The following is a 72089-nucleotide window of genomic DNA, read 5'->3' as shown; positions in this document are numbered from 1 at the left end:
ATGAAACCTGACTTGAAGATTGACTTGAAGCAAGGCTCGAGTTGAAAGGGTCCAGTTCTGGTAACATTGCAAAAGCCAATTAGTCTGGATTAATAAAGGAATTCAGGCTTCGGGACCTTAGGGATTAGGACTAAATGCAAAAGATTTATCCTTGATGAATCCTGCTCATTGTTAAAAACAGATCCGACAAACTGGAAAACATCCTGTCCCACCACAATCCATTGAGACTGGTAAAAACAGGGCTGAAATCCACCAGGGCCTGGAGCTTTTAACGGTTTCATGTCAAAGGCAGCTTTCATCACTTCCTCGTACGTCAAGTTAACCATCAATCTGTCTTTGCTTATACTATCTGTCCTGGGGAAGTCAGCAAAGAAAGGATCTCCATTGTAATTACCTCCTTCCTCGGTGAGAAGTTCTCTGTAAGTTTTGTGGCCATACACTGAAGCTTTGCCTCATCCCATACCCATCGACTGCAAGCATCCTTCAGGCCAGCAATTTGATTTTTATGTCTTCTTGTAATGGCTTTTGTGTGGAAATAACTGGTGTTCCTATCCCCACTCAAAATCCACTAACATCGAGATTTTGACACCAAAGAATTTCCTCGTCTAAACGCCTGGTTGTGTTCATTATCCAACTGCTTTTCCAATTCTAGTAAAAACTGGTTTCTACCACCATTACGCACTCTCTGAATACCTCTCAGTCTAGCCAAAATTCTCTCTTTTTCTTAAGGTTAAAAGTGTTGCCAAAAACATCCTTATTCCATGCTTTTATTCTATATAAGTCATGTCTTCCAAAGCTAAGACCAGGTCAGAATCCTTTCTCCAATTCTCCTGCATAAATAATCCAAACTTCTCATGTGTAACCCAAGCTGCTTCGAACCTGGATGGTCTATCCCCTCTCTACCTCAAATCTCTGCTATGCTGAAACTGAATTAACAAAGGGTGATGACAAGACTTTTATACGCGGAAGAACTTTGATCTGCAACTCCGGGAATTTCAGTCTGAATTGCTGATTGCCCAGGCCTCTGTCTAATCTCCCACCCCTGAATTTGGGTTTTGATGACAGGGTTTTGGTCAAATCAACCTCCACACAAACCCTAGCATAATTACCTCTCGTGCCAATCGAAGTCGTTCGATCAACCTTTAAATTCCAGTCAATGTGATTCCCAATTTTCCATAATACCGAGATATCATAATATTCCATCTCCAAATCTGGAAGTCTCACCCATACCGCTACCTTCTCGATGGTTGCTTCAAACGGATCAAAACTCAGATGCCATTGTCGCGCCGTAAGGTAGTGATCTGCTATCATCCAAGGCACTCCAAACAGTGCAAAATCTCTGTCATCCACGTTAGAAAAAAGTCGTTTTCCAAATCGACCAAACTGAGATCCCCTTGTATCTATCGAAACGCACCGTATAGCTTAATCCATGCGCTGCGTTTCGTACTCAATCATTAGCTAGTTATTTTTGTTGTCAACTATACACGTGTAAAGAGAAGCTAATTCTAGAATGTTGCAGCTTCCTTTAAGAATCTATTGTAACGTATTGTTTGGCATGCAAAAAAACACAATGAATGAGTACAACTTATTCTTCTCTCTCAATTTTTTCTCTTTCCTTTTTCCTCTTTATTTCTACAAATCATAAAAATAATGCAAACCTACTATTCAATATTGCTTGGAATGCTTAATTGCGGAACTATTCCGGTAACCATCGCTACAACGCATATCAAAGCTTTTGATTCTTGAAATTTCAATATGATACCAAACACAAGATCTTAGGAGATCAGGAAGTTGGGGAGCCTATGAAAGCTGCAAACAAGGAACAAGCACAAAGACATGAACAAGTTATAAAGTTATTGGAGATATATGGACAACAACCATAAACCATTAAGTCAGTACAAGATACCAAGATTTATGGACAATAACCACAAACCATTAGTCAGTACAAGATACCAAGATTAAAGAACTTAGAGAGCTTGTGAATGGACTCTCTAACCAACAGGGTACCTTATTACATAAGCTATAATCTAATGCTGGAGATTTTAGCATAACACAGAACAATCAAACATCCAATCAGGAATAATTTATGATCAAATCTGGCTGACCTTATGAAGACCACTTCAATAACTTTAGGATACACAAACCTAGAAGGGACTTACTTGTGTTTGAGGGTGAGGATGTTCATAAGTGGTTATATAAATACAATTGGTATTTCGACTTGGAAGAGATTGTTGAAACTAACAAACTCAAATTAACTTCTTATTACCTAAATGGAATGACTCTTTACTGACACCATAATTTAATGAGGAGTAAGGAAGGTCAACTTGTAACTTGGAATGAGTATGTAGAAATTATATGTCGTAGATTTGGGGGGCAGAAAGACAATTTAAAAGAGCTCAAGGATCCAAAGCAATTAAGTGACCTAGAAACCTATATTAAAGACTTTGATATCTTATAGAATAGAGCTGATAAGCAAGTTATGACGTTTTTCTTAGGGGGTTGAAAGTAGAGATCAAAAACTTAATCAAGATGTTTGAGCTTAAGGAGTTGAAGCAAGCATACAACCTAACAAAATTGTAAGATAACACCCTAACCTATAAAATGACACATCAAAGTCACCTTAAATCTTTTAAAACAAACACCCCACAACCTACCCAAGCCAAAATTAGTATTAACCTATAAAAATCCATCCATCTTATCTAACAACCTAAAACAATTATAACCCAGCTTACTACCTACTCCAAACATACCACCCTTTAACAAACCATATATAAAACCTATAAAACCGGTTAGGAATAAGGAGTTAGATGAGATGAGGGCTAAGGGACTATGTTTCTGGTGTGATAAGAAGTTTGTGACGGGTTATAGGTGTAAAAATAAAAAACTCTACTCCCTATGTATATCTTGCTGGACAATGTTACATAAATGGCGGAAGTCAGCCTCTATAACCTGAGAATTGTGTCAAACTTAGGAACTAAGGTGAATGCGATAACTACAACCCTTTTTAAAAACAACTACAGGACCCCTGCTTTATATGCCTTACTCGAAGCTTATCAGGATGTATTTAAAGAACTTGAGGGCCTACCCTTATCTAGACCTAAAGACCACTCTATTCCTTTAAAGAAAGGTTCTCAGACCATCAATTTAAGACCTTATAAGTACTCGGGCATACAAAAAGGGTGATGGAGAAGCTGGTAATAAAGACTTTGAATCAGTTATAACACAACCTAGCTAAAGTCCTTTTGATTCTCTAGTGGTGTTAGTTAAGGAGAAAGATAATACATGGAGGTTTTGTGTGGACTATCGAGCTCTTAATAAGATGACTATTAAAAATCACTACCCTATACCATTGATAGATGAGTTATTAAAGGAACTAGTAGGGACAACAATTTTTCTAAGGTTGATTTAAGAGCTGGCTATCATCATATTATAATGCACACTAAAGATATTTACAAGATAACATTTAAAACTTATAGTGGTCATTATGAGTTTATAGTGATGCCCTTTTAACTAATGCCCTAACTACCTATCAAAGTTTGATGAATGAGGTATTTCGTGAACATCTTAGAAAATTTATTTTAGTGTTTTTTGATGATATTCTAATTTATAATCATACTACCCATGATCATCTAAAGCACTTAAATATGGTATTTGAGTTATTGAGGAATCACAAACGGGTACCCTAGGACAATAAATGCATCTCTGACAGTGAAATTGTAGAGTATTTGAGGCATATTATATAAAAAAGGGTATTGCTATAGATCCTAAGAAAATACAAGCCATTGGGAATTGGTATAGTCCCATAACAATTAAGTAACTTTGAGGGTTTATGGGTTTAACTGGTTACTATAAAAGGTTTGTTAGAGGGTATGGTTCAATAAGTAAGCCTTTGACCAATCTACTAAATAATAAGGGATTTACATGGACTTAAAAGGTTGTTATGGCTTTCAAAAAACTCAAGGAAGTTATGACCTCACCACAACTCTTAACATTACCTAGTTTAGATAAGATATTTATTGTAGAAAATGATGCTTAAGCTACAAGAATATGAGTAGTACTACTATAAGAGGGGAATCCATTGGCTTTCATTAGCAAGTCCCTAGGTCTTAAACAACAAGCATTATCAGTATATGAGAAGGAAATGTTGGTTGTTATATATGTGGTTACTAAGTTGAAGCATTATCTATGATGAAGGAACTTTAAAATTAAAACAAACCATGTTAGTTTAAAATATATATTAAGACAAAAGTTGACTCTACCTTCTCAATATATATGGTTGTAAAAGCTCATTGGGTATGACTATGAAATTGAAAACAGGAAGGGAAAAGAGAACACCATGGCTGATGTACATTTTAGGGTTTCTAGTACAAAATTATATTTACTGGGGCTACCTACTATCTCTACTATGATTTTAGAAGAGATTAAGGCAACATGGTCTAATGACAAGGCATTGCAGGCACTTATATACGATCTTCAACAAGACCTAACTTCCCATCTATACTATCGATGGATTAATGGCTATCTAAATAGAAAATAGAGGATGGTGGTGGGTAACAATCCATCCTTGCACATGAAACTAATTTCACTCAAACATGGGGGGTCATTCGGGCGTTGTGTTACAACCAAGATAGTGAGGGCTATTTTCTATTAGAAGGGACAACAAAAACTTATCAAGCAATTAATTAGGGAATGTCCCGTATGCCAGTAGAACAATAGTGAAAATACGGCCTATCCAGGTATGTTACAACCTCTCTCTATACCTCAAGCACCTTTTATTGATATCAATATGGACTTCATTGAAAGATTACTTAAATTTGACGGAAATGAGGTAATTTTAGTAGTGGTAGACAAATTTAGTAAATATACTCATTTTATGACATTGATGCATCCCTATATTGAGGCTACTATGGCTAAAACCCTCATGGGTTATGTCTACAAGTTACATGGGCTACCAGTTACTATTGTTAATGATCGAGATCCTGTTTTTCTTAGCCATTTCTGGAAACAAGTTCAGCAAAGAATCAACTTACACTATTCTCCAACTTATTATTCACAAACTGATGGTCAGACAAAGATAGTAAATAAATATCTTAAGAACTATCTTCATTGTATGGTTAGAGAGAATCCTAATCAATACGTCAAATGGCTACTTATGGTTGAATGGTGGTATAACACCAATTTCCACTCTCCCATTAATATTACTCCTTATGAGATATTGTATGGCTTAAAACCACCTCTTTATGTACCCTATATTCCTAAGGACTCTATGGTGGTAGCTGTGGATGCTTACTTAACCACGAGGGAATAATGTTCAAGAAATTTAGCGCTAGTATACAACATGCATAGTAGAGGATGTCACACAAGAAAAATGAGATAAAAAGCAAAATAATTTTTGAAGTGTGAGATTACGTTTATCTTAAATTACAACCTTATCATTAGACTACTATGGCATATCAAATTTCTCAAAAATTAGCTCAGAAATATCATGGTTCGTACTTGGTATTGGAAAAAATTGGAGTTGTGGCCTATAAACTCAATTTGCCTATCTCAACGTCTATTCACCTAGTGTTCCATGTCTTCTAACTAAATAAACATTTGAGCAATCACATGACTACTTCAACTCTTCCCTACCTCTCAAAGGAGAATCCCTTATAGCCCTAAGCTTCTCCCTTACAACCCTAAGCTATCTTAGAGAGAAGAATGGTAAAGAAAAAGAATCAAGCTGCCACACAAATCCTTATCTATTAGAAGAATCAATCTCCCGTTGACTCTACTTGGTAATTTGTGGAAGTTTCCAGATTCAAATTCTCATAAATTAACCGTGAGGACAAGGTTGAAACTGAAAGGGGGAAAAGTTATTACGAATTAAAAATTAGAAAGGGAAACATTGTAGCTGGTTATATCGTCCAACACGAAGGAAATAAAACATCACTATCAAAACACACCGTATAACTTAATCCATGCGCTGCATTTTGTACTTAACCATTAATTAGTTATTTTTGTTGCCTACTATACACGTGTAGAGAGAAGCTAATTCTACATTGTTTTAGCTTCTTTTAAGAATATATTATAACATATTGTTTTGTATGCAAAAAACATAATGAATGAATACAACTCAATTTATCATTTCTCCTTTATTTTAGCAAATTATAAAAATAACACATACCCACAATTCAATCTTGTCTGGATTGCTTAATTGTGGAACAATTCCGGTAACCATTGCCGGAGGAATCTCAGTTTGTCTCTAAGGTTCTCTAATACTTTTCTTTTTCTTCATGGATAACTTCATCATTTGATATGTATTCCAACTGAGATTCCTCCGGCATCATTTGGTCTAAATAAGCAGCCCCCGCCCCGCAAGTAATTTTTTATAACTAAAACCTTCTCCATATCCACTGACACCCTTTTATGCTTCTGAAATTCCATTTTAATACAATAATATAACTCTTCAATTTTTTTTTTTAATTAATTGACTCTATTTTATCTTTAAATATATGTCTAATCTATCATTCTGACTATTAATATAGCGTAATTCAGATATGAAAATCTTCAATTTGTTTGGCTTACAATGACATTTTAAAAATAAAAAATAATTAAATGCAATCACATCACTAAATATGTAAATCTTGTCAAAAGATAAATAAAAGATTTAATGTATATTTAAGAATAAAATTTATCATATATCTTATTATATAAGAATATTTTAAACCATTAACCTACTTTTTTGAGTGTATAATCAGTGCATGTATCAAAATAGAATAAAATATTTTCTTTGTAATGACAATTATTTCCCATGTACTATAGTTAGAAGTTATGGATCATGCTTTCCAATGCAAAATTGGCTGTAACTAATTTTCTACAGTTTCCCAACCTTGAATAATTATTATATACTCAATTTTGGCTTTTTATTACAATTTGGTTTTTAAAAAACTACTCATTTTCAATGTGCGCTCTTTTATAGTTTACTATGAATTTATCATCAATTTTTTTAATCTTTAATCTGATCCTTTTTGTGGGCAAATTGTTGGCCAATTACTTTTAGTTTGTTAAGAAAAGACAAGATTTAAAAATAAAGAATCAAAATAAAAAACACAAGGGATAAATTAAGTGATCATTTACAAATTGACATGGGAATTCTTCTTTGATCCACCTATTTTCATATCTACTATTTTTAATTTTTGAAGATTCAGTTTTGGTAATTTTTTATTTTTATTTTTTAGTTCTTGGATTTTAAAGAAGAGAAAGAAAGTTGTTAGAAAATGACAAAAAAAAAAAAGAAGAAGAAGAAAAAGTCATCAATTGACAAGTTTAGGATTTTTCTTATAAAAGGTTTTTTTTTTTTTTTTAATTCAGGTTGAGTTTTTATTTAAAATCTGATTTTTGGACAATCTAAGATCATAAATAGGTTTATTAAAAATATATTTTTTTTCCAGATGTAGGAGACCCAACTTTAGTGTAGAAGACGCGTCATCTAGCTGTAAAAAAAAAAAAAAAAAAAAGACTGGCAGACAATATATTATTGGTCCAACATAGTAAAAAAAAAAAAAAACAAACATAGAATGGGCAAAGAGCGGGTCCATCAAGCATCTCAAATTCTCAACCTCTTTTTTAAAGGTAATTTTTTTTAAAAAAAATAACATTGATTTAAATAAAATAACTAAAATTATTTCTTAGAAGATTGTTCCATTGAATGCTATTTAGCTTTGAATTTGTTTTGAAATGAGATTATGCACTATTACTTTTTATATTAGGAGGAACTCCTTTTGTACAACCTTTTATTATTGTTTTTTTCTTCAAGTTTAATCAAAGTTAATTATAATTGAATAAATGAAATTATGTTTGAAATATTATTTATTTTATTAGATATCAATAAATTCAATATTTATTTTTGAATGAGATTCTTTCAATTTTTTTTCATTTTTAATGGATTTTCTTGAATCTTTTTATTGTATAATTAAATTAATATAAATTTGTAGATCTCCATGCATGTATCTTTGTTTCACTTTCTATCTCAATCTTTGGATGGTGTTATAAACATTTTAAAATTTTATCAATTCATTGATTTTTGTAAGTAAATACTTACATAATCTTGGGGTTAAAAATTAATTTTTTTTAATTAATATAGGTGTTCGGACCAGCTTATACATACTTTAACTAATTTTATGGGTATTGAAATTAATGACTATATAAACTTTCAGTGACTCTAAAATTTACGAGATTCAAACTGGTGATCTCTAGAAAACAAATTTAAAACTTAACCAATTAAATCTTATCTTTCATGATTAACTTATTGTTTTTTTTTAATAGTGTAACATGTTGTCAATGTCTACCATTTTTTTTTTAGCATCGATAAAAAGATACTCCCAGTAGCATAAAAGTCAACAAACCGCACGGTCTAGCAAATTCTAAAACTACATTGCAAGGTGGATTAAAAAAACATTAATATATTATATACATCTTGATTTCATCAAAGGTAATTAATTTTCATAAACTAAAAGAGAAGTAATGATTTTCAAATGTATTTTTTTAGTATATTAAAATAATATTTTTTTTATTTTTTAAAATTTATTTTAAATATCAACACATCAAAATGATTTAAAAATATAATTTTAAATAAAAAAATTCAAATTTTTACTAAACAATATTTAAGCAGCGTTTTTAAATGCTGCCGACAAAGAAAAGAAAAGAAATAATGTCATAGCCAATCAATTAGCGCTCACTGATTAAGTATTGTCATAAAATTGACAATTCATAAAGACTTTAGACGTTACATTACTATACTATATTGATTGATTTCTAGTGGAATTATAAAAAGATACAATTGAATCGAATTATAAATCAACATTCGAATCTTACCGGCTACATTTTATGGGGATCATGCTTTCTAATAAAAAAATTAGTGATTTACCTTATTCTTGTGCGGAAATCTTTTATGGGCATTGGTTTAAGAGTCCGAGTTGAAATAAATGTAAGCTAATATAAATACCCCAATTAAAAAAAAGTCAACATTGCGATTATGTTTGGGAACGCGGTTCAACTTGCGTTTTTAAAAATTTTAATTTTTTTATTAAAATTGAGTGCGATTTGTACTTTTTAGATCGTTTTGATGTGTTGATGACAAAAATAATTTTTTAAAAATGAAAAAAATCATTGGCATGCATTTCGATATGAAAAATTATTTGAAAAGCAATCGCTATCACATTGCCAAACACGCTCTGAGGGAAGGAAAAAACAATTCAAGCATCATAAAATTTTATTGGGATTGTGCTTCCTGATAAAAAAAAAAAATAGTGATTTACCTTACTGTGATATGAAAAAATTTTGTCGGCACGGATGTAAAAATTCAAATTAAAAAAAAAAAAAATATATATATATATATATATATATATATAAACTAACTCAAATATCCGGTTAAAAAGAAGTCAACATTGCATCTTGGAAAGGAAAAAACAATCCAAGCACCATAAAATTTTCCCCAAATAGTCCCTGGCTTGGATCGCAGAGTAATTTTACACAGAGGCATGGAGATTTTCCACTTTTAGCTGCTTTTTTCTTGGACAGTGGTGGTCCGGATTTTTGCAACTTTTGTCTCACACTCCTTTCCGTAAATCCTATTAATTTGAATACTAATTAATTTCAAAATAACACATCATTTTTCTTTAAATACTAACATAAATACCAATACAGAATATAGGTCCGCTTACCATCCACATATTCACTTTAAAAATGAAGATTTCCCTTTGTATTTAACACAATAGTTTTTATATTTCTTTTCATGAATTGGTAGCATTATTTACATATATTTCTTATAAAAGAAAAAAGAATGGCAAGCATTTTTAAAGGGAATATTTTTATATTTTTTTTTCATGAATTAGTAGCATTAATTACTAATTAGTACTACTCGAAAAACGGAGAGATTCCCTAGTAAATTGTGTGCTATGAAATTTTGGTAGTTGCTAGTTTATTTTGTTGGCGCCACCGGTACGGTACCATTCTAAAAATCTATTTTTATTTAATTTTATAAATATTAAAATAATTACTTTAAATAAATTGAATAATTGAAATTATAGAGTACAAATTGTATTTATTCTATTAAGACTTTGTGTTCTTATTTATGCATTTTTTTTTTTAATTTGACATAGACATGGCTTCTCTATCAACATCATGTCAAATACAAACTTAAGCCAATTAAAATAATAATAACAAAAAAAAAGACAAAACTCTGTTTTCGTTATTCATTTTATTTTTATTTTGGTGAACAAAGCTTTTTTTTTTTTAGGAGATTGTTTCTTCCTAACAAAACTTATCATAATCTATAAAGTAATTTTCAAATTGTGTATTAAGCCTAAAAAATAAGAATATCTCAATTATTCTTATATAATTACACCATAAAAATAAATTTTAAAAATTCCAAGTGTGCTTAAACCTAAGAAAAACATGCAAATATATTAATTATATTTTTTTAAATAAGATAAGGGATAACATGTTGTCCTTTGGTTTATTTTTCTCATAATGGAAAAAATAAAGTCTAGGTATTTTAACTTTTAAAATCTAATTTTGAATTTGGTTTTATTTATTTTAATAGCCTGTTTAGAAGTATAGTTATAATTATTTTTTTAAATATATTTTTATTTTGATAAATTTATTATTGGCAGATAAATATATAGATTTCTTATAAAAGGTATGTGAATTGATGCTTTAATAATTCGATGCTTCGTCTTTCTGTTAACCAATACGAGAAACAGGTTCCTGGTCCCCGGGAGCTAAGAGTCAACACTTTAATTGCTATAGCTCCATGCTATGAAATGATGGATGTTTCACCAGTCATCTTCAACCTCTGTGGCCAAAACACATCGCTTTCTCATGGTAATTATTACACTAAACCAAGCAATCCTCTTGACAGAAAATTAGGGTTTTGTAAATTATTGGCTGCTTAATATATACCAAGGTGGCCCACGAATTATAAGTGCCTTTACAAATAATATTATGTCAAGATCTAGGGTAAAAAAACATTGCCAAGACAAGACAAGACCTTTTTCTAAAGTAGCGGGAGAGTAATTTGTTTTTGAATTCTTAAGATTTTCATGTAACGAATCTTCTTCTAAAATTGACATTAATCAAGGGTTTATTTGAGAGTGTAATTATATTTATTTTTTAAAATATTTTTTATATTAAGATATATTAGAATAATATATTTTTTTTATTTTTTAAAAAATAAGCGTATCAAAACGATCTAAAACATATAAAATAATTAATTTTTAGTAAAAAAAATTAAATTTTTAAAAAATATAGTTTACATTGTGTTCTTAAACGGTGCCTAGAATTTATTGGAGTAAGGAAATACATGTAATGAAGAAAAATGACTAAAATCTTAGTGTATTATGAAATATGCATGGGAAAAGAATATTAATGCTACATGAAAATGGAATTAATTGCCTCTTTAACCAACCTTGAGAAATTCAAATTAAATATGGGATTTATCACGGTTTATTTTACATACTTATCACAATTAGCGAATATCTACAATTATTGCTATCGTTTCTAGCTAGTACAAATTATTATTTTTTCATTTTATAGGTTTTTTAAAGCCACACACACACACGCAGCTTTTATAGAATTTTATGCTCGTGGACTTTCAAGTTTAAGAGTTTGGTTAATGAGGCTAAATGCAATGCTCGGTGGCTCGGGTTTTTTTTTCTTCCCATAAATAGTAAATTGATGAAATTCTTCTTAAAAGCAAAACAAAAAAATATATAAATTGTCATGTAGGGGCATTTTTGTATTTTTCATTATGGTTTTTTAGTTATAATCAATTTGAGAGGTGGATAATTATGTCTTTTAATAAATACAAAAGGTTATTTTAATTAAAAAAAAAAAAAGAGGAGGCCTGTGGGAGATTCCATATTTTTTTGTCAGTGTGTGCGGTGACATCAAAGGCGATGATGAAATTTTTTTAACGACCCCTCTATCCCTAACTAGCACATGTGCTTTCATTAGCTCTGGTTCGACATCAACGATTATTTTTTTTTTCTTTTCTCCCTCTCTTTGAAAATTGTGTTGACCCTCTCAAGCGAACCCTTCAATTAATTTTTTCTTCAAATTTAGCCCCTATTATTTTTTATTAATATTTGAAATAATTTATAAAATTGGTAATTCTTTTTGATGTTGTTAGATTTATCTCTTCAAAATTTTTTCAATGATATTGGTGGTATCGTAATTAGAACTTCGATACGTCTCTAAGCTCTTTTTTTCCCTTTCTTTGTTGAAATTTATGCAATTTTATTTTAATAATTTCTCTAGAAGTCACTATTCTCAATTGCGACTTCTTATAAAGTTAGTATTCACAACCTCATATATATTCAATTGTGTTATTTTGTTAATTTTTTTAAAATATAATTTAAACAAATCTAATTTTCAAAAAAGAAGAAGAAGCAATAGTTAAGTCATTCAATTTTAATTAGTATCAACTCACAACATAAAACACTATGCTAGAGCATATACCACAAAAAAACATGTTTAAATGTCTCTCATGAAATTTAAACTTTAAATTTAAATTTATTATTCAACACTATATTATAAATCATACCGGTAGACTTTTAAGAGTTTATTAAAAAGTATATCATAAAACTTTTCTTTAAATCTTTTATATATATATATATATATATATATATATATATATATGCGCTTAATGTTTTGTCGAGTGTATACTCAACTATTTTAATATAAAAAATAGGTTTCTTTCATTTCCATCCAACTTTTATAACATATCATGTACCTGAAAAGTTATTTACTAAAGTATTCCATTAGGGAAGGATTATTGTTTGTAGTCATTGGTGGAAATAAACATTTTAAACGCAATGTGAGGGGACGATAAAGCCATCATATGTACAGCAACATGATGGATTGGTTTTACTAAACAAAAGTAGAATGGATACGTAGGATCCACATCAGCATCCAAAAGCCATGGCTGCTGTACGTGCCAAGGGTCGACCCTTAATAAATTTGAATAATTCTTTTTCTTTTTTTTATCTTTTTTTATCTTTTAAATAAGTTAAATCTGTTATGATTAAATTTTACATATAAAGTATTATATTGATTTGATCACTCTAATAGCTTCCTTTTCTTTTTCTTTTATTTTTTGACAAGTTCGGTTAGATATCAGATTGACTTTATTCATATAATTATATATTTAATTTATTAATAAAGTTTTATTTATCTATAATGTACATAAAATATTTGATTAATAAATCCATAATAAAGATAAAATCTCTAGAACAAAAATGTTTTACAAAGAAAATTACAAAGTTGTTATAATTATGGGATTCCTATTGTATTAATGTATTGTTCATAAAATATCCATGGTTAATACTCTATTATGACCGGATATTAACTAGAGTTATTGAGATTGACACATATGATATTCGTTTCTATATGAAAGGAAGTAGTTGTTCTCATAAATTGAGGTATGAGGGATACCTATAACTAATATGTAGGTGTTTGTCAAATGACATGTTCACTGAATTGCCTCGCATGCGAGTTTTATATGAAGAGATCACTTGTGTCTATGGAAAAGTTCACGTAACGGTTGTGTAATTGATCTTTAGATTTGAAATCATTAAGTTATCTTATATAAGGAGTGCTATGTTTTGATTTTAATACACACTGTCCTAATCAATGGTAATAAATGGGTAGATATTAAATGTAACATGAACTATATGAAGATATTTAAGTAATCAAAAGAGAAGTTATGCCTCTTATTTATAGTTGAAGGTGAAAAATGTGAGTATAGTACAATATTGAAATACCTAAAACATAAAAGAAAGACTTAGCACTATAAGGTATAACAATCCATCTCTACTAAAAGGATTTAAGAAAAGTCTGGCAGCAGGAAGATGTTCAACCAAAACTGCACCTTCCTATATAAAACAAATCTCAGGAGCTTAAGCCTTCCAGCAACAGTGAGGTGCTTGCCAATCTAGCCTTGAACAGACAATTCCAAGAAATGCAGTAGAGGGGAAAACTGACTAGTAAAAAGACTACAAGGGCTCAGGGGGACTCCAAGATAAGTGAAAGGAAAGCATCCTTCATGAAGCCTATAGTATGAAGAATACTTAGCTTCTGAATGAGACTAACACCTCCAAATAAAATTGAAGACTCACTCGGATTAATATCCAACCCTGCATTCTTGCCAAGGATTGTGAGCTGTTGGAAAATACCATTAACTAAAAATTAAGTTGGGACTGGGACTGGGACTAACATTAGGTTGGTTGAAAATTAAGCTACATTTCTCTTTAGTTAATGTAGCTTAATTTTTAACCAACCGAATGTTGAAGATTTAAATTGAAAAAAAAATAAATTAGAAAAAAAACGACCTGAGTTCATTTGTTAAATTCATGACCTGAGTTATGATATTGAGGTAAATTTATAGAAAACAAATAAAAAAAACTACAAAGCCCAACTTCCAACAAATTTAATGTTGAAGATTGAAATTAAAAAAAAAACTAAATGTATGACATCGGTATATAAATCAACATACAAAAATTTTTAAAATTATGAAGCACAATTCCTAAAATAACCTAATATTGAAGGAATTTTTTTTTTAAAAAAAATTAGATTGTTGAAGGGTAAAATAGAAAAAAAAATAAAAAACTATTCCAATAAATAGTGTTTTGTGGGTATGATTTTAGTGTTTTGTTAATGATCTCCTTAAAACTAGAGTAGTCAAGTATATATCATCATTATCACATTTTAAGTTATTGTTGAGCTATTATTTTAGATTAATAAAAAAAGATAAAAATAGTTAAGATATAAAAGACACTATGTATGTTTCCTACGCTTCATCATGGGTCAAATAATTTTTTTTTTATTGTGAAAAAAGTGCTAGGCTAAAAAAATCTAAGTCTCGAGTCATTGGTTCAAGTGGTAATTTAAATAATATAAAAAAAAACAACAACAATAATTAAACTAATAAAAAAAGATAAAAAGAACCATACTTCAGACTATCTGGATTATTAAACAATTCAATGCTACTCTAATAGAAGGAAAACCATAAAACATTAAAAAAGAGTAAAACTTCAAAAAAAGAAGAAGAAGAAGAGAGAAAACATGAGCTTAAAAAAGAGGAAAAAAAATCATAAAATTCAAGCGGACCTCCTAAACCTAGTCTAATCTTAAAAACTTGCAACTCTTTAAATTTTGTGTTCGAGTTCAATTAAGAAGCTTATTTGTAAATTAATTTAATTTTGAATGATGAAATTGTTGAAAAAAATATTGATAAAAAACTTACAAACAAAAAAACAACAAAAGGAATGAGAATAAAATTTAAGAGAAAAACACTAAGGAGGATGAAATTTGAAAAACAAATCCTAGACAAAATAAATAGCAATTAAAAGAATAAATATCAAATTTGAAAGATTAAAAAAATCATAGGAGATGAAATTGAAAAACATTTGTAATTTGATAGATTATTTATAGATTATAAAATAGTTGGGATGAAATTGAAAAACATTATAGAGGGCTAATCTAATAGAATCAAACCCAAAAAATAAAAATGTAAAAAGAGATTAAAAATAAGCTCAAAAGGGAATAAAACCAAATAAACCTGAGTGAATCTTCTAAACTTGTTCTAATATCTAGAATCCATAACTTGTGAAATCTTAGATTTGAGTTCAATCAAGAAACTTAACTCTTAATAAATTTAATTTTAAATGATGAAATCATGAAAAAAATATTCATAAAAAAACTTTGCAAAAGAAAAAAACAACAACAAAAACAATAGGGATAAAACTTGATAGAAAAAAACCTAAGCAGGGTGAAATTTGAAAATAAAATTAAAAATGATTCCAAACAAAATAAATTACAATTAAAAGAATAAAAATCAAATTTAAAAGATTAAAAAAATCACACGAGGTGAAATTTAAAATATTTGTAATTTAATAGATTAAAAAAAATTGATAGGGGGTTAAATAGAAATATATTATTGAGGGCTAACCCAATAGAGTTAAACCATTAACTTAACAAAAAAAGGATAAAAAAAAATAAGAAAGCATCATTTTAGAAAAAGGGAAAAAGACTAGGCAAACCCAACAAATCTCTTAAACCTGGTTTATTTCTAAAAGTCACAACCAATAAAGTTTTTTACCTGGATATAATCAAGAAATTAATTCTCAACCAATTTAATTTTGAAGAATGAGATCGATAAAAAATATTTAGAAAAAACCAACAAAAGCAACAAAAATAATAAAGATAAAACTTGATATAGAAAACCAAAGGAGGATGCAATTTAAAATAAAAATAAAAATGATATGAAATAAAATAAAAAGAGGTCCAAATTTCAAAGATAACAAAATAAAAAAATTGATGGATTAAAAATATCATAGGGGTGAAATTGAAAAATATTTAAAATTTAATAGACTATTTATATATTTAAAAATGTCAGGGGGTGAAATTGAAAAATATTTGTGATATGATAAATTATTTATAGATTAAAAAATATAATGGGGTGAAATTGAAAAGCATTTTTAACTTTATAGCTTAATCTAAAAAAAAAATATAAAAAAAACCAAATGTCAAAAAAGAAAAAAATTAAAAGGGCTGTTTTGAATTTTTGCAAGGGTTGATGCAAAACTCGAGGAGAAGAGAGAAAAAAAAATAGTCATTACAACAAACTCTAGAAATCTTGGAAAAGGGTTGTACCACCATGGAGAGGGCATTAATATCTTCTAAACATCGCCTTTGAAGGTGGAGTTTGGTAATTGGACGACCCCTCACGTGCAAATAACAATGTTCATGAGTATCCTTGAAAATCACAATAAAAACAATGTAAAACAACAAAAATGACCCCTAGATGAGAGTTTAATTGGTTTTGCATTTACAAACATCAAAGTAATTATACTATTCAAAAAAATTAGAAATACAAAAATATCCTTGATTAATAGGAATTATACTATTTAATTACAAGGTTAAATAAGAAATTTTATTGTATATTAAAAATAAAATTATCAAATTACAATTCACAAAAACAACATCATGGTAAAAAGAATATCTTGTTCTTAATACATAGTTCAAAGTTTTAATGGCCAAGAAGCAATATAATAATTATATTATTACAATGAATAGTAATATTTGTCTTCATAATAACTTTCTTTTTGCCTATATTTTTTGTCTTTTTAACTTTTTATTTTATTTTATTTTTATCTTAAAAAAACTTAAATTCATTCAAAACTATTTCATTAATATATTTATTTTTATATTTTCAACTTTCTTTCTACAATTTTATCTATTTTTGTATTTTTAATTTTAAAACATTAACAAATAAAAATCTAAAATAGCTTATAATTAATGAGTGTTTGGAAGTGTATTAACCTTTTTTTTTAATTTATTTTAAAATATATTTTATTAGAAAAAAATATCAAATTAAAATTTTTTTAATATTTTTTTATAATTTAGATACGATGATATATAAAATTAAAAAATTATTTTAATATATTTTAAAACAAAAAATATTTTTAAAAAACACCGTTAGTTACTATCAATTCGGTGTAAAAAAACATGTCCGAATTCCAAAAGTTAATGGAAAAGGATGCCTGAGCACAAAACGACAAGCCAAACATTTGAAAAGAAAAAAAGTTGAAGAACTAGTACTAGTTTCAAAGTAAAATCTCTTCAACTTGCAAATTGAATATTATTCCATGCCTCACAAATTTCCAACTAATGCCCACCATAATACCCCTCCATAGGGAGGGAGGAGTTTCAGACTTCAATCCCATCTAGAGAGAGGGACCAGGAAAGAGACATCAGTTTTTGGACCTTCTGAAGAGAGAGAGACACACAGCTAGGAGCAGGGTTTTTTTTTTTTTTTTTTTAAGATTGAGAGAGAGAGAGAGAGAAGGGGAGTGAGCGAGTTGAGATTGTTTCTGTTTGCCACTAAATTAATCTTTTTTATGGGACCTTGAAATCCTTGTGCCTCAAAAACTCCTAGTGGGTCATTCTTTCTTGATTCTCGAGTCCTACTCTCCCACTTGTTGCTCTTTGGCTTTGCTGTCTCTCTGCTGCATCTCTAACCTTTTCTTGTTTCCAAACTTAACCCTCCTTAAGACCCTTTCTTCTCTCTTTTCTATGTACCATCTTCCCTATATCCAAAGAAAGATCCATTCTATACTGTCTTGGTATTGGTTTATTCTTGCTGGAGGCTGCAAAGATCAATTCTGTTTAGTGGGATAGTCTTTGTTTGTGTAATGCATGCAAGTAGGCAAGGGTGTTGCTGTTCCCTGGAAGGGAAGCTATTTTCATTCAATTGAAGCATCTGGGCATTCTTGATTTTTGAAAAGATGAACTAGGTATTGCTTGAAATGGTTATTCTGCTTACTGGAATTTGATGGGTTGATTTAGGGTCAGTTAATGTTGCGGGCTTTGAGGCAATATCCGTGTTTTGGATTGGTTTGAACATAATTTGTGTTTCTATTGGTTGTATTTTAGACTTTTTGTGATTGAGATTTCATGCTTGGTCCACGACAATGGAGGGGTTTATGGCCAGATTTTTATTTCTTTTGCACTGAACAAAGTAGTCAAAGAATATGAAGAACTTTCTCAAGAAGCTTCATATCATGCCTAATCAATTAGAGGATGCAGAGGGGTCAAATTCATCAAGAGGCCATAAGTCCACTAATGGATCATCCCCTGATAATAAGTCTTTGCATTCTAGGTCACAAGAGAATAAACCCTTTTCTGGCCTTTCAAATTGGTTAAGTTCAGTTGCTAATAGAAAAAGTCCAAGTCCACCATCATCTTCAAATGTGACCAGAGGAGAGAAGGTGGAGCAACCGGAGTCAATTAGTAGTAGTGGTTTTGATGTTGTTTCAGAAGCTGCAAGGCGTGATTCAGGGTCTACCACCTCCAGGGATCCTGATGTTGAGGAGGAGTATCAGATACAGCTGGCTTTGGAGTTGAGTGCAAGTGAGGATCCCGAGGCAGTTCAGATTGAGGCTGTTAAGCAAATAAGCTTGGGCTCTTGTGCACCCGAGAATACTCCTGCTGAAGTCATTGCTTATCGGTATTGGGTAAGTTTGTCTGTCTCTTCATTTCCCCTGTCTAATCTATTCAAAGTATCCTTTTTCATAGTCTAGATACAGTAGAAAGTTATGAGAAATGGTTTTTGCTTAACAGCTACTTGTTAAGTCAACTCCTCTGTGATACAATACAATGGTTTGAGGAAAATGTATATGAATGGAATTTGTTCATTAGATTGTTCTCCTGACAGTTTTTAGATTGCCAATAAATTTATAAAATTGCTTCCATGAATTAGATTGTCTCCGACATAATGATAATGGAACTGTGGAAACAAGAGAAGGAGAGAAAAATGGCTGATGAGGGTGCCATTATTAGAAATCCTATGTCACTCGTATTATTAGCTCCTGTAAATAAAGAAACACCTGAAACTATCAATCTATAGTATCATTATGGCACCGTAAATAATATTGTTGAAGGTTCACAATAATGCTCCTCTGTATTATTAGAAAATCTGAAAGATCATGTACATATGAAAGAAGAAAAGAAAAGGAGAAAGGAGTAGGGACCTTTTAACTTCCATCAAGTTAGTGGAGATTACAAAAATGCTGGTTGGAAGAGAAAAATTGGAGGAAATAGAAAGCTGCATCGTTCTCAATTTTAGTATTATAAGTGAAGTTGTGGTAGTAAAGAAAGGAGAGTTCTTGACAACTTTTTAGTTTCCTCTTCCACATCTATGGCTGGATGTTTATTAGTGTGTGAAGTTGGTTCCTTCAACTCTTGTGTTTTAATGAGATCAATGACTTGAAATCATGCTTACTTGATCTTATTGGAATGCTCATTGTCAAGGAGATAGTTGATGGTTTTGTTCTAGAAATTAAAAAGCACAGTCTTGAATATTGTAGTGATGGAGGGAATATATATAAATGTATGAATTAGTGCACGCTAATGGCCTATTGTCACCGGAAAATCAACCAGGAAGATGTCAGTGCTTTCCATTTGTTACTTTTTCTACATGTGGAAAACATAGCAGAGGTCAAATTTCTCTTTTGATTATGACTTCTGTTATCTTCTTTTTAAACCTGGTCTGCAGTCTCTGGCTTTGGCTTATATCTCATTTTTCTATGCACTGAAGATATTTGTAGACTAATAGGAAGTTAATATGATATACATTAGATTTATTCCTTCAGTTGACACTCTTTTCTCGGACTCAATTTATCACATGCTTATTCCTTTCTAACCAATCTCATATCGTAGATTTATGCATGCTTCACAGAATTACAATGCTCTTAGCTATGATGACAAGGTCTTGGATGGTTTTTATGACCTGTATGGAATCATGACCGAGTCCACAACAGACAGAATGCCACCTCTCGTTGATTTGCAAGGAACACGAGTCTCAGATGGTGTCACCTGGGAAGCAGTGCTGGTCAATAGGGCTGCTGATGCTAATTTGTTGAAACTTGAACAGAAGGCACTGGAGATGACTGTCAAGTCAAGGTCAGAATGTCAAATTTTCATAGGCAGTGCTTTGGTGGGAAGGCTTGCTGTTTTAGTTTCTGAGTATATGGGTGGATCAGTTGGGGATCCCAGCAATTTGTCAAGAGCATGGCGCAGTCTTAGCTATAGTTTGAAAGCAACCCTTGGTAGCATGGTTTTGCCACTTGGTTCTCTTACAATCGGCTTGCCTCGTCATCGTGCATTAATGTTCAAGGTACTTCAGTTTTCATTTTTTTTTATCTTAGTGCTTGATACACTTAGTCTAGGGCGCTACTACAACTTTTAGGTAAATGGTTTACTTCTGCTGACATATTTGAAAATTGTTTTGGACAATTTGACGAAGTTTATGCTTGAGCATGTTACCTGCTCACATTGAGCACACTTTCTTACTATGCAACATTCTTCAAGCATACAACAATGGGTCTCTGCTGTGGGAGAAATTTTTTCAAAAGTCATGATGGAGTTGTTGAAATCATTCTTGAACATGCTTTATAGATCTATAGATAAGACAGGTTCAAAACCATCCTCCTCAAATGAACTGAACAGATCCTTGATTTTTTGAACTCCAAATATCAGAAATGCTCCTCATTTACTCAGTTTTGCCTCTGCATATCCTGTCTATCCAATAATAAACTTTGATAAACAATCTCTATCAGGTTCTTTAGGAAGTGGCCTACCAAGCACCATTATTTCTTAAACTTAGTCTCTAACCTCTTCAAAGACTGGTATTATTATTGGTGTATTTACTAACACATGGATATTCATGCTAAAAGGAAATACTTACCCGGAGATAAGGTGGTTTCACCTTCTCTTAGAGCAGCTGATGACCACAGATTCGGATTTGTGATCTCCAGTGATTGTCCTTGGCACCAGCGAGCCATTCAATTATATTCTCACCTTTAATGAAGCAACAGAAATTCAAATTTGTTGATAGAAATCTTGGTGTGAACCTTCTGAAACTTAGCATATGGAAATTGGTGTCTTGCGTTGCGGAAGCAAAGCTGTATCCTGTGAAAGGCATTGACACTACTGAAACCTTCTGAGGTTTTGTATGGTTTGCCTTTCTGAAGCTGCAATCACATCTTTTTCCTTAGGAAGCATATACAGCGTGTAATACAGCAGGTTCATATTCTATGCCAGAGAGCAGAGAAAATTTATGCTGATCAAGATTCTTTTCCTTAGGAAGCATATATACAGAGTGTAATACAGTGGTTCATATTCTATGCCAGAGCAGAGAAAATTTACACTGATCAAGATTCCCTTTCATGTTTTGTTATATGCTGAAAAGCATGCTTATGAATATTTATTTCATATATCCTCTGCATGTCAGTGTTTGAAAATTCATAGACATATTACTGATATAGTCTTCTGACCAGTTGCTGTTCTTCGTATTTATGAGCTTTAAGTTTGCCATATTTCGTGAAAATTCTTTTTATGAGATTGATGGTACTGTTTGGGAAGTCTTGGTTTCTTACTAATTGCCTCTCTTCTCTACCTTTCGGTTTCAATGATTATGTAGGTTTTGGCTGATAGTGTTGGCATACCATGCCGGTTGGTAAAAGGGCATCTGTACACTGGTTCTGATGATGTGGCTATGAACTTTGTAAAGCTCGATGATGGAAGGTAATTACAGTTACAGTAGTTTATTTATTCCTTCCAGTGGTGAAGTTTCTTAATGAAATTCTGCTGGATTGTTTAGGGTTTAGCTCATTCTTTTCTGTGCAGTAGAACAGAACATGATTTGGTATGCAAATATGAGGTGCTTTACTCTCTGATGCTTCTAGTCAATGGATTCTTAAATGCAGATGAAGCTATTAGATTTTAGCTCTGCAAACTAGCTTATATGAGATTCTTGTACAAGAAAACTTCACATGATTTTGCATTGGTTTTCTTATGACGTTTTTGCATTTCTGTAGCTGTTACCATTGATTGTAAATTCTATGGATTGCAAAATGGTAAATTGCCTCTAAAATTTGTAATATTTCGTTGGAAACAATTGAAATGCTTAATATAAGTGTTTATTAAGGTGATAGATGTTGTGAATTTCAGGGAATACATTGTTGATCTAACAGCAGATCCTGGCACCCTTATTCCTTCTGATGCAGCTGGATCACATATAGAATACGATGAGACATTCTTTTCTTCCAGTCCTTTATCTAGAGACATTGACTCTTCTCATATAGCTTCTTCTAGTAGTGGACACGCAAGTTCATTTGAAGAACATTCAGAACTTGGGACATTGGAAAAGCAATCCAGATTGAGAAATATTGCCGCTGTAGGGAACCAATCTGATGGAAGAAGTGAATCTCATGAGGGGGCAAGTTTAACTAGGCCAAGTAAAAGTGGAGAAGAATCTACGATGTCTTCTGATGATTTTGGAAAAACTTCCAATGCTGAGAAGGTGCCAGTGCGGGAGCTTCCTGGCAGACCTATTTACCCTTATGCACATGCTCGCTCTCCTTCTTGGACTGAAGGTGTTAGTTCTCCTGCTGCCCGTAGAATGAAAGTAAAAGATGTTTCACAATATATGATTGATGCTGCAAAAGAGAATCCACATTTAGCCCAGAAACTTCACGATGTGTTGCTTGAAAGTGGTGTTGTTGCCCCCCCTAACCTGTTTACTGAAATCTATGCTGAACAGTTGGATTTTTCTACTGCTGAGACCAAGTCCCCAACAGAAGATAAGGTTGATCACAAACAGAGGACTGAAATCCGAAGTGTGAAGGATCAAGATGATCTTGTTCCTGCTCGATTTTTGCCTCCTCTGCCTCCTCATAGGCTGCCATATAAAGCCAGTTCTCCTGGTAATCCACCTGATCAATCTAAACCTGTGGAGGGTTCAGGGGTCAACCATCCTTTTGATACAAGGGAGATTACTGGACTCCCCATACCATTGCAGTCTGAAGTTACTCCTATGAAATATGTAAAAAAAGTTCCTGTAGCTGCTGCAGCTGCTGCCGCTGCAGCTGTTGTTGCATCTTCTATGGTTGTTGCTGCAGCAAAGTCAGGTACTGACTCAAACCTTGAACTACCAGTTGCAGCTGCTGCCACTGCCACAGCTGCAGCAGTGGTGGCAACCACAGCAGCTGTCAACAAGCAATATGAGCAGGGTGCACGGAGTGATGGAGATGCAGATAATGCTGGTTATGAGCCACGAGGTAGTGGGGACAAGGGTAGTGGAGGACGCAGCAGTGAAGGCCATGGCAGTGGAAGTGGTGGCCATGGCAGTGGTGGCCAAGAATGTGATGCTTTAGGTGCCAATTCAGAAGGTGAGAGAATATCTGACAGATCAGTTGGAAATGATAGCTCAAAGTCCGATGCTGCAATGGATGATGTTGCAGAGTGTGAGATTCCATGGGATGAAATTTCCTTGGGTGAACGTATTGGACTTGGTACTGCCACTTGCTCTTGCTGTTATTTTTATGGCTTCATATCTACTGTCAATCTCGATACCTGTACTCCCATTTAGGTTTCCTCTGATTGCTTTGCATGTTTTGTGTTGCAGGATCATATGGAGAGGTATATCGTGGAGACTGGCATGGAACAGTGAGTTTTTTCCTGTGGACCCCTAAAGCTAAGCCTGTTTGCTATCTCTATGTTGCATGCATGTGCCAGAAAGACAATAAATGGCTTCTTGTCACTGATTGTTTTTTGGAATGGTATACAAAATGAATAATGCCAGAATGAGTTAGTTGAATTTGAAGATTCTTACAAGATTCTGATCAATTTTGGGGAAGGGAATCCAAGGAAGCAAGTTTTTCCAAAGGAAAAAGTTGCAGTGAAGTTTGACAGCTGGGATTTTGTGATTGTGCCTATCAGCTTCTGATAGATAAATATAGTTCTACTAAACAGAATATCAGCTGACGATAATAAATACTCCATCCCAATGCTTGCTTATGAAAATATATTGACTTTGTTTTGACTCTTGTATTTTGTAGGAAGTTGCTGTGAAGAGGTTCCTAGACCAAGATATTACGGGTGAATCTCTTGCAGAATTCAGAAGTGAGGTATAAGCCCATTCTATTCTTGCTGTTGTGTTAGTAATTCACTCATTTCATATCATTGAAAGCAAAGCATAGTTGAATATTTTTATAATGCTTGCAGTTGAAGATGTCTTAACCTTGTGGTAATTTTTATATTATTAGAAAATATCTAGGTGAGCACGCACATTAAGTCTCATTATTGCATGATATAATGCAGCATCCCTGGTATCTCATACTATATATGATTTAGGTCAGCAGTCCTTTCAATTGATCATACTGTTATTTTCATATTCTCTAGCTGATCTGAAGAAACAAAGACAGGCTGACAAAATAACTATGCTAGTATTGAGCACATCTTCCAGAAATTTAATGGTAATTGGGACACTTTGTTAAGTTGATGCTATAGGTATAAGCACATATTCACAGAAATTTGTACTTTATGGGATAATCTCCTAGATGCTGAATTGACTTTGCAAATCATGATATGTATATAGTACTCTCTTAAAATTTGTAGATTTTTCTTTTGGCTCTCCAATACTTGGCAACAAATGGTTTGTTCGAATTATTAACCTTCTAGTCTGAGATCTTTGGTGCACCTTTACCTGCTTACAGCTAAACCTGTGAAAAATCTCAATGAAGGATTTCAGTGCTCTGTTTGGTGTGCTATCATATTCTGTAAACTGTAGTCATTGCATAAAATATATCTCGGTTTAAGTAGATGACATGATTACTGGGCATTGGTCTTTCATATATGTGCGCAGAGGAGATTGCACAAATTATGATATGCATTGTTTCTCTAGCCAAATTGCTGATCATTAAAAATTTGACGCTAATGTTGGCTGCTTCAAATTTCATTTTTGCAATTATAAAAAAATGTATTTGCAAATTAAGAACATGTTTGACATTTTAAATTTTAGGGTGAAATACTTTTGTTTTGCATGATTCAAGTGTACCTTGCTGCTTAGAATTCTCAGTGAACTGCATTTAAATTTTAAGGTGTAGCTGTGTCATATTTTGCAAATGACCATTCTGTCTATACATGTTAGCAAAACCTTTTCTTATAGGATTTCCTTAAAAAATGCATTGCCAAAGTTGAATTTAGCAAATCTGTTTGTGGTTTGAATTGCTAGGTTCGAATCATGAAGAGAGTCAGACATCCCAATGTGGTTCTCTTCATGGGAGCAGTAACTCGTGCCCCAAATCTTTCAATTGTCACGGAGTTTCTTCCTAGGTATGTTGGTTCTCGATAACTTCCATGTTCATAATTTTATCTCAAATAATGTCATCTGCAAGGAAATATTTGAATATTTACTGAATGGACCATTACTTGATCCAATGATAACATTCTTTGACTTGAAATCATAAGGTATGGGTTTGAGTATTGAGAACAAACATTTTCATGCAAGCATGATAAATGTTAGGACTGTCCAAATTCTCCCACCCAAGAGCCCATGTATGCTGTATAAGCCTTTTGAAAAGACCAATATGATTTATTCGGGTTCGTGATGCAGGAAACAAATAGCACTTCTAAGGTTTAAAATGCAATTTGTATGATGCTCAAGTACTTATTTAGTTCATTGTTCCTTAAGAAAACGTTCAAGTTCTGATGAAAAATGAGATTGTAGCAAGTTGAAAAGCAGATGCTTACACTGAATGCTTTTAAAACCACTGAAATGGCTTCATTAGAAGAATTTTTATAGGATCAGATCGTTTAAAGCCCATGTGCTGTATCTTGTCAACAGGCTTGTTTATTTGTCACTGGAACATTCGTGTTTCCAGTGTTTTTTTTCCTAGCCAAACTCACTGTAGTCTTTTTCCTGGAAGCTGTATTCTAGTTTATTGACAAGATTTCAACAAGAGTTGCAGTTTCCTTGCCTTTGAGTTAAGAGCTGTAGTTTTTCTATACCAAATATTCATGTTAGTTGGGGTGTATTGAAGCATGCTAATATTTTGCAGAGGTAGCTTGTATAGATTACTTCACCGGCCTAACAATCAATTGGATGAGCGGAGGCGTTTGAGGATGGCCTTCGATGCTGTATGATTTTTTAAATTTTGACCTATATTCAAATATCAAATAGTATAAATTTTATTTATCCTGCTGAGTTCATTGGAGGTTCTCTTTTGCATAATTGAAAATTTTCAGGCTCGGGGAATGAATTATTTGCACAACTGCACCCCAATGATAGTACACCGAGATTTGAAGTCCCCCAATCTTCTGGTTGATAAAAATTGGGTAGTTAAGGTGTCTATCTTTTCACCAACTTCTTTGAAAAAACATTTGAAATATATTCCATGCGTTTTTTATTTCCCAAGTTTTACCCAGCATGACTTTGAAAGTCCTTTTCCTTTTCATTTACTTATTTAGGTATGTGATTTTGGATTATCGAGGATGAAGCACAGCACATTTCTCTCTTCAAGATCAACTGCAGGAACGGTAAGCTGTGCCAGATAAGCTGTACCTTTTTATGTTTTAGCTATGTATTATGTATTTATGTATGTGTAGATACAAGCAAGTAATAGCATTTTGCCCATGCATCATATGGATTTATATTTTAAAAATAACATTATAATGATTATATGAGATTGTTCACTATCAGTAATTTTTATTATATTGAAGGATTTGTACCAATATATTAAAATGTGTTAGGGATAATTATCTTCAAATCTAATAACCACTAATATTCTTTATTAGTTGAATAAGATCTGGACTAGTAGTTTTTTGGTTTTAGTGCACGTTGAATGTGATGAAAGAGGAAGAGATGAATAAAGAGAAACAAATTCGAAGCATTGGTGAGAAAGGGACAAGGAAAAGAACCTTCCGATAATTTGAGATTGAAATGGAGTTGGATACTCTTCATTAGCTATTCCAAGCTTAATTTATGAAAGAAAAACATATTAATAGACCAAATTCTGAAATAAGTTGGTGAAAAATTTTGAATGCATTGTGAAATTTATGGGTCATAATGTTAGGCATATTCTAAATGAACCATGTAGCACTTGGTACCTTTGAGTAGAACATCGTGTGTTACACATTGAATCCAAAAGGCGCTTCTGCTATGCCATTTACATCTATTAATATTTTTTATTGCAATCTGGTTCCTCATTTCCTTGAATAATCACCTGTTGGTATTCTGCTATTAAAACTGTCACTCATAAAAAATCAAATTCCTCTTACATGACTTTTCAGGCTGAGTGGATGGCCCCAGAAGTGCTAAGAAATGAACCTTCAGACGAAAAGTATGCAAATATTTCTAAACTTTGTTTTAATGTTTATGAACTTTTCATTATATGCTTATATTAAAGTAAGAATGAATATGCAGGTGTGATGTTTATAGCTTCGGGGTTATATTATGGGAGCTCTCTACATTGCAACAACCATGGGGTGGAATGAACCCAATGCAAGTTGTTGGTGCGGTTGGATTTCAACATCGCCGCCTCGACATTCCAAATGATATGGATCCTGCAATTGCAGATATTATTAGGAACTGCTGGAAGACGTGAGTATTTATTTATTTGGGTCCTTTTATACCCACTGCTCTGCATGCACCTGATTTCTTCTTATTTTTCAGTTTGATACCACTGTCTGCAAACATGCTTTGGTTTATATTTTTGGTTGAGTTAAACTAGAGTATAAAGAGTTTCTACTTATGGAAGCTATACTTATACCAATGAAAACTGGTAGTTCCACTGAACATGCTGTAACGAACTTCAAGGCCCCTTTTCTCTCATTTTCATATTTGAACATTAAAACATCATCTTGAGAAAATATCAGTTATTGGGTCTGGATGCTTTTGTGTCAAAAGCAGCAGCTTCTGCTAAAGACATGGCATATAGTTTTACTTGGATATGTTCTTTATTTATTTATTTACTTAATCGATGTAAAATTGACATTTGACATTTCTTAAAACCGCAGAGATCCAAAATTAAGGCCAACATTCACAGAAATCATGGCTGCGCTGAAGCCATTGCAGAAGCCTGTAACTGGTCCGCAAGTGCCCAGACCAAATGCATCATTGAGAAGTGGGCGTGAGAAGGTTCAGCTGTCGCAAGAAGCTGAAGACCGGGCAGGCTAGCAGAGCAAGTTAGGGACCAAACTGAACATTAACTCATTGGATTGCCAAAAATGGAGGCAAGTTCGTGGGACAAGAATGATAGAGACTGGTCGAAGACCAGACATATACTTTGATTTGAGATGACTGTGATTCTTTTTCTTTGTTTTTACCTTTCTTGTTTTGTTATATTCTTGTTCAGCCATTCTCAAGGTTGTATATTTGTTTGTAAAAATTAATTTGAAAATTGTTGTAATCAACGTTTTGTTCTTCAATAGTTTCTTTTCATTTCCCAGCCGATACATTGCATCTCAGAAATTTCATGAACTGGAGAAGCAAGTCAGTAGTTGTAAACCTTTTTTTTGGCCATGGAAGCCGAGGCAAGTTAAAAAATGACGTGAACTTCCTGCTGCCATAAAGACAAGACAGCAAGCGCAATGATCCCAGGGGAAAAAAACTTGTCGCCAGCATTTTGGAAGTCAATCATCTAGGTGACTCGTCGGGCAACGTAGAATTGTTCTGAGAAGCGTATTTTGGACCCTAAATCCCTTGCAGTGAGAAGGATCTTAGCGGCCAGCAATTCAACTTTCACAAGTCAATATTCTTCAGTAAAAAGTCTTGAACTTGTGTAAGAATGGCCATGGTTTATTTGATGGAGCTTATACACATTAGGTCTAAGCTCTCAATGCTTATTTGGGACTAACTTGACTTTTCCACAGGTCCAGAAAGGCAGATATTTGCGGAGGCAAAGGATGCAAAGCTATTTTCTGATGCTGTGAAACAGGGACGAATGGGGGTGGCCGTGTCGCCTCACCCAAGTTTACAAAAAACTTCAATATTCCCCTTATTCTTTGAAACTTCTCAAATAAGTCACATTTTGAAAATGTAATAGCCACCCCAACCAAAATGAAAATGTACATCTTGGCCCTCCCAAACAACACATTCTGTATTGTCCCTGCTGCCAAAGCCAAGTCCGTAGCTTCTGCTGCACCTATCTATCAAGCTTCCTGATGCATATTTTATGCAAGGAAGTACGTAGAGTGATTGCAAAATTCTGGAGGTTTCCAAAGTCAGAGGATGCGTTGGAGAAATTGGCAGTCTCGTTGTGGGAAAAAAGATGGCGCATGGGATGGGTTTGGTCATGCTACTGAAACAAGGATGGAGGTTTAGTCCACGCAAAATTTCTTCACCTTAATCCATGGTAGTTCTGTGAATCTCCGAAACTTTGTTCCTCTGATAATGGAGTCAACCTCCCTCAAGTTACAGGTTCTCGAAATGAATTTGATGACGAGAAGAATGATTTAGTGTTTGAAGATAATGGAAATAATGATGAGGAGAGCAAAGAAGGGGAAGATAGTAACTTGGCTATTTGTTGTCTCAAGTTTCTGATTGTTTTCTTTCCTTCAACTAGGCAAAAAGCATGGAGGAACAGAATTCGGTTTTGCTCCTTGATGAATTAAGGGTCCGAAACAAGGAAAAGCAGATGGATGTTCATTGATAATACTTTCATTTTGATTCCCATTTGTCCTTTTCTTTTGGCATTTTGGATGGATAACCCGCAATTGACTAATCATATACAACAAAAAAGAAAAGAAAGTGATAAACTTTCCTGTGCAATTTTTTATATTCAAAAGATGTGTGATTGGAGATTTTTGAAGAAATTACATAATCATTTGTATTATGTTATGGACAGGATTAATTTTTCTCTAAATAAAAAATATATTTTAGAAGTTGTTTTGCGGGTCCAAAAAAAACCCTTACAACTGTAAAAACATAGTTTGACTAAAAACAATTTCAAGATGATATATATATATATATATATATATATATATATATATATATATAAAATAAGATAACAACATACTAGATTGACTTGGATTATCACCGGTTAATATGTCAAATCTGTGACTTAAGTTATGATGCTATGATAATTTCATAGAAAATAAATTAAAATAAATTATGAAGCTTAATTTCCAATCAATTTAATGTTGAATGATGAAATTAAAAAAAATAAAAGATCAATTAAAAAAGAACCTAAAAAAGCAACTAGAATTAAATATGTCAAACTTGTGACCCAGGTCATAAGATCGAGATAACCTCATGAAAAAAAAAATTAAAAAAAATTACAAATTTCAATCCCTAATCAACCCAATATTAAAAGATGAGATCAAAAAATAAATAAATTAAAAAAAACATAAAAAACAACTCGAATCAATCTGTCAAATCCATGACACAGGTCATTAGACTAATATAACTTCATAGAATGAAAAAAATAATAATAATTTGATTTAACCTTGATTAACCTGGAAAATCTGTGACTTTGATCATAAAACTGATATAATTTCATAGAGATCATAAAAAAAATATTATGAAACTCAATTTTCAATTATCTTTGTCGAACCCAATATTAAAAGATGAAATTTATAAAAATTTTAACTAAAAATATGATATAAAAATGAGTAAAGTCAAACCAGATTAATTTGTATTATTAAAGTATAATAACTCAATTAAAAATAATTTAATATTAAAAAATAATTTTTTTTTAAAAAACACAAATAACTTTTTTTTTTTACTTTACAGTTAATAATTAATTTGAAAAATGAGAGTAGGCATGCAAAAGTGAAGAAAATATTGGGATTTCCTTTTAGCTTTCATTAGTTATGGGCTTATGGCGCAAGGGGGGTCTCATCAGAACCTTTGGGAAACTCTTATGGATTATAGGAAGTTTAAATTCTATCACGTAAATCTTAGAAACAATGATAAAACTTATTGAAATTTTCTAAATATGCTTAGATTAACATGAAAGTTTTGTCTTAAAATTACATCAAGAGAAACTTAGTTTAAGTGAAAATGACTTTAGGATAATCTTATCCATAATTTTGAAACTCGGCTCAACTTGATGGATCGATCTGGGACCTGACCGATCCGGAACTGAAATAGAACTGGGTTAAAAAAAAAAGAAAAAATCAAGTATAACCGGGTAGGTTAATCAAATTACAACCCTTTGATTTTTGTTTTTTTTTAACTAAAATAATATTATTTTGATTTTTTAAAAAAAAAAAAATTGATTCGAACAACCCCATAACCTATTAAAATCTGATAACCTGATTAAAATCTAAAACCCGAACTAGTCACCTCAGGAATTTATAAACTATAATCTTATCATGGAAAAATTATATATAAAGCAGTTGGAAATGAAAGGAAATTAAAAATACAAAAAAAAAAAAAAAAAAGTGGTTAGTTTGAAATGTTCCCATCGCCAAAGCCCAATGAGAGAGGAAAATGGAATGAATTGAAAACTTTGAATGCTAAAAAAAGCAAAAAAAAAAAACGGTGTTCAAATCCCAACCCCATAATACCTCTCTCTTATCATCCACACATTTTTATGGCAAGAGAAAGTAAAAGAAGAGACACCCCATAAGCATAAATGAAGCTGACAAATGAAGTCAACAAACTGAAAAAATCAGTCTTTATAGATCGAACAAAACTATAGAGAAGTACAACGTAATCCCCTCAAAATGGGAACCGTTTTAGACTCCCATTTTCTAGCACTCACTGCCATCGTCACTGTAAATTTCTCCCTCCCTCCCTCCCTCCCTATCTATCTATCTATCTTCCATCCTTCAATGGTGGCCTTAATTTTTTGTGAACATTGCTGTTATTTTGTTTTATAGGTGGGATACCAACTGCTGTTTTTCGTTATCACTGCCCTTCTGAAGTTTGATAAAGTCACTGACTTTGCCGGTATTGTTACTTTTCTAGACTTTAATTTCCCAACTTTCCTTGAGAATTTGCTGGAAGGAATTGATGAATAAATTGATATCATCAACTTTGTTGATTTAATTTGTTGTTGGCAACTTTTGTAATATTTGTGGAAATTGATTCTGGTTCCTTATATCAGGAAGCACAAATTTTATTATACTAGCTGTGTTGACTCTGGTTTTGAAAGGGACATGGCATTTCAGACAGGTAAATGTCTCTCCTCCTGAGCTTATAATATTATTTTAACACTGTTGTATTACTCTTTGACTGATGAAATTGTTATTATGCCCCAAGACTCGGCTGGAGTCTTTGATAATCCTAAACTCAGTTGATGATGTGATTAGCAGAGCATTATATAACCCTTTATCCACGTCTTGTTCAATGGGATTTTATTGTTTATATCCTTCTTCCTTTCAACTTTACTAAAAATCTTGTTGTCCTTCGATTACACGCATGTACAGACATGTATGCTGAGAATTGCTTTAACAAGACTCCTAGTGATGCGAGTTTAGCAAGGTATAAGGAGTCACCTATTTTATTTAGCACATCTTGTATGATATAATACAGGAATTTGATAGGCTGATTGATTTGAAGTGATTAGCTACATGGATTCCACATTCCTGTTTGTAAACCTCTAGCTTTCTTTCCTTCTGCAATTTCTTCTGGGAAAATATTGTTTGCATTGCTACTGTAAATTCAATTGCTTGCTACTTAATATTTACTCTGATCCTGCCCTGTGTTTTTTAGCGTGTAACCTTCCACATTTATGATTTTTCTGCTCTGTATTTCAGGTAGTCTTAAGTTTCCTTGTAGTATCTTGGGGTCTTCGCCTGGGACTGTTCCTGTTACTGAGGTACTAATGACATGATATTCTACGGAAGTGCTTTTAAATTCTATAAGCAATTCTACGACATACTATTATTTCAGTTCAGAAGTTTTGAGTTGCATGAGATGAGATGAGGTTTGCTTGATACTAAAATCCCTAATCAATTTGCCACTCAGACATTACGTGGTTGCCTTTACTAGCTTCATGAGATACTGGATAATAGTATATTGAAATTGATTGACTGTATTTGTGTAATGTTGTGAACAGGATTCTGCAGTGGGGGGAGGATAGACGTTTTGATGAAATGCGTAGTAACTTGGGGAAATTAGCTGTTTTCTGGATATTTCAGGTTTTTGAGGATTCTTCATCTTCTTTTTAAATAAATGATATTCATGTCTCAATTCTTGTCGGGTATGGTTTGATGTTTGAGAGGTGAATCATTCGTTTCTATCCTCTTATTATTCACTGCAGGCTGTCTGGGTGTGGACTGTGAGTTTACCTGTAACAGTGGTTAATGGAATTGACAGGGATCCTTCCGTTCAGGCTGCAGACATAATTGGCTGGATTATGTGGTCTGTTGGTGTTTCAGTTGAAGCTACAGCTGATCAACAAAAACTGACATTCAAGAATGCTCCAGAAAACAGAGGGAAATGGTGCAATGTTGGATTATGGAATATATCTCGTCACCCAAACTATTTTGGCGAGGTTTGTCCTGCATTTTTCTCACCAATGTTGGGTAATTTAGAAAGCAGAGCAGCGTGATGCTTTTTTAATGCTTGTTGAAATCAAGCGGTGCTGCTCCTGTGACAACTTTAGAAAAATATGCTCTTTGTTCTAATGGTTACAGTTTGTGAGTGCAAACTTCACTGTTTCAGTGCATGCCCTTCATATTCAACTTCACTACCTTGGCAAGTACCTGAATGTGATTAAATATTCAACTTAAACCTCATAGTTTTCAGTCAATACCTCTATTGGCTTTATTAAATGTGCTGGTTGTTCGATTTGGATAAACAAGAAACATATCACAAATACGAGCCTTCACTATTATTGTGCTCATGGCTCGCAAAAAATTGCACCTCATGAATTATTAACTTTGTAATTTTGTGAGTAGTAAGTAACCTGAAGTTGTTTCAGCTGAGTTTTTCCTGGAACAGGTGTCTCATAAGTTTCACATACTCCAAAGATTTACTTGATCTGCTTTGATCTTATTTCGTCATGACAAGCCAAACCTTATTGAATGTCATGCTCAGATTCTCCTTTGGTGGGGTATTTTTGTGGCTTCTGCACCTGTACTGGAAGGTGCTGAGTGGCTGGTGGTCCTTGGGCCAATCTTTCTCACATTGTTGCTTCTTTTTGTCAGTGGCATACCATTGCTTGAGGTTTGCTCTTCCTGCCTCAAATGTTATTGCTGAAACTTCATTTTGACATTTTAAAATGCTTACTATCCACAACTATGTGAACAGCAATCTGCTGACAAGAAATTTGGCAACGTGGCTGCATACAGGGCATATAAAAGGACAACCAGGTTAAGTTTGTTTTCTCTTAGTGCCAGTTTTTGTTTTCAACTAATCTGGAGGATAAACTAGCTGACTGAACTCCTGTTTCAGCCCTCTAATTCCACTGCCCCAAGCAGTGTACAGGAGCATACCGTCATGGTTCAAATCTGTTTTCCTCTTTGAATTTCCTCTCTACAGTCGTAATTTTCCAGAAGAGGGGTCAACATGGTGAGACACCAATATAATTTTTCTTTTGTTTTTATTTCTGTTCTGGCATGTAATCGACAAATCCACCTTTCTATTAATGGGTTGTTCATGAATTGTGATGTGCATTTTCCAAGAAGTAATTCCAACATGTTATGATAGGAATGCATGTAGAATTGAACGTGTGAAACTGCTGGGAGATAAAATTTGCTCCTTTGTACTTCCATTTCAACCATTGTCTCTGTTGCCTACTATTGTTGTCTTTGTCTGACTGTTACTTCTTTTCATTCTGTTGGACGGAGACTTGTCTTCCATTTTTCTTTGGCCTCCTTTCTTTTACTTACCTTGGAACCATTTCCATTTCATGTTGATCCTTTTTTTTTAAAAGCAAATATAGTCGATGTTGAGAAGCAAATGAACTGAACTAAGATTTCTGCATGTGGATTTGATCTGGTAAAACAATGACTACACTTGCACTGCATATATATTGGAGATGGACCGGGAATATTTATTTTGTTGGTCTGATTGTGATCTACCTCGCTCCATCGTAAGCTATATGCTTCTCTGCTTCTGCTTCAAAAATCCCCTGCTTGCTATCAAAATAAGTTCATTCAACTCTTGTAAAATACTTGTGTTTTTGCCTGAAAGAGAAAAAAATCACGTTGTTAGATGTGTAGTGCTTGTTGAGTGAAAGTAGACATTGTTAGGTTGATAATATTGTGGTGATGCTTCAAGTTTTTGATGCCATTGCACCTTAAAACTTATTTTGCAAGTAGACATTATTCCGTTCAAATTTGCAATGTTTCTAAAGCAATCTCCGTATATGCAAGGAATAGAACAAGACAAGGTGGAGGCAGCGATGGATCGAAGATTGGCTAGAAGTTCAACAGGGAATCTGCCCTGTCTTGGTAACTTTAATGTACTAGGAATAGTTATAGCTGTTTAAGCTACATAGACGCCATGTTCTTTCTATTACTAGCTGTCGGTTGATTTTCTCTCCTGCCTGAAACATGTCTCCACCTCTACTGTTCTGTCCACTGAGTTTCCTTCCCACAATCAATGCTGATTTCTTATATTTATGTTTGCTAATGCCCTTTTTATTATTATTTTTTTATTTTTATTGCATGTGCGGTAAAAGTTGTGTTTTAAAGTGTATTTTTACTCGAATATATATATATATATATATATATATATATATATATATATATATATATTAAATTAAATATTTATATGAATACATGAAAATGATTTAAAAACATTTTAAAAATGATGAAACAGTCATTTAACCGCAGTTGTTTAAGAGCGTGTTTGACAGTGTAGTAACGGTTGCTTTTTAAATAACTTTTCGTGCCGAAATACATGCCAATGATATTTTTTTATTTTTTAAAAATAATTTTTGATATTAACACATTAAAATAATTTAAAAAGTACAAATCACATTTAATTTTAACAAAAAAAAAAATTGAATTTTTTGGAAACACAAATTGAATTGCGTTCCCTTGAAATTATACCCAAAAGAAAAGGTTAAGAAGCAGTGCATGACAATTTCAGGTAGTGATCGAAGGATTTCATTACTTGATAAAAGTGTCGCCCTCGAAGAGATCTTTAAATTTCCCAATTTTATCTAAAAAAATTAAAATAAAATAAGAAAAAAGCATTTGTATATATAAAAAAAACTATATGGATTAATAACAATTTTTTATAATTATATAATAGGTATTATATTTCTTGGCACATCACGACCTATACAATAATCGATGTCTCGTTTTATTTTAAATTAGTAGGGTATACATTGGCGTGTAAATTGGGGAGCCCTTCCACAACAATTTCCAAAAGAATAGGCCTCTCTCATGTAGATTCGCTTTATTTATTAAAATATATTAGTTCTTTACATCTCTTTGTTTTTAGCTGCAATGAGATTTCTTTTATTAGCATCTTCATTTGCTCCATGCAATCATGAACTCTGCAAATCAACCTTATTTCTTAAGAGCTGTGGATTTTTCGAGGTTTTCATGTTTCTTTCAATAATTAAAATAAAAAAAATAAAAAGGAATTTTGCGTTGATATATTTATTGCTTTTCTTGTTTATACATGAATCATTACATCCCTAGCAATGTAGTGCTTTTAACACTGGGTAATACAAGACCTCTCAAAAAAGCTGAGGAAAATATATAATATATATACACACACCACAAACAATCACACCCCTGCAGTATTGTTGAGATTTTCCAGCGAAAAAACAGCACCAGATCTGCCCTCATTTGATGATTGGGAGGGTGCCATAAGAATGTAAATGACCCAAACGTGAAGGCATAAAAGATAGACCAGACACCACAATTTTGCTGTTGGATTTCTCCTTAGAAACACAACACCAGCAAGGAAAATAGCGTCTAACTGCTGAACCAATGATCCCAAGTGTTTCCTTCCAGCGCGGATTTTGTCCTCAAACATTGGCCTCAACTTTGAGTCGGAAATTGCCCATTTTCCTGATTCCAAATTACTTGAATTCATCACCGACTTATTTTCGTCTAGCAACCTTGAAACAGCCTGAAAGTGCATGGCAGCATAAATAGCGAATCACAAAAATCCATTAGATTTTTTTTTCCTGTTGCCGGTAGTACTGCCAATCATTCCAAGTTGTAAACATACCTCAATTCGGAAAGCTATGGTGGCCTTCTCCGAGGAGAGCGCTTCAACCTGGATGAATAATCAATGTCAAAATTTTGTCTTCACGCAGAACTGAGAATACATAGTTGAAATTGACACTTGACAACTCAAAAGGACGTGGCTGTCTTTCACTTGTTGACTCAAAACAACTCAATAGATCATGGCAGAGAGAAGTGAAGTTATTAACTCAAGACTTTTGAATAGAATAACCAATACATTGCTATAGGGTCAATGCTACTTGTGGAAGTTTCAACCAAGAACTAGTTGAAGATGAATGAATTGGCAACCAGTAAGTCCTTTCAAACAGTATATCATTTACAAAAAAAAAAAATTCTGCCTAATCTATGTAAACAACAGAAAAGTTGTTCTATTTGTCAGAAGTCAGAACATGATGCCGCCATACACTTCCTAAAGTATTCCCACACAATCAACTCTTTTTTCTTGAATTCTACTCGTAGTTTCAGAGAATGACTGTCTAATTAGATCATAAGATGAAATAAAAATGTCTGGAAGAGCTCCAATCTTATTTTATAAGGCAGCTCACATTGATCTTTTAGAAATTGACGAGTTCATGACTAAGAAATAATGCCCTGAATAACTAAATTACAAAGCTCGGTAGCTGTATGAGAAAGAATCGAAGTCTAAAATTCTTATTTCAAAACATCAATATTAGAAATCCTTGGATAAAATGACTCAATTGGGAGACCAAAAGAAGAGAAAAACTGCACATCCCAGTTACTAGAATTGACAAAAAACTGCAGACCCAGCCACTACAATTGACTTGAAATTGAAAGACAAACCTGGGCTTGTTTCTGAATCAAATGGTCAGTTAACTGACCAAGCCTTCTCTTGAGCTCAATTTCTACTTCTGTCGGATCCTCCATCTCCTTTCTTGTCATCTCAATATCTGCTTCTAGCTTCTTTGCCTGAAATAGACATGTAAAACTTATGCAGGTAAGTAACCTGGCATGGGAATGTATCAGCTGGACATGCCAGCATACCACAGAAAATCATCCAAAAAATTGCTTGAGATATAATATATCAAAAAAGTCCACAGCCATATAAGTAAATTATGATCATCATTTCTGTAGCTTAGCTATTGGGAACTGATTGTATGGATAAAGATCAAAATTGTCTTGCAGCATCGAAAAATGAGGTTAGGATACAAAATTGAGACCTTAATAATTAACAATGAGGTTTTACTGCTAAACATTTGTTACCAAATATCAGAGTGAATGCAAGAGCATCAAGCTCAGGATCTTCCATGTTTAATTAAGCTTTGCACTGATGCAAAAGGATAATCTCTAATAATTTTTCTATTTCTTAATTACATGCACACAAGTTCTGGGCAAATTATTTTCAAACGAAATGCAAATCAGGAATACAGACTGAAAGTTGGCACTTAAATATGATAAGCTTCAGGAATTTAAAAAACACAAGAGTATTTAAAAAAAAAACAAAAACAAAAACAGAGGGACAACAAGAAGTTGATTAACTTATAGATGTCACAAATACAGAGCAAGTTGACAACTTGGAAATGTTACTTTATGTTGAAACATGACAGCTAACCTTGTCTTCCAATCTTTGAATTTTATCAATTAGGAACAAGTACTCTGTCTCAAGAATCTCTCGTTCAAATTGAACTCCTTTTGAAGCTGCAGCCTACAAAATTCCAAAATTAACACAAAATTGATTACAAACTGGCTGGGTTGGTGAAAAGAGTTTAATAAGAACCAGATAAAGCATATAACTCTGTAGAAGGACTGTAGGATCCTCCATAACCTTTATTTGTGCACCAATATGATCACAGGAAGAATGTGACTCACCTGGTTTAGATATGTTTCAGTCTGGTGAGTCTTGGAGATCCTCCTCCTGAGTTCTACAAGGAGAAAAGGAGACTCAACAATTCATATGTGCATTATAAAGTGATTTTATGCAAGATATACTTCATCTTAATGATCAAATTATCCTTGATATCCATGAAGATCACAAATTGGTTAAATGCAAATAATCAATTTATGGTATCATATTTGTGCTGGTTGAGATCAATTTGCAGTGCCACTATCTCATCCACAACTGAAAAGCTCAAGCTTTTTAATGTTTTGTATTCTTGTTATCTAATTAACACATGATTTATGCCGATAAAGCCAGAAGAAAAAGTTCTCAATAAGTTTCCATTTTGTGAATTGACAATTTGTTCACCAGAAATTTCTAAACTAGAGGAGTCAAAATGTACAGCTAAAGGGGCAACGGTTGAAAATTGAAAAAAGAAAGAAAATTTGGAGCCTGTCAGAGTTCTGTGATAGTGGGGAGTGAACAGTTTAATAATAAGTGTCACATTAATATTGAGAGTGATGCTTACATTAATGAACAAGATTAAGAAGAGACAAAGTACCCGGTCATTAATCACTCTTGCCTTCAAACTCAAACAAGAATACAGAAGTATCCATTAGAGGGATTGAGGTAAAGGTTCATGAGCTAAATACATAATCTGTAGGAAACTATATTCTTAGGTTTTTCTCCAAAGAAAGTAAGACGACTCTGTTCTACAATTTGTTGATATTTTAAATTTGACTTTCTCTGGCGCTCTTGTGCACACTGCATCCTTTCTTTCATGTCGGTTACAATCAATTCATTATTTATCAGAACCAATAACAAACTTAAATATAATTTCTGCAAGTCCAGTTACTGATTAACTCCAGACTTCAGAGTTAATACTATTTTGGTTGCACGTTCCTAGCACCTCAAACCTAACATTCCATTCCTGTAAAAGAAGTTCAAGGAATTTATCACCCAAGTCCAGCAACTGACTTAACTTCCAACACTAACATGTGCCTAGCACATTTCGACTTCATAAACCTTCAGAATGTTGGTTTATTGAGATCTACATCCTGACAACAACATTTACAAACGTTTTTTTCTTTCCTCCAATTATCCCATAATGAATTGACTGTAAAGACTGCTGATGCATGCTTTAACATTATCTCTATTTCAAATGCTTAACCCCACTTTTTTCAAGAACTGATTGAAACATAAAAGGACCATATACAAGATACATAGCAGGTTCATTAAAATAATCACATCATAATCCAAGCGTGCACACCTTCAAGAGCCACTTCTTTTAATTCAAATTGTTGTCGAAGTTCTGCCACCTGATTAATCTAGTCAACAAAATACAAATAAAAATAAATAGAATTATTATGTGCATACATGTTGTACCATATACATCAAGAAAATTTCAAAATATAATCAGCTAAGGCTAGCATTGCACATGGTCCCTTAACAAAATAGCATGCCAAACTAGAATAAAAGGCATTTATCAGAACTCAAGAGGGAAAAAGGCTATAATTAAACATGGTAGAATTATACAGCAAAGTATCAAAAATAGAAGTTAATAAACTTTCTTCTACTGTTATTCCATTTGGAAAGAATGCAATTTATTCAAAACAGACAGAATATCTCAAACCAAATTCTGAATGAAAAGGAAGGCAGATCAATCATAACCCAACCACTTGAATTAGAAGTCCATCATACCTCTAGTTCAAGATTCTTCTGTGCAGTAGCAAGGGATCTTGCAAGATCAGCATTTGTAGTCTGCAATCACATTGTTCTTTAGAGACAACTAAATTAACAAAAAATACTCATGCTTTCTATTAAAAAATTCAAAGGATATAGAAAAAAATACCAGTCTAGCTACATCTAAAGTGCATATGAAACAGGCTAATTACCTCAAGTTTAGCCAATCGGGAAAGAACTTCCATTCTAGTATTATTATGTTTCTGCTTTTCTAAGTCAACAGCCTCCATTGTTTCCATTGTAGTTGTCTGAAGCTCTGAAGCCTGTCAGAGAAAGAAGAAATCATCACACAATTACTGCTTGAAAGAAAGGATAAGTTGATAAAAGTTTAAATTCTACAAATGTAAATATCACATGGTAAGAATCAAAAGCACTGACCACCAATATGGTTTGCATTGTCTTACTTGACCATGTCACTTATAGCAAATTCTTAGTTTAAAGTTGTCTTAGAGACTTCGGTATTTTGAAAGATAAGTGGAAAGCAAAACCTGACCCAGTGTTAAGCCAATGCAAGCACAATCAAAAAGTTATCAGCACCCCTATAAGTGAAATTTCAGCTTGGTCTATGTTCTTGAAGCTTGAAATGAGCTAGGTCAGATGGGTAGACTGGATACTAAGGCTCTTGGAAAAAAACAGCTAGGGAGCCAAGGGGAAAAAAAATAGCTGCTCATCTCTTACAACTTTTAAATTTTGGAACTTAGAGTTTTTGCTGCATAAGAAGTGGGATCTGGGGCGATCTTGACAGGGAGGAAGGCTAGTACTAGCAATTTCAGCCACCCTGGACAGTATTTTTGAAGATTTCTCCACCCACTTTAATCATTAGGTTGGATAGATTCGCTTTCTCAACAGAATTATAAATAGAATGGATTCCAGTTGATTTGTTCAGCTCAATCCATTGTCCTATTATTTTCATCGATGTTCAGCAATAACATGTGTATAGCAGGTAGTACGTAGAAAATTGACTGTAATTTTTTTGTTTACTTTACTAAAATCAAGAGAATGATACGTGATTTTGGTCATGCATCAAATCCAAAACAAAGGATTCTTAAAGGCCCATTCTTTCCAATCAAATATATCATGATCTAAATTACACTAACAATAAAGAAAAAAAATCAACTATAAGAGCAAAGTGAATGCCTAGTATTACCTCTTGTACTTGTTGTTTTGCTCGTTCTTCAAGTATTTTCTCCAAGCTCTGCTTCTCCCCTTCCAATCTGGCAACCATATTCTCCCGCTCTATGATGGCCTGCACAGCTTTAGCTGCTGCTCTTTCAGCCAAAATCTTCTTCCTTCTCTCCCTCTCCTGTTCACTCTCAGAATCAGATGATGAACCCGAATCACTATCTGAATCAGAGCTCTCATCGCTAGTCAAATAATTTTTCTTCAAATCATCCGAGACAGAGCTTCTAGATGCAGCCCGAGTTCCCTGCTTCCCTTTCACAGTACTTTTCAAGCGACCATAAACATCACCAACTCCCTTCTTCACATCAGATATCCCATCTATTTTCTCCGGTGCAGAAAGCAAAGCATGATTCTTATTTGCCACATGCAAAACGTCCCCTTCCACAGCATCCTTGTTTTCAACACGCCCGCCATTTTCTTCACTTCCCTCATCCTTCCTTTCTCCAACTACCTCACCACCCACATTCTTATTTTGCTCCAGTCCTGTCCCATCCATAACCTTACCATCACTTGGCAACTCAACACTTGAGGACCTAGCTGATGAGCCAGACTCCTCTCCATCACTTGGTTTCCCATTCGACTTTAAATCCAATCTCTTTGATGTCACCCCACTGTTATTCTTATCGTTATTACCCCTAACTTTCTGATTCCTTTTCGCCTCGACCACCGACGAATTCGAAATCAAACTCCCTTGCCTCCTACCCTCCTTTCTCAACCCACGAATGGCAGGTGCCCCATTACTACGATTAGGCGAACTTGCATTCTGACTCGGAGGAGTACCAAGGAGCTCAGTCCAGTCACTATCAGTAAGCGTTGCCCTAGGTTTGGGAGAAATTTTGGGGACATTCAAAACCTCCTTATCATTGACACTACCAATAACATTGTTATTAACAACATTATTCTTATTCTTATTAATAGCAAAATCAGCATTCAATTTTCCGTTGTATTCATTGTTAAATTCAAGTGTTTTCTTCTTTAATTGATCCTTTAAAGACAGAGAACCCCCGGCTTTCGCTGGGAGATCAAATTTCTGATCATCGTCAGATCGGTGCTGTTCGTTCTTCTTCAAAGATTCTGCTGCTTGCTGATCGATCTGAACCGTTGATCACCAAAAAAGAAAGCAGAAAAAAATAACTAATTATCATCCAAAAAAATAAAAAAAAAACAAACTGGAATAACAGCAGCAGTGCAGCACAATGACATTGAAAATAAAACCTAAATAATAATGATGACGATGAAGATGATGATGATCTGTTTGGCTAGTGAAAAAAGAAAAAAGAGAGGAGAAAAGAGGAATTTGGCTTGCCTGTTCAAAGAAGGTTTCGGCGACTTTGAGTTTTGAAGAGATCCAATTCGCCATTCTCTCTCTCTCTCTCTCTCTTTGTTGTTTGTTTGGAGTTGAAATTAGTGAGTGTAAGGCTGTGATTTACGCACAAGACGCATTTTAGCAAAACGCATAAAATTTTGATTTGCAGAGAAGCGAAGAAAAATGGGGAGAAGGGATAGAGGTGTTGTTGAAGAGGTGAAGCTAATGTAACGGGTAGGTGAGATATGTGAGGGTGGTTTGTAGTGAAGCGTGACGATTAGTGGAGAGAAGGTGTGGTCTGTGAGGAATGGAAAGGAGACCGGGGTGTGATTGTTGTGGTTTTATGCACGTGAGAGTAGAATGTAAATTGAGTTGGCACGTGTGGGGATTATGACACCGTAACGTTTCAGACAAGAGAGAGAGAAACAGGTGGATATTGGATACAAGAGAGGTGAGAGTCGAAAGAACTGCCTTTCCGGTATTGCGTTTTTTTTTATTTGAGTTAGTTTGTATGGTATATATCTTGATTAATCTTATAAATTTTAAAATTAATTATTATATAAGTTTTTAATAATTTAAAAAATTATAAAATTTAAATTAATAATATCTAGAGAATAAACCTAGAGCCTAACCAATTAAGTTACACCATTTAGAGTTAATCATACTTATTTATGTTTAGAAAACATGTTTGTTTTAAAAATATTTTATTAATAATTTTAATAATTTTGAGATTTTAATATTAAAATAAAAAATATATATTGATATATTTTTAAGTAAAAATCACTTTTAAAAAATATTATATACCATAATATCAAAAACATGTACTAAAATATCTAAAATAATAATAAGAGGGTTTGATTTCTGATTATCTATTTCTTGTTCAATCCTAAGATTTATTTTATTATTGTCGATCCAGATCTTACTTGAAAAAAAATTTAATTATTGAACTGGTTAGGATTTGTGCTGTGCCATGGACTAACCTTTTTTTTTTCAACTTAAAAAAGATATTAACAAGACATAAGTGTTAATAAAAGCTAAAAAATCAAAGATGACTCAAATAAAATTAATAAATTTGATTAATTTAAATAATATAAATAAAAAGATGCAATGATAATATATAAATTGACAAGAAAATGAAAATATTAAAAGGTTAGAAAACCTGGTTTGAATCTATCCAAATTAACATGTTAAATCTGCAATCTGGTTATGATACAAAGACAATCCTATACAAAGTAAACCGAGTAAAACTATAAAGCTTGATTTTAAACAATTTAATGTGGAAGGAAAAATTTGAAAAAAAAATTAATTTTTAATTTCATCCCTTAGCATTTAATTTTAAATTTTTTATATAAAATTTTGTCCTTATTTTTTTTTATTGTTATTTATTTTGTTGTGGTTTATTTTTTGTTGTTTTTTTTTTTCAATTTTATCCCTCAATATTTTATCAATATAAATTTTTATTTTGTTATTTTTTAGGCTTTTTCTTCTATGGGATCAAAAATTTCAAAAGTTAACATAGGTTGATTTTAGTTTTTTTAGGTTCTTTTTTAAAATTGATTTTTTTTTTATTTTTATTCTTCAATATTTGATTTATTGGAAATTGGTTGTCGTGTTTTAATTATGGGTTTATTTCAATTTTGTGTCCATGATCATAAGATTAATAGGTTAACCCAAGTTAACTTAAATTTTTGTTTTCATTTCATTTTTTTTGTTTATTGAGATTTTGATGTTTTAATCCCTCAAATTTATAAGGAGAAAGAGTCATGAAAAATGATGAAGAAGAGAAAAGGTTGTTGATTAACCAAGTTTTAGGGGAAAAAAGAAGAAGCCAAATTTAGTTTAAATGTGTTCATTTTGATAAGAGGAGTGTCATTTATGTATGTTTTTTTTTTTTAATCTTTCATTTCACCAAAAAACAGTATACCAAGGTTAAGAAAGAATTTTTTTTTTAATTGGTTTAATTTTATGTTTTTTTTTAACTAATTTAGGGGTTTTGAGGTTATAAATCGGCTTATTTGGATTTTTAAGGTGTAATAATGTGTCACATTAAATGAAAATAGATGGGAAAATATTATTTTGGTTCCAAAATACTCTGGCCTAACTCTTCAACCATTGCTTTAATAGCAAGAATTTAGACCAAAAGATGATGCGATATTTATTTATTTATTTTTTAAATAAATAAATAAAATCAGGCACACGAGCGTAATGTTTTTTAGCCCAGGTGCTTAACTTCTATGGTCTTTTTTTCTAGTTATTTTTTAGGTTTTGATTGAAATGCAATAAAAATGTGAATGCATTTATTCTTTTTCATTGCAGTCAAGTTTCTAGAGCACATTGCTCTAGACTTCTCTCATAGTTTACCTTAAGCCCAGATGCCCTGCAAGAAACAGAGAGGATGCTTGAGATAAGTCTTATCTGGGAATTATGAGCCTTTAGCAAAAGAAAAAAAAATTAAAAAAAAAAAAAAATTAGAGATTCCAGGACCCCTAGGAGATATGTGCACCGGTTGTCATACATTCTCAGACACTGTCGGTGGGTGATGAAGCAAGACAACTTCTCCATACAAAGAATAAAAAGGTAAGGTGACATTGGATCCCCTTGTTTTAGTCCATAAGTAGAAGCAAAACAGGGGGATCCTATGTAATTTTTTTTATTGAAAAAATATATTTTAAAAATACTAAAATGCTTTTTTTTTCTTTACTTGAGGGGCAATCATGTAATTTTCTAGTATATAAAGAATAAAAAAACTTGCTTGCCCTTGTACGATTTGATAAAAAAAAACAATTACATCACGGTAAAAAAACTATTTATCCCTTAATATATAGTTTAAATATTAATATTTTTTTTGTAAGAATTACACTATTATAAAAATAGTGTTCTAATATAAATGAACAATAATTTTCTTAAAAAAAAGTAATTTAATGTGATGAAATCGCTAATTCTTGATAAGGCATGATTTTCAACTTTGCCGCAAGTAATATCCTTTGGGGGTGTTTGGTTTGGAGGTATGGTAGATGTTTTTTAATTGAATTCACATAAAAAGCATGTATTTTTTATTTTTATGAGGTGTGATTTATGCTTTAAAAGAGTTATGTATTTAAAAAAAACCCATTACACCTCCAAACTAAACACACAAAACCGACTAATAATCTTTTAATATATTATGAAATTATAAAAAGGCTATTAAAGAGTTGGAATATTCACAAATATACAACAATCTGTCAAAGAAGTGATAAGAGAAGTCTAAATTTTGTGCTAATACATCGACACCATCATCATCATCAATATTTTGCTTATCATTAATTGTCCCTTAATGACCGAATTAACTATCAAACAAATGAAAGAAGAAAAGAAAAGAAAAGAAAATGTAAAAAAAAATAAAAATAATGATACATCAAATGTAAAATCAACAACTTGAGAAGCATTTTCCAAAACTTTAATTTCTCTAGTTATCTATCCATAAATATTAATATGAACAGCAATAACTAGCTTGTTTAGTTGCAGATACTTCATCGATATTAATCACTTCTTTTCCTACCGGAAGAGCCTTTATGGTAGAGATTGTTGTTTCATTCTTCTTCGCCTCCAAGCTTTTTTGGCTTGCGATTTCATGGATTCTGGAGATCATTTGCATGAAAGCTTCCTCCACGTTCAAATTCTCCAACGCTGATGTTTCCATGAAATACAAAGCTTCGGTCTCTGCGAGGTTCTTACCATCATCCTCATCAACTTCTCTAAGATGACTTATATCAGATTTGTTTCCGACAAGAACGACGACCATGTCTGAGCTACCAAAGTCTCTTAGCTCACGCAACCATTTTTTCACATTGTCGAACGTTGCTCTCCTTGTAATGTCATAAACCAGCAACGCACCTAGAGCCCCACGGTAGTATGAACTGGTAATAGCTCTAAACCTGCAGCAAGTGAAATTATTTCCATTTTTTGTTTTAAATAAGGTGATATTCTTGAATCAGTTTGTACCTAAACCTAAATAATGGATGGTTGGATCTTACTTCCACCATTTAAGACAGACAGCCCAGATCATATGCATCTTTAATTGCTAAAGCCCATATAATATCATGTACAGTATTCTCCATAGACAAGATTGAGTTGCAAGAACAGAGAGAGGAAGATGATGAAAATGAAGAAAAATTAATGCTTGTAGTGACGTGCAGGGTTAGGATGGAATAATTTCTTACACCTGTTCTTATTGATAGCACCAAAGGAAGTTTCGTGGGGCAGATATCTGCACCGAATCATTACGGTTTGGATAGGAGATTGGAAGAGTATTTTTGAAAACAATTAATTTAATTTAATTTTTTTATTAATTTTAAATTAATATATTTTTAATATTTTCAAATTATTTTGATGTGCTATGTCAAAAATAAATTTTAAAAAATAAAAAAATATATATTTTGCCACGAAAAGTTATTTGAAAAACAACTACAACCATACTGTGAAACAATTAGATATTGTGATATAAGTTGTTTTATTAAAATATTTTTATTTAAAAATATATTAAAATAATATATGTATTTTTTATTTTTAAAAAATTTATTTTTAATATTAATACATCAAAATAATCTAGAAATATAAAAAATTTAATCTAGAAATAAAAAATTAAATATATTAAATTAATTTTTTTTAAGTTATTCTTTCTAGTTTCACTTAAATTTAAATAGGTAATTTGGATAAATTAAATTTAATAGATTATGTTAATTTTTTAATTAGGTACGATAAATTTGATTGTGTTAATTTTCAAATCAATTTAAAATAAAATTTAATTCAAGTTAGATTTTAAATAAATTCTAAATTGATAAATTATTGGATTGACTAATTAGACAGGATTCGGTGATTAAGGATTAATCATATTAAAAAATTAATTATAAATTATACATCAGTTGTCATAGGATCCAAATCACATTAGTTTTAGAGGTAGAACTTTGTAGCAGCAAGTAATTCGATAAACGTTATTTTCATGAATCTCTAGTGGATTTACTTTTTCGTTGCCCTATAATTATAAAAATCTAGGATGAACAGGATACATGGAGCTCTTAAGTCATTATGCGGGTCCCAAATAAGTAGGAAACATCTTCATCTTTGCTAGCATTTTAATGGAGATTAAAGCAGATCACATATGATCATAAACAGTGTTCATATTCTGGTTGATTCATATGATTGAAAGGCTAGCTATAGATCCTGCTGGATAATTAACTACAAATTAATTCTGCTGGAATCTCTTCATCAAGCATCAAAACTCAAAGGGTGAGGCTGGCGGGCTGGTTTCCAGATGATCATGTAATTTCACACAGACACGCAACCTTGGCAAATCTCAGATATGAAAACATGATCTATACTAATCGGAAAAAATGACGATTCACGATGCCAAAAGAGTACTGTCACCTGACAAAATCATAGAAAAGAAGAAGAAGAAGAAGATAGGCATACCTTTCTTGGCCAGCGGTGTCCCATATTTGAGCCTTGATGAGCTTATCACCAACTCTTATATTCCGGTAAGCAAATTCAACCCCTATAGTTGGCTTAGAATCTAACCGGAATTCGTCTCTGGAAAACCTTGACAGAAGATTTGATTTCCCAACTGCAGAGTCTCCAATAAGAACTGCTTTAAAAAGATAATCACACTCTTCATCATATGAATCAGCCATATATATATATATATATACACGATCAACTCCCTGGCTAGCCAGCAAGCTCTTCTTCAAAAAAGAACGAGCAAGAAAACCTAAAGAATATGTCAAAAGATGCTGAAGGGCTCAAAAAGAAAGTTGAGAATTTTCAAGAAATAAGAAACAAGATTCTTGAGGCATGGTGGAAAGTCATGTAGAGAAGTATATCTATATATAACTCCAAAATCAAAAAAGTCATGTTCAGATTTATAATTGCAAATAAAGTGACACGTATATGTTGTAAATTAGTAATCTTCTTGGCATAGGTTTGGAGGGTATTGAGTGTTTACATGTGAAGACATGGATGGAGACATGATGGCTGTTCCTATAATGCTGTCAAGATAAAGAGGAATAATCAATAATCCATCCTTAATTCTTAATCCTTCCAATATTATTACAACTCCTGCAAAAAAGCGAACGAAGGACCACTAATGTTCTTCCACGTAGCTCCTCCAACGACTTTTCAAAATTCCTGTTGCCATCCAATGCTCAAGTGGCAATCGATAAACTGGGATGTCTTCACTGAGCCCTGACAGTGTTGTTACTCTATCAAGGATCCCTTGTTTGAATTCAAAGATAGTAATTAGTTGCTTGAAAATATTGGATTAAGCTATAATGGCTAATCATTCCGGTCTTTTTTGTTAGGGTTTTTAAGCATTTGGATTTGACCGGAGGTTGGTGGTGAGTTTCATTTCTGCAACTAATACATAACCAGATATGGTATGAAATAAATTATTTTCTGTTTTCTTTTTCCTTACAGCAGGACTGAGTTAAGTAAAAGCTGTGTGAGGATGGGAGCTTGTGTAGCAAGCAAGAACAGCCAAGTTTATATGCAGTTTTGAGAATGACCCGTGAAATTAATGAAGCTGGCAAACAAACAAAGCTACTCTGATTCAATTCTTTGTTTATGCAACAATTAAATATAAATTATTATAAAAAGAAAGGTAAAGGATCTTCGGAATAAGTCAAGAAACCTTTCGGCTTTCACGAGATTAATGAAAAGCCAGAGAAGACAAGCTAGCTGATGACTATAGCTTTTCGTGATCGTGAAAATTACACATCTTTTTTTTTTCTTTTATTGATAAAGGCTAACTAGACATCTTGATTACAAGATATCATGTAAGAAAAAAAGCAGAATAACTATTAATCGAAAAGAAAGATGAGAAAATAAGGCCATGGATGTCTCTGCTTATATTTTATCATATATTTTCTTCTACAAATCATTACAAGTTACAACCAATAGAAGCTCATTAGCCACGCCGGATACAATTTCTTCTAAAACAAAAAAAGAAAGAATTTACAAGTGTTTACAAAGCGTTTTTTTTCTACACAAAGAAATTAAATTATAATCACAAATTTAAAATGTTATCATGAATTTAAAATCTGACCCAATAATATATTTTTATATATAAAAAAGTATTGAGATGACAATATATCAATTAAACCTATGTAAACTTGAGTTAATCATCTAAAATTACGATCCAAATCCTGAAAATATCATAACCCTATAAATAAAGCAAACCAAAACAAATTACAATGTTCAATCCTCAATCAAATCAATATTAAATAATGAAATTAAAAATAAAAATATTAAATTAAAATAAGGACTAAAAAAAGACTCGAATTAAACCTCAACAAACATGCTACATCCGCAATATAGATCATTCACCCCACTGGAATTAACAACCTTTTATTTTTAATTTTTTTTTCATTATCTATACCCTAACTAGGTGGGTGAGTTTTTTTCCCATACAAAACAAGAAAAACAAGAGTTGTTCATGGGACTGAAATAAAAACAAGCATAAGTTATTTCAAAGCTTGATAAAAAAAAAAAAGGCTTTTTTAAGTTAGATTACAAAAAAAGCATTGAAGTACCAAATAAAGGATGACATAATATTTTTTGAAGTCTAAGGGTTGAAAATACCATTGCTATAAAACTCTGGCTAACCCACTACTTGATTGACTCAGGGCCTATGTCAAGTCAAGTTTTTTTTTAAAATAAAAGGATGAAATGACCCGATGTGACCTGCTAAAAAAACATGAGGATAAAATGACTTAGTGTGACCCACTTAAAAAGTATAAGGATGAAATTGAAAAAAATAAAGATGAAATTAACATAAAACATACATTTTAACTTAACTTCTTGCTTATCCTGGTTTTAAAATTAAACTATGTGGGAGTTATATCGACATGATTTAATTGACTTGGTAGGCTTAAAGGCAATTCAAAAGACTATATATAAAAAAAAAAGTCTGATGATTAAAATGAGAAAAAAAATATATTAAATTGATAGAAAAAAAGGGGGGGCGGGAAATGAAGAAAAAATAGTTGAATTGAAAACAAAAAAGGAAAGCAAAGCTTTTTATTTATGGAACTTTAGCTACTCAACTTTAATAGGTTCATTATGTATTTAATGACTAAAAATGGTGTTTTTGTTAATCCTCTCCTCAGTAGTGAACACTATATTCATCAAGTTTCTTGGATTCGTCCTATACATGGTTGAATCAAGTTCAATATTAATGGCAACTCTCTTGGTAACCCAATTTGATCTAGTTGCAAAGACAACATGAAATGTCTTGCTAATGCATTTATGAATCATATAGATATGATAAAGTTTAATAAAAAAATCTTGACACGTCAAATGACTAGTCTGGCGAAAAGAACCATAACTTTGATCTAAATATTGGATTAAGCTCAACTTGGATAGAAGGTTCTACGCACCTAGTTTTATAAAGAGTTAGTTGGTTACAATAACCTAGGTTGGAGAAACCCTCAAATAAGGTCTAGAAGATGTTTTTTTTTTTTTTTTTTGTAGTTTTGATTATTTTCCTAACTATTTTTAAATTTTAATTATTTTCTCAACTTAGTTTCAAATTGTTTTCTTTAGGTTGGTTTTTACAGCTGTATAAATTGTTGATGTGTTATTTTTTCATTATAATCTTATATTAAAAACCTTAGAACTTGAAAACCCTAGTTCCAACTTTATGTTAGAAGATGTCTATTCAAATATCACTTAGGCAATTAAGCTACAATATTTATTTGTCTCATATAAACTAAGAAATATTGTATTTTCTAATCGTTGATCCATCTAGGGCTTAAGAAAAGTCTTTCTTAGTAATGAAATTCTTATCCTATCAGGTTAAAAACATAATTGTTCTAATGCCAACATAAAAAATAAAATAAATCATCTTTTTATTTAATATCAAGAATGTATCTTATATATAACTTTAAAATCCCAAATATTTTTTTTAGATATTTTTAAAATGTAGGCCAAAATCCTTTGAAATTTTACAAACTTATTGTAAAATCCATGCAATATTTTTTAAAAAAACATGTCAAAGTATTTTAGATTTTTTTTTCTTATAAAAAGATATGCTTAAAAAAATTTAGAATTTTTAGACATATGAAAAAATAAAGAAAATGTTTTTTTATTTTATTTTATTATTTCTAAGGTTTTGTTTAGCAAAAACTCTTTTTTCTTTGTAATAAAATTACCAAAAATAAGTTTAAGCGGTGTTTGTCAAACACACCCTTAAACCCAAAAAATAGCAAACTAAACAAGTTGTTAAACCCTTTTAGTAGTCTACGGTATGTTCCATCTCAAATGTATTATGATCATCTATCATTGGTAGTGATTGAGATTGTCAAAAACCAATACCAAAAGGACAAATGATAGCTTTTTTATCAGGTTTCCATTGACAATGCTAGTGATGATGTCCCAAAATATCCAAACAATTTAGGAGCAAGTTTCATAAGTTGGATAATCAGTTAATCTCTTAATTTTAGCAATCTGATCCATTCTTCTTGACTAAGATGACGGGTAGCTTATACCTGGAGCCTGATAAGTCAAGGTGGCTAGTGATTGGTACCTATAAAATATCCTTTTTAGTGGCTTTGGGGTTCTCTAATGCTTAAGTATGTATTTTTTTAGAGAAAAAATGCAATGATATTTTAGAAAGAAAAAAACTCTAAAAGTATGTATGCTAAAACATATTGAGAATGAAAAGATTGTGGACCTAACATCTAAAGGATTCATAAGTTATTCATAGCCTATGAATCTTATCCTTTAATGTACAGGAGGGGCTAAAGTGTCATTTTCTCCTGATAACATTTAACGAGTGATGTATATTCTTTGCATGAATATTCTTTACATATTATTAATGAGAGATAAATATCTCTTACACATCATTAATGTTGATGGAAATATTGTAAGTCCTTAGAAGACTTTCATAGACTTAGAGGTGTTGGAAGATAAGCATATTTGAACTTAACATTTAATGTTAAGAATGATAAGAATAAATAAATGAAGTTTTATAGCCTAATAAGGGGCCTAAAAAGATTGTCAATTTTATATCCATTGGGACTCAATATGTAGCTAAGCCTGAGCATATTGAGTCTAGCAACTCGTCAGATCTATATGTACTTAGACTTATAAGGATATTGGATTATCGCCATGTCTTTGATTCCTTTTTAACCATTAGAAATATATATATATCCATCACGATGATATTAGCTAAATGAGTGAAGTTGGATATTATGATTCATTGTTCATATATATAGGAACTGGCATATGACCTGTTTCCAAGAAGAGCATGCAGTAGAATGATGTTTTGCTCTTTCTATGAACCGAACTTTTCTCTCTTGATATTTGGTCTCATGTAATTTATCCACTTAAGTCTATAACTTTTACCGCATTTTGAAATCCTAAATGAAGAAAACAAGGAAGAGATCATGAGAATGAAATTGATGTCCCGTGCACTACCACATTTAACAGTTTTATCAATGAAATTTTTTGTTAGTATTTACACTACCATTCCCTTAGCAATAATTTTACTAGCAAATTCACAAATGGAAATTGTTTGTTGATAATTTCATTTCTAACGGTAAAAAAAACACTTATGGTTTTATAGACGAAAAATACACGTAAAAGCCTCACATATCGATGCCTCAACATGCGTCTTGTTTTTTTTTTTTATATATCTTTTTTTAAGGTTGAACAAGTAAATGTATGGAATAAAACGAATGTTTTCAATTAACAAAAACAATGAAAACAATATTGAAGATTACATTGCATATGTAATCTCTAACTTCTCGAATGGATACATCCATCTATATAAGATTGAGCCTTCAACTTTTGTCTCATACGGTAAATGGATGGGTAGATGCTTCATGAAGTCAAAAACTGATTGAAGAAATATAATCTCAAGTTTGCATATTGTCTCAACAATATTCGTTTCAAGCCTCTCAATGTGTTGTGTCTGCAATTTACTGGAGCATATATCTCTAAAGAAATTACTAATTTTCGTGAGTGCATCCCATATCTTCTTTGACAATAAATCATGATAAGTTAATAGAATGAGTGTTTGCATAAACATGCGGCAATCATGGATCTTCATTCCATACAATCTGCAATCCTTCAAATTAACCAACCTTGATATGTTTGAAGCATGTTCATCGAGAAAATACAGACTCTTCAGTCATTCATATACCAGTAGTTATGTATTCTTGTATAAGACGAAACTTTCTTTGGGCTTTGCAACCTGTGACTCAACATAAACCAAATCCATATTCTTATAGTGACAAAACAGCATTATATTTATTCTAGCTTTGATGTTATCATTTGTCTTTCCTTTCATAACCATGTTGAAATGAAAAATCCACAATAAAATTATTGTTGTGATTGGAAAAGTCAAAAATGGATGAGTTGTGTTGAGATAGGAGGTGCATAGGGAAGAAATGAGAAATATGGGAGGGGAGGGTCGACGACCAAGTTATATATTAACTATTACCGATAGAATTACTGATAAAATTATTTCATCTATCAATCAGTCATCAATTCTATTGGTATAAATGACACATCATTGTATTGACTTTTCTTGTTTTAATTTAATTGTAATTTTGTTGGTAAAATCATCTATAAAAAATTATACATTATCATATTTTTTGGTTTTTTTTCAATTCATTTTATTCTAATTGTAATTCTCTCAGTATTAATTTATTGACAGAATTATCATAGTAAATACCAACAGAGTTAGCAATGAAATATATTCAATCCTAAAATATCATCTGAAAGTATGGATGGAAATTTTCATTGGTGATTGCGTTTGCATTCATATTCAGTGGTGTCTCATCAAAGGATTATAGAGCATGGCTGAGAGTATAAAAAGTTAATAAATCACCAGCTTTTGCCAGTTTCCGTGGCCATGTTTCCGTGGCCATGTTTTTCAACGTAAGCTAAAAGCTTCTTGTCTTCTTTGCGAGTCCATGATCCTCTCTTCAAACCCTTATTCTCTCAAAACGAGGAGACTTGATCTTTTTTCTTTTTCTTTTTTGTTTAAACAGACTAAATTACAGAATATATATATATCCAATTACATGTGTAAATCAGTTGTGATCCAGGAAATAGATTTATTTATTCTTTATTAATAATATTAGTGATAAATAAAAAATATTTATTATTCATTAAATGTTATAGAGAAAAATAATATTTGAACCCTTCTTTACATAAAAAGAATAAGATTTATGAGTTATAAATATTTTGTGATTTATTTTTAAATACTAGGTTCACGATTTTTGTCTTCTTAATATATTTTAATTTGTAGCTTTTTTCTCTAAATTATTAGTTTTAGAGCAATTATATATAGACCGGGAAAAAAAAAGTTGCTTAAAAGTATATGCTCGGTGGCTTCTTGAAATCTTGGGTGCTTTGGAAAAATCCAAAGGCACCACTATTTTCATGTACGAGATGTCTTGTGTATGATCAAACCAAATTATGGCATAACCGGTTACCCGTGTAAAAATCAGTTGTGATCTATATATAATTGCTTCTTCTTTTTTCATGATTAATATATGTTTTTAAACTAGTTTATATGTTAATCAAGATTAAATAATTATAAGAGTGTATTATTCACATTAACCTAGTGTATTTAAAGAATAAATTCTATAGTTGCTCATGTTTGATGTCAAAACTATTTTTTATGAAAAAAAGAAGAAGCTAACTTCATATTCTTTCCTTATTTAAAAATTATCTAGGAATTTTAGAGATTTTTTGCTATTTATAATTATCTTCTTTCCTTATTTGCATCTTGCCCCCATATTTATTTTTATTTTTACATTGACCCCACCATTCCTTTTCTTAATTCATTGAACCCCATTTCTTCTCTTTCTCTTTACTAACTCCTTACTTCAATTTCACCCCTCTCATTAAATAACTTCTCTTTTAATCCAATTAATTTGTTCAATTTAATCATTTCTCCACATCCTTTGTATTTTATTTTATTTTACTAAAATCAAGATAAGATTATTATTTCCGAGTGTTTGTACAATGCATGCGGCGCACCTAGTATGCCAAATTGTGACTTTTGTGATGGTGTTTGAATTCACTCAGTGACCCTTCCATTTCTAGGTGGCATGTATGGCCAACGCACCTCTGGGTTGGCGGCCTTTTCCATTTCTAGGCATCGAGTATAGCCAATAGACTTTTGCTTTGGCGCTAACGACCCCTTTTCCCCCCCTCCTTTTCCCTCTCCTCCTTGATTTTCATGTTGATCCATTCAATTTTCAAAACAGCCCTTGACTTTTTTTTTCTTTTATATTTGGTCAATGTTCCTTTGATTACTATTTATTTAATTTATAATAATTTATAAAATTGGAATTATTTTTCAATGTTATCCTCCTTCAATCTTTTCAATTGTTAGTTTTAGTCCACATTCTTTTATTGCTATTTGTTTTATTTGAGATAAATTTTAAAACATAATTTGTTTTACAATTTCATTCTCCAATTTTTTTCTTATTATATTTGATCCTCATTCTTTTGATTTTGATTTTTTTTGCTTTGAAAATTTTTTAAATTGATTTTTTTTTTAATTTCATCATTCAATATTAAATTGGTTGGGAATTGAGCTTCTTTATTAAGTTTGAGTCTAGGATTTCACGAGTTGTGAGTTTAAGAAATTAACCAATATTTAGGAGATTTGTCCAGGTTTTCTTGGTTTTGTTTTTCACTTTTTTTTAAGCTCAAGTTTTTTCTTCATTTTTCCATCCAACACTTATTTAATTGGAGATTGCGCTCCGTTATTTTTTTTATTAGCACTTTATAGGAATTTTCACTGATTTTAAAAATGACCCAAGTTTTCTCGGGTCTTTTTATTTATTCTTAGTTAATTTTATCTTTTTTAAAAGAATTTTTATTTTTGAATGAAATTAATTTAATTGATTAAATATAAGAATGATGTGTTCTCTTCATGATATTTTATTTTATTTATTTTCCAAATTGTTTCTCTAACAACCCTTACAACTTCTTTCAATGTTGTCATGAAGTCTTTCATAGTTGCATTATAACCGTCTTGCTATGCCCTTTTTGGTGGTGGGATGGTGTTTATGATGGAGCGACAACAAGTCTTAAAAGAGCTTTTTTTTTTCTCTCTCTCTCCTAGATATGATATTGATATCTAATTTTTTTTTATAGTTAATTATTGCTAAATTTTTATTATTTGCTTTATTTATTATTATTTTTTTAATCATATTATTAAATTAAACGAGCTTATTAAGCTCATTTAAATCAATAACATGGGTTTCAATTTTTTTTTTAATTTTTTAAAAACACTAGTATTACCTGAACAATTTTTCTTTTTACATTATTAAAAATTTAAATGGCTTGGAGCATAACATGACCTCCTATCTAGTTTTTATCTGAATAGAATGTCTTATGCAAGTTAAATTCATGTCATTTTTATTATCTTAATTTGCAAGTTGATTATTATGCATTTGCTAACCAATCATAAGCGAAGTGATTGGAAAATTGAATAAAATAATTAATCTCTTACATGAATGTATCAACTTATCATTTATTAGAGAATAATATAAATAATATCATGAGACCTCATCTAATATCATTGAAGCCTAATTGAGGGTAGGGAAAACCACATAAATTAAGAACTAAATTTTTTAATGGACCTTTGCAAGTTGATTCAAAATAAGTTGAAAATGAGCTTAAAGCCCAAAATAATTTTCTAAAAATGTTACCTTGCTTTGTTTCTATCCTAAATGAATTTATTTTAAATCAGATCTCTTAAATGAATTTTGAAACTAATTAAAAAAAATTACTCTTCACATTTATTTTATTTGGGTCTAAGAAACCCAAAATCGACAAGGTTGAATAATTGGGTCTAAAAATTGTATCTTTTGTGATTTTAGCGTTATTGAACCTTATTAGGGATTTTAGATAAACTGACCAATCTCATGAAACTAAAAAAAAAAAAAAAGGGTTTTAGCCACCACTTTATCAAAATAAAAAAATTTCTCATTGATTCAATTTACAAAGAGTTTGGATTTTGATTTTATGATTTTGTTGATTACATATTATTTAAGTATTTTATTAAATTTGGCTTTGTATTTTTTTTATCTATATATATATAATTCATTTAATTTTATTACATAAAGATTTAAAAAATAAACAAACAAGCTATATATGCTAATTTTATAGATTGAAAAAGAAAAAGAAAAAGAAAAGAAAAGAGAATTTAATATCAAAACCAAGTTTATATATGTAATTTCTATTATCTATATTTCTATCTTGTCCACTCCTGTTCTCACTCTATTTTAACTCCTATTTTTTTTTTAATGGTATCAGCTCATGAGAGTCCACATGTCAAATCTCATTGATTGAAAACCATTGTTAGCTTTTTCTATATTCCACAACAAGACTATGCCATTTTTTACATCAATCATAGTTATTATAGCCAGTTTGAAATTGACTCGGTCATAAAATCAGATTTTGGATTTTATAGGTTAATTCGGATTAATCTATAAAAATTTTAAAAAATATTTAAATATTTAATATTTTATATGAAAAAATTTTAAAAAAATTCATATAAATATAGGTTATACATCTTGTAAATAATGAAGTTTAAAAGAATATTTTAAAAAAAAATTATCCACATTGAAAAAATAACTTTTTTCTTGGGAACATAGAATATATATACTAATGAGTTTCAAATCCTATATTGAAAAAACATAATTTTTCTCTTGTAAACATAGAGTATAAATACGAAAGAGTTTCAAATCTCATATTGAAAAGATATTATACTATCCTTTTAAGTTGAAGTATTTAAACTAAAAGGTTCTTTTATCCCATATTGAAAAAACATTATTTTTTTTTTTTGAAAACATAGAGTATATATATTAATGGGTTTCAAATCCCACATTGAAAAAACACAACTTTTTTTTTTGTGAACATAGAGTATATATACGAAAGGACTTCAAATCCCACATTTAAAAAAAATACTATATTACCCTTTTAAGTTGAAGTATTTAAATTAAAATATTTTTTTTATCCCATGTTAAAAAAATATTTTTTTTTTCTTGGAAACATATAGTATATATATGAAAGGGTTTTAAATCTCACACTGAAAAGATACTATGATATTTTTTTTTTTAAGTTGAAGTATTTAAACCAAAAGATTTTTTATCCCACATTAAAAAAAACATAACTTTTTTTTTTTTGGAACATAGAGTATATATATTAATGGATTTCAAATCCTACATTGAAAAAACATAACTTTTTTCTTGGGAACATAGAGTATATATATAAAGGGTTTCAAATCCCACATTGAAAAGATATCATGTTATTTTTTAAGTTGAAGTATTTAAATCAAAAAGTTTATTATCCCACATTGAAAAAATATAACTTTTTTCTTGAAAATATAGAGTATATAAATAAAGGACTTCAAATCCCACATTGAAAAGATAACATTTTATCTTTTTAAGCTGAAGTATTTAAACTAAAAAATTTATTATTCCACATTAAAAAAACATAACTTTTTTCTTGGGAACATAAAACATAAATACTAATGAGTTTCAAATCCCACATTTGAAAAAAAAAAATATAAAACTCATATTAATTATATTTTTCATGCTTTTTTCTTATTTTTTTATAGTGAATTTGTCTTCAAAATAAAAATTTTATGTGTGTGTATATCATGTTAGATATCTTCTTAAAGAGTCAATTGATAGACTATTTATACTTTTGAGGAGGGAATTTGAAGTTTATGAAACAGAACATTATTTTCTATTAATTTAATTAACAAAGGTAGATGGAAAGAACCATGATTAAAATTTTTAAAAGGTAATTAATAAAGAAAATTTTTTTAAATAAAAACTGATAAAACAGTAAAATAAAATTAACCCAACAATATTTTCCATCATAAGTTTGTTCTAACAAAACATGGTAATAGCATCACAAATCAACATTTCAAAAATAGTCAGCATTTTATATGGCCTGCCATAGAATAGAAAACGCTGTCGTACAAAGGAGGCATCACCAATTGAAGGGGCTGCATAGTTTAAGGAACTTCTGCGTGTAATAGCAACAATTACGAGGAGAAAGTTCATTTTAAAAAAATAAAATATAAGGATAAGGGGATGGAAAACGCGATGGCGAATAGTTATGCTAAATAAAATTTTAAAAAATATTATTTTTTTATATTCAGAAAAAAAAAATCAAAACTTTATAAAATAATATTCATCCTTATATTTTTTTTTCACTAGTTATTTTCTCTTTTTCTAAAAAAATCTATATTTTATTTTCAATTTGCTTACTCTTTAAACTCATGACTCGTGTCATGAGCAGAGTTTTTAAACTTGATTCAAAGCTAAGATTACAGGTTTGGATTTTAATCAAGTTATTGGATCAATTTATTTTTTTAAAATTAAAATAATATTATTTTGATTAAAAAAATAAATAGTTAATGGGTTAAATCCGGAATTTGCAAGGTTATTGAGTCAACTTGTCGGGATATCTAGGTTTTTTACTTCGCTTATTGTTTCTTAAACTTAACTTGGTTCTAGTTCCGGGTCGACCCATCAAACCAAATTTTAAAACTATAATTATAAATTTAATAAGTTTACTCGAATTCACTTAAATTTTTTTTAAATAATTTGTTTTAGTATTTAATCAATGAAATCTTCATTTTAGAGATTGAAGTTAATATTTTTTAAAATAATAGAAATTCTTTTTTTTTTAAAGGAACCTTTTTTTTTTTTTTCTAAAATCAATGAAATCTCTTTTTTTAGAGATTAATGTCAATATTTTTCAAAATAATCGGCAAATATCAAATTTTTACCATGGCTGTTTATTAAATATATTAAAAAACAGTTGACTTTTAACCTTTCGAACTTAAAAGCCATTTATACTATTATTAATTTGACCATCCTAAGCATCTTATTTCGTTGGATACTTTATATTCCCTATTTGACTCGTTAAAGTATCTCTTCTCTTTCCATTAAGGTTATTAATTTTATTTTGATTGGTGTTTTATTTTTTTTAATTAAAATAAAATATTTTAATTTTAAAGTATTTTGGTGTATTATTTTAAGTTTATACTATTTATATATCAATAAATACAATTTAAATTTAAAATAAATTAATTATAAGAGGGTGTTTGGAAGTGTGGTAGCGGTTTCCTTTCAAATAGTTTTTTATGCCGAAAAGCATGTAAATAATGTTTTTTTATTTTTTAAAAATTATTTTTGATATCAGCACATCAAAACGATCCAAAAAGTATAAACCGCACTCAATTTTAGCAAAAAAAATTTTTTTTTTGAAATTTTCCGAAAAGCAGGTTCAACCTCAACGCCAAACAACTTCTAAATTATACAATATAAAGTCAAATAAATATAATTTTAAAATTTAAAATATTGATTAAAGTGATTCTAACTTAAATAAACTATTAATTTGATTTAATAACTTTTCCAGAAAAAATATATAAAATAAAACTAAAATATTTTGATTAAAATTTATCCAAAAAATTTGGAAAAAAACAAAATTTGGAATGTAATAAAAATTATTTTATTTTTTAAATTGATATAAAATATTTCGCTATCCGACAAAACACATATCCAAATCACTAAAACCCCATCATAACTAACAACTGCAATGCTGTTTTTCTATCCTTATTAACCTTAAAAATTGCATCCATAAGCCCATCATTAACGAGTTAACCATGAAAAGAACAATACCCATCAGATTTATATTTTTATTTGTAGCATAAATACAATATAATCAGTTAAAAATATTAATTTAATGTTTATTCTAAGAGAAAAAACAATTTAAAAAACAATAATATTTGAAAAAGCAAGGACAATCAACGAATCAAGTCACTCCCCAGTATATCCTCTTCATGAATTGTAATTCAATCAGATAATTAAGAAATTAAGAGAGGGGTGGGGGAATCAATCTGAAAGCACAAAATGAATAATTGACATGAAACGGTCATTTCATTGATTTCATTCTTTATTTTAGAAAGTACTAAAATTAAAAAGAAAAATAAAAAATCACAATCACATTTTCATCTACCCAGTTAGCAGCGCCATGACCCCAGATTTTTTACTAAACGAAACATTATCCATTGATCAAATCAATCGGCACCGTCCGAAATAGATCTAGGGAGCCACGACAGCGGAGCCTTTATTGATGTTAGCAGCCATCATCTTCTGAAACTCTTCAAAGTTAACACACCCATCCCCATCCGAATCGACATTCTTAATCATCTGAAAGCACTCGTCCACCTTACACTTCATCCCCAGCCGGTTCAGCACCTGGTGGAGCTCCGCTGCCGAGATCATCCCGTCACCGTTCTGATCATACAGATCAAACGCATCCCTCAGCTCAGAGGCGGCAGCAGCGGCGGAGGAGGATCGACACAGCTTTGCAAACTCGGCCAAATCAATGTACCCGTCCTTGTCGGTGTCCACATCTTCCATCACGCGATGAAGCTCCTCCATGGTGTAGGTAGAGCCCATGGATTTCAGCACTTCTCCGAGCTCCGAAGCTGAGATCTTGCCGTCACCGTTTGTGTCGAACTGGTTGAAGACCCTCCTGAGCTCCGCCGTATCGTCGAGGTTGATGGTAGTGGAAGATGCCGGCGCGGTGGTTTCGGGGCTAGGGTTCGAGATTGGGGTTGCCATTTTTGGGATATATTTAGAGAGAGAGGGGGGAGGAAAGCAGTTTCCGTTGGGACGGGAAATGAGTAAAGCTGGAGGGAGGAGGAAATTGGAAATTTATATTGGGAAAGAAGTGTTTGTCAGTATTGGACTTGAATAAGAGTAACGTGGGCCAGGGGAAGAATTGCTGGCCCATGATTTATTGAATTGTGATAAAATCAAGTAAAAAGAGAAGAGTCGCGAAGGTCACGCGTGTTCCTTTTTCTTTTTCTTTTTTGTACAAGAAAAAGGAAAAGCATACACGTCGACTAAAGAATGTAAAAGTAAACGAACATCTGTCTTGTCTTGTATTTTTAAAATAATAAAGCACGTGATTAACAATAATAATAAAAATAAAAAGTCTTGTTATTAAGCGTCGACCAGCTATCTTTTCGCTTTCTACCCCACCACTGGATTGAAATTTTTTTTTATTATTAATAGAGGTGATTATATTTTGTATATAATTCAATTAATTTTATAAAATATAAAATTAATAATTATGTAAGTTTTTAATAACCCTAAAATTTATAAAACTCGAATTAGTGACTTTTAAAAAACTAACTCATGAGCTAATTAGTTACACTATACCTCTTAAAGTTTTAAATTTAGAAATTTATTTTCACTTATTAATACTATTGTTTATTTAATTTTATTTTTAAATGCCCAAAATAACACTTGTAGAAATTATTTTGCTGAAATGGCATATTTTAATACATGTTGGGTTGGAAACTCGATGAAACAAATATAACAACACAAAAAAATCACCAATAATGGGAACATGTTATACTCTCTTTCCAAAGAAAAGTGAGTTGTCCTTTGGTCCACTACAATAGCTATTTACAATCTTTTTTAGTGTTATTGAATCAATCTTATTATAATTTTTTTAATAATACATGTGATGTCTTAAATCAAAGTTTCAATGTGCTTGTAGAGGCCTCTTTATTTTTTTATTTTTTTTATCTTTCCTCTCTCATCATTATAATTACTCATTAGACTTTTTTAAAAAAAGTGTGACCCATTCTAGTCACCGTTAATGATATTTATTAAGGTTATTGGATTCATCTTGTCGAGATCTTTCTATTGATGCTTCAATGTCTCTATTGTATCTTTTTTTCATTTTTTCTTCTCTCTCTTTTTTTTTTCTCGATATTTATACGGCTTGTTTTAACACTTTCTTTAGAAGTAGATGTTCTCAACCTTGACTTTTTATAAGGTTGTTATTCATAATCATGATATATATCAAATAGTGGTATTTTACAAAATAATTTTAAAATTGTGTTATTTTGCAAAAATAAAATAAAATTAGAACTAGTGATTTTTTTAAATCAAATAATTAACAAAAGCATAAGCCTCCTCATGAAATCATTATACCCCTCATCGTATATTCCTATTCATTGAAATAGTGTAAAGATATTTTTTACCTTGCAAGTTAAAAACTTTAAACTTGAGGTTGAGTACGAGATAATCTACTGAGATCAAATTGTTATTATAAAATTTACCAGGGCAATATACATCTTTTTATATTTTTTTTATGGGTAATAAAAGGACTTTAATACATTTACAAGCAAAATCAATTGAATTGTTATGGAAGGTTTTTTTTTTTTTTTTTAAATTTTTTATTTTTTAAAAACAGTTCAATTAATATTTGCCCACTTTTAATTTTTAGAATTGTCACTTAGGGTTGCTTTGGTTACTATTGTTTTGGTCTTTTTTTTAATAAAAAAAATATTATTTCTATAAAAAAATAGCAAGTGCATTGCCACTTGCCACACGCATTTGCACGTGTAGCTTTAATTAGTGGTCAAACACTGCTTTAAATGGTGGTGTTAGAAGTATCCTAACATTATGTTTTTGATGGTCAAGTGTGTTTTTACATTAGAGGAATGATTTTGCTCTGGTAAATTTTTTTCTTCTCTTTTATATCTCTCTTCTCTTTCTAAAAGTTCAAGACTGTTCTGTCATTTACTTCTTATATTTAATTTTATCTTTATTTTTTTATTCCTATTTATTTTGTTGTTTTTCTCTTTTTCTTTTTTTCTCTTTAATTTCATCATTCATCATTTGATTTAATTTGATTTTTATATTTAATTTGGTTCTTATTCTTTTGATTCCTATTTGTTTTGATGTTTTTCTTTCTTCTTTTCTTCTTAATTTTTTATCTTTAATTTCATCCATCATCATTTGATTTAATTTGATTTTTATATCCAATTTGGTCCTTATTATTTTGATTCATATTTATTTTGTTGTTTTTCTTTTTTGATTTTTCTCTCTTCAATTTCATCCCTCATAATTTGATTTAATTTGATTTTTATATTAAATTTAGTTCTTATTCTTTTGATTGTTATTTACATTTTTTTTTCATTTTTATAATTGAATTTTATTTTCAATTTTATCCTTAAGCATTTTGCTTTGTTTTTTAATGTCAAATTTTGTTCCCATTTGTTTTTCTATTTTTTTCAGTTTTATCTCTCAATATTTTATTGATTTATAATTTTGCTTATTATTTTTTAGGGTTTGCTTTTCATGGGTTTAGTCTAGAATTTATGACTAAGGTCACCGATTTTGGAAGATAACACAAGTTCACTTCAATCTTTTTATCATTTTTAAAATTAATTACTTTTTATATTTTATCTTTCAACATTTGATTTATTAGGGTTTGGTCTTCGAGCTTTTTTTCCCCTTTCTTTTCTATGAAATTATTATAATTTTATGTCTATGATTGCGAGTTTAACAAGTTAGCTCGAGTTAAGTTGTTATTTTTTTAGTACTTGTTTTAAAAATTGTTTTTTGTTTTTGACCTTGGTGTTCTTTTATTTATATTGCTTTTTTAAATTCTTTTTTTAATTAATTTTTTTTTCAAATCGTCCTTTTTCTTTATTATTTTTTAATTTTGATCCTTATTTTTTATTGTTTTTTTTTTTGGGTTCTTTTGTTTATTGTATTTTTAATTTTAATTTCACACTTCCATAAAAAATCAAGATTTTTTTTTTAATTTTTTTATACGTATTCTTTTCATTTCTTTTTTTTTTTTGGATCTTCTTTAATAATTCAAATTCTTTTATTAATTTCATTCTTTAACATTTAATTGGTTGAGAATTGAATTTTTAGGTTTTTCTTGATGGGATGCTTTTGGTTTAATGATATGGATTACAAGTTTAAAAAGTTAATGCGAATTGATAATTTTTTTTTTTGTTTTTTATGTATTTTCTTTCTAGCTTTCATTATTTGATAATGATTTTTTTTTTTTAAGAAATAGGCTTTTAGGTTTTCTTCATTTTATTTTCTATAGGGTTATTTTGATCTCATGATTTAAACAACAAATTTAACAGGTTAACTTAGTTTAACTTTGTCTTTATTATATGAGTTACAAGTTTCTCATGTTAATTCGGGTTAAATTTTTTCAAGTTTTTTTTGTCTCTTTTTTAACCCTATATGGTCCTTTTTTATTTAATAGAAAGGAAATGAAGCTATATTGTGTTTCTCTGTTTTGAAAAAAAATTATTTTTTGAATATTATTGTGATTACTCTTTTTTTTTTTAAATAAAATAAAATTGATCAATATGATATCATCGCCTATTTTTTCTATCTAATTATAATTATAATAGCATCAATTTATTTGGTCCATCTGAGATTGAAAGCTTTATAAAGAACAGGGTGAATTGAAAAAAATACAACAGAAATGACCACCGCCAGAGAGTTAATAGCCAGTTGGGGTGATTGACTGCAGCTTGAAAGCAACAAAAATCAATTCCAGCCACTGCAAATTGATTGCCTCTTTATTTCCTGAGAATGAAGATCACAAAAAAAAAAAAAAAAGAAAAAAAAAAAAACACCAAAACTCACCAGACTGCTGTATCATGTTGTTTCTCATTTATGTGCAATTTCTCCCACAAATTGTATTATCATTTCTCCTGACAAAAAATTGCGAGTTTCTCCAGAATGCTCTTTTTCACAGACCAAAGCAGATCTCCACCAAGAATCATATCTTTTTACGGTGTCGTGAAGACCAATTTTGGGGCATTAGAGATTTCAGTTTGTGATTCCTTTACATGGGGCGAGAGAGAGCAGGAAATCCATTCTTTTTGGACACATAATCCTTAACAAGAACTTTTTTCATTCCTTCAGTATCTGCAGAATATGCTTCACATACACGGATGTTGAATCCACCCCTCTCCTACAAGCCTTCTGCCCACTGACAAGTTGAATCGTATGTTAATTGTTAAATCAATTCTTCACTTGTCCATGTAATTTATCAAGAGTCCGCCACGTTACCGCATCAGGGGTCAACCCATTCTTTTGCATTTCTCCTGCAATTTGGTAAGCTTCTCTTTTCATACCTAAGCTGCAAGCTCTGTCAATCACAATGTTATAGCTTACAACATTAGGATTGACCCCAGAATCTACCAATTCATAAAGGAAATGTATGGCCTCATTCAAATGGTCCGAGCGGCAAAGTCCTTTGAGAATGGCTGCATAAACAAAATCATCATGGATTTTTGACGGCCAAATAACCTCATCCCAGAACTTCTTGGCCCCATCTATTTGGCCAGACTCGCATAATCCCTCGACTATTATACTGTAAGTTTGACTATTGGCAGCTACACCATCAGTTATCATTTCATCAAAAACCGCCATTGCCTCATTTGTTAACTGAAGTTTAAACAAACCACGAAGAATTGCATTGTATGTCACAACACCAGGAGTGATACCCTTTTCAAGCATTTGAAGCAATGAATTGCGAGCTTCTTGACTTCTTCCAACATTTAATAAACCACTTATGATGGAAGTGAAGGTAACAGCATCAGGGGCAGAAAATTTCCCCGTCATCATATCATTTAGCACCTTCAAAGCTTCTTCAACTCTTCCCATCTTGCAAAACCCATTTATAACTGTGTTGAGAGTGATCACATCAGGCTGACAATTAGTTTGTAGCATAGAAACAAGCACATTCAAAAGCTCAGTTGGATTATTCATGAGACAAAGAGCTCTTAAATATATGTTGTAAATCCTAGTTCTATCCATCCCTTCCTTGTTCAACATAACTTTTAAAACTTCCCTTGCCTTGTCAAGATCCATTGCTTGACAAAGTGCTTCTACCAGAACCTTGTAAGTATACTCAGACAGCAAGTAACCAAATCCAACCCCTTCCTCTAACAACTGATAAGCTCTCATGCAACCCCCTTCCTTACAAAGCCCATGTATGATTGAATTATATGACACTACACTTGGTGTAAACCCTTTTTTCCTCATTATATAAACAACCCTGGAAGCACCATGGCTCCTCCTAACCTTACAAAGGGAATCAATCAAATGCCCATAAGCAAAGTCCACATTCACCCTATTTCCTTGTGGCATTTCCTCGGCAATCATAAAAACCTCATTAAAAAGCCCTTCTCTACACAAACAATCAACAAGATTAGCAAAAGCGGCACTATTCACTGACTGATCCTCTTCATATCTCATTCTCTGAAAGAGCACGTGCATCAATTCTGTTCCACGTTCAATGTCTCTCTTTCTTAAAACTCCACGAATCAACAAACTATAAGACAGCGAATTAGGCACGACGCCCCATTCAGGCATTTCATCGAACAGCTTATAAGCATCAGATATTTCACCAATCTTACAATACCCATTAACCAAAGTAGTATAACTTACAATACTTGGACAGTGCCCTCTGTTAATCATGTCGTACAACATCCTATGCGCTACATTCGGCAGCGAGACCGAGCAGAACTGATCGATCAAACGGTTATAATTAATCAACGAAGGCACAAACTCAGGCTTAAATTCAATCAAACGATGAATAACATTCAATGTCCTAAATGGGTCCTTAGAATGAAGCAAGCGAGCAACGAGTACATTACAAGTACGCTCATCAGGGACACAAAGGGAGGTTAAAAAGATGATAAGGCGTTGGTGGGCTTCATTGAAGCGGTTGGCATCACAGAGGCCGTGAATTATACTGCTGAGATTGAGGGAGTCGGGGAGGTATCCACGGAGGCGGAGATGGTCAAGAAGGCGGAGGGCTTCATCAACGTTGCGGTGTTTGGTGCAGAGGTCATGGATCTTTTTGGTCCAGTATGACCTGTTGGTTATGCAAATGCTTTGTTGTTGGTGGTTCAGTGCTAGTTCTTGGTGTGGTTGGTTTTCTGGGTGTGTAGAGAGGAATGAGAGAGGTGAGAGTTTGGGTTTGAAAGGTACGGAGAGCTTCTTGAGTTTTGAGAGATTGGTGAGGAACATTGCTTTGGAGCATGCTTTTCAGAGAGTGACCAAGTTTTTAAGCGCCAACTGCTTGATTAGTAAAAAACGAGAGGTCATATTCCAAATATATTTTTATTTAATCTTGTTATAACTATTTTATAACAATTTTAATGGTTTATATCTTTTATAAAATCTACTTTATATAATTTTAATGAGTTCGCGAGGGAAGGCTACTGCTTCATTTAACACAAACCACTGAGTTAATTCGGCGTTAGAACATCTTCAACTGTGGGATTAATTAGCTCCTCCATGTTTACTTTGGCATGCAACAATGGAAATCAACAATTCCTGCAAGTTAAAGAGCAAAGAGGGAATTCTTGAAGAATCATTTGAAAAAATAATGACCGTCTTGTTCACTGATTTGATTCAATTTTGACAGCAGAAACATTTAGAAACCAAGCTCCTCCATCTCCTGCAAATTTTGAAATTCTTTAGCAGTAGAGGAATTTGTGAAAATATGCGCAAGAAGCAGGATAATTTAATTACCTCGCAGTCCTTCCTTTTCCATCCTCCCCATGATCATCGGTCTTTCAGAAGACGGCATTAATCATCGACAGCGAGTTCCTCCAGTTGAGGAGGCCATACGGTAGCCTTTCAAGCTTTCCTACAGCCACTGACGTCTAAATTTCGCAGATATTAATGCAGTTTCCAAATTTCTTCAGGCGGCCTTGCAAGCTCTCAGCCACCACGGAGGTACAAAGTTAGCAGTTTGTGCAATAGTCACAAATTTCTTTGGGCAGTTCCACCAAAATCCTTTATCCCAACAAATATTTCTGCACTTGAAATCTTGACATTAACTTCAATCTTCAACGCTCTCAAACAAGTCAATTATACTGCCTTCAAGTTCAATAAACAGGCCGCGCAACCTCTTAAACCTATCAAGTTATTTTCAGAATTGTATCTCCTGATTGTTTGGTTTTGGAATCCAAGGCATTTATTAATCCTGGTATGTTTGTTGGAAAAAAAGGTTTTTTTTTTTTTAAAATGATTTTTTTAGAAAATAAATTCCTGAGAGTGAATTATTTTTTGATGTTTGATAGTATTATGAAAAATAATTTGAAAAAACACTTTTCAATGTTTGGCTATATTATGGAAAATGAGGAAAATAAATTGTTAATATTTTTTTCAAGTTTATTAAAATAATAAAGAACAAATATTATAAATTAAAAAGTTGAATGGAAATAAAATTGAGAAACAATAATCTAATTTCATAAATTATCTCAAATAAAATAAATAACATTTAAAATAATAGAGATCAAATCTAACAGATAAAAAAGTTGAAAGATGATAAAATTAAAAAAAAATTATAATTTCATAAATTGTTTCGAATAAAATAAATAAAAATATAAAAAAATAAAGACTAAATCTAATAGATAAAAAATTTCAATTAAAATATAATAATAATAATAAATAATAATAATAGAAATAAAAATCAAAATTAATATAAAAATTAAATTGAGATTTGCGGTACCATAGCATTACCAAGAACATAAGCAATTGTAAGTTGAAATTCATTATTGCAATTTATAGTTGAGTAAATACCTTGCCATATATTTGATAAGGAAGAGGAAAAAAACCAAAAGACTATTCTCAAAACATGGACTCTATTTCTTGGTAACCATCTCCTGCCACTCATCTAAATTCTGATTCTAAACCCTCAACAACCATTTAAATAGAAGCGTGTTGTTCCTGCCCTGTAAAGAGTCAAAGCCTAAACCACCTCGAGCCTTTTCCTACGCTATTTGACTTCCAGAAACTTTGTTTATTTTTCTAGTATCAGAGGAACCACTCAATAAAAATATTCTTTGAATGGAATTAATTAGTCTTAGTACACCTTTTTGGCATGAGAAAGATGGATATAAAGCAACCATCTAGATGGTGTTCTGGTAAGAGCTTGGGACCAAGAAGTTTGCTCCTTCTGTGGTCTCAGGTTCGAACCCTAGGTTGCTCATATGATGGTCACTGGAGGTTTACATAGTCGTTAACTTTGTTGTAACCCATTTTCGCGTCCCCACAAAAATAATAATAATAATAAAATTTAAAAAAATTATAAAAACAATTATAAAAAAAAACCCGAACAGTGTCGCTTTGACACTGTTCCTCTTCCCGCATGCTGCTAGAGCCCCACACCAATGATTGCAGGCTGCTCCCAAAAACCCGCCGCGCACCCTGCCGAAATCAAGGGAGCGGCGCCTTGCTGTCGCGCCCAATGGCCGACCAGCTGCCGCGTGACCTGCTCCCTGGCTCCACAGTGAAAAGCCACGCTTACTGGCTCTATAAATAGAGGAGGAACGACGAACAGGCAAAAAAAGAAAGGGGAAGGACCGAGAGAGAGGGAACAGAAGAGAAGAGAAGGGAGAAACAGAGAGAAGAAAGCAGAAGAGAAGGGAGAGAGAGCGAAATAAAAGAAGAAGAAGAAGAAGCAGAGAAGAGAGTAAAACAGAGGAGAGAGAGAGAGAGGAAAACAGCACCGCTGGCCACTGCGAACAACCAGTTCCGCCACCGCCACCCCTGCCACATTAGTTGCTGCCAACATCACCACCGCTGCAGGTAGCCTTTCCCGTCGTTTTTTTTTTTTGGTTCAGCTTCATCTGCATGCAGAACG

General features: G+C 31.6%; 6 protein-coding genes and 1 long non-coding RNA gene across 10 annotated transcripts in view; 2 read left to right on the top strand and 5 right to left on the bottom strand.

Annotated features, from left to right (window-relative positions):
* The window catches only part of LOC140954632 (uncharacterized), a 3291-nt gene extending 1938 nt beyond the window's left edge, over positions 1–1353 (bottom strand). The window contains exon 1 of the long non-coding RNA XR_012168066.1: positions 1–1353. This exon is cut by the window's left edge and continues 481 nt beyond it. This is a non-coding gene — a long non-coding RNA (uncharacterized lncRNA).
* A 16430-nt stretch (positions 1354–17783) lies between these two features.
* LOC118050969 (probable serine/threonine-protein kinase SIS8) lies at positions 17784–28835 on the top strand. 2 transcript variants are annotated; one of them, XM_035061459.2, is made up of 13 exons: positions 17784–19058; positions 20282–20719; positions 22025–22128; positions 22555–23897; positions 24011–24051; positions 24444–24512; positions 25619–25719; positions 26445–26523; positions 26632–26730; positions 26854–26922; positions 27676–27725; positions 27809–27985; positions 28402–28835. In XM_035061459.2, exons 1-13 carry the CDS (start codon positions 18576–18578, stop codon positions 28559–28561), a joined length of 3213 nt encoding a protein of 1070 aa, XP_034917350.1. In that variant the 5' UTR covers positions 17784–18575; the 3' UTR covers positions 28562–28835. The 2 variants fall into 2 exon arrangements, with proteins under 2 accessions (XP_034917350.1, XP_034917351.1); XM_035061460.2 differs by having other exon boundaries at positions 18919–19058; positions 20263–20719.
* Positions 28836–31901: 3066 nt separating this feature from the next.
* LOC118050968 (uncharacterized) lies at positions 31902–35914 on the top strand. 2 transcript variants are annotated; one of them, XM_035061458.2, is made up of 10 exons: positions 31902–32106; positions 32212–32281; positions 32439–32506; positions 33091–33152; positions 33393–33474; positions 33597–33830; positions 34376–34504; positions 34589–34650; positions 34733–34849; positions 35662–35914. In XM_035061458.2, coding segments are annotated over exons 1-10 (876 nt in total). In that variant the 5' UTR covers positions 31902–32055; the 3' UTR covers positions 35663–35914. The 2 variants fall into 2 exon arrangements, with proteins under 2 accessions (XP_034917349.1, XP_034917348.1); XM_035061457.2 differs by having other exon boundaries at positions 35656–35914.
* Positions 35915–36862: 948 nt separating this feature from the next.
* LOC118050967 (golgin candidate 2) lies at positions 36863–43776 on the bottom strand. The gene is made up of 10 exons (XM_035061456.2): positions 43557–43776; positions 42216–43343; positions 41221–41331; positions 41027–41086; positions 40596–40653; positions 39319–39371; positions 39062–39154; positions 38293–38418; positions 37475–37522; positions 36863–37372 (listed from the first exon to the last, which is right to left on the bottom strand). Exons 1-10 carry the CDS (start codon positions 43608–43610, stop codon positions 37025–37027), a joined length of 2079 nt encoding a protein of 692 aa, XP_034917347.1. The 5' UTR covers positions 43611–43776; the 3' UTR covers positions 36863–37024.
* A 3146-nt stretch (positions 43777–46922) lies between these two features.
* On the bottom strand, positions 46923–49565 carry LOC118050966 (ras-related protein RABA6a). Of its 2 annotated transcripts, none has more exons than XM_035061455.2 (2): positions 49005–49565; positions 46923–47464 (listed from the first exon to the last, which is right to left on the bottom strand). In XM_035061455.2, exons 1-2 carry the CDS (start codon positions 49220–49222, stop codon positions 47023–47025), a joined length of 660 nt encoding a protein of 219 aa, XP_034917346.1. In that variant the 5' UTR covers positions 49223–49565; the 3' UTR covers positions 46923–47022. The 2 variants fall into 2 exon arrangements, with proteins under 2 accessions (XP_034917346.1, XP_034917344.1); XM_035061453.2 differs by having other exon boundaries at positions 46923–47470; positions 49005–49553.
* Positions 49566–62499: 12934 nt separating this feature from the next.
* LOC118050994 (uncharacterized) lies at positions 62500–63286 on the bottom strand. Its single transcript, XM_035061490.2, has one exon. It carries the CDS (start codon positions 63206–63208, stop codon positions 62684–62686), a length of 525 nt encoding a protein of 174 aa, XP_034917381.1. The 5' UTR covers positions 63209–63286; the 3' UTR covers positions 62500–62683.
* Positions 63287–66771: 3485 nt separating this feature from the next.
* LOC118050995 (uncharacterized) lies at positions 66772–70366 on the bottom strand. Its single transcript, XM_035061492.2, has 2 exons — positions 69971–70366; positions 66772–69896 (listed from the first exon to the last, which is right to left on the bottom strand). The coding sequence occupies exon 2, from the start codon at positions 69461–69463 to the stop codon at positions 67448–67450; it is 2016 nt and encodes a 671-aa protein (XP_034917383.1). The 5' UTR covers positions 69464–69896; positions 69971–70366; the 3' UTR covers positions 66772–67447.
* Positions 70367–72089: the final 1723 nt, after the last annotated feature.

This window comes from Populus alba, chromosome 15 (genome assembly GCF_005239225.2).
Source record: "Populus alba chromosome 15, ASM523922v2, whole genome shotgun sequence".
In the NCBI taxonomy this organism is placed as follows: Eukaryota; Viridiplantae; Streptophyta; class Magnoliopsida; order Malpighiales; family Salicaceae; genus Populus; species Populus alba.
This window is presented reverse-complemented; position numbering and strand designations above follow the sequence as displayed.

Bases quoted from the DNA above. Each gene is read 5' to 3' on its own strand.
- LOC118050966 (XM_035061453.2), bottom strand. From the start codon at position 49,222: ATGGCTGATTCATATGATGAAGAGTGTGATTATCTTTTTAAAGCAGTT. The intron at 47,471-49,004 runs GTATGCCTATCT...CACTTGCTGCAG, and splicing joins GACACCGCTGGCCAAGAAAG to GTTTAGAGCTATTACCAGTT.
- LOC118050969 (XM_035061459.2), top strand. From the start codon at position 18,576: ATGAAGAACTTTCTCAAGAAGCTTCATATCATGCCTAATCAATTAGAG. The intron at 26,524-26,631 runs GTATGATTTTTT...GAAAATTTTCAG, and splicing joins TGAGGATGGCCTTCGATGCT to GCTCGGGGAATGAATTATTT. The intron at 27,986-28,401 runs GTGAGTATTTAT...TTAAAACCGCAG, and splicing joins ATTAGGAACTGCTGGAAGAC to AGATCCAAAATTAAGGCCAA.
- LOC118050995 (XM_035061492.2), bottom strand. From the start codon at position 69,463: ATGTTCCTCACCAATCTCTCAAAACTCAAGAAGCTCTCCGTACCTTTC.
- LOC118050994 (XM_035061490.2), bottom strand. From the start codon at position 63,208: ATGGCAACCCCAATCTCGAACCCTAGCCCCGAAACCACCGCGCCGGCA.
- LOC118050968 (XM_035061457.2), top strand. From the start codon at position 32,056: ATGGGAACCGTTTTAGACTCCCATTTTCTAGCACTCACTGCCATCGTC. The intron at 33,475-33,596 runs GTTTTTGAGGAT...TATTCACTGCAG, and splicing joins CTGTTTTCTGGATATTTCAG to GCTGTCTGGGTGTGGACTGT. The intron at 34,850-35,655 runs GTGAGACACCAA...CGTATATGCAAG, and splicing joins CCAGAAGAGGGGTCAACATG to GAATAGAACAAGACAAGGTG.
- LOC118050967 (XM_035061456.2), bottom strand. From the start codon at position 43,610: ATGGCGAATTGGATCTCTTCAAAACTCAAAGTCGCCGAAACCTTCTTT. The intron at 41,087-41,220 runs GTAATTAGCCTG...ATGTGATTGCAG, and splicing joins CCCGATTGGCTAAACTTGAG to ACTACAAATGCTGATCTTGC. The intron at 37,523-38,292 runs GTTTGTCTTTCA...TTATTCATCCAG, and splicing joins TGATTCAGAAACAAGCCCAG to GTTGAAGCGCTCTCCTCGGA.